The following is a 71,147-nucleotide window of genomic DNA, read 5'->3' as shown; positions in this document are numbered from 1 at the left end:
ACAACTCCTCGCCAATCTAAAGATGATAAATGGTGTGTTTTTCCCTTGATGCTAAGAGGGCCTTATATTGCTGGATCAAATATTCTTCCTGAGAATCTCGCTACCTATCAACCTTGGGTATTTTCTTGGCCCGAGAAGGAGAAAGAGGTATGTTTCTTCCAATTTCGCTCACTTTACATTTCTTTATTTGTCTTTATTCTTTTGTTCGCTGACACTTGCGATATTCTACAGATCCAAAAACTGAAAGATAGTTATAACAAAACTGGGAGGACTAGTACCTTGTTAGTCTTCGCTCATACACAGATGAGGTAAGAAATTTTCTCTTATGATTTTAAACAATATACTTTTGCTTCCATTTCTTATTTCTATCTGTGTGTGAAGATTATTGCTGAAATAGAAGAACCTGCCGATGTTGCGAAGACTGGTGATAAAGGCAAAGGTGCTCTTCGCAGGGGAAAAATCAACTGTCCCTCCTTCAAAGAAAAGAAAAGTCCGTTCTTCTTCTCCTTCAAATATTCCTTCTCATGAAAATTCTGAAAGTGACAAGGATGATGAGGATAATGATGACCTTGCCACAAGTGAAGATTCTCCACCTGAATCTTCTATGGCTAAACTCTCTGGCCTCTTTTCTGATTCTTTGCAAGGAATGGGAGATAGCCAATTCGCTAATACCTGCAAAGCTCTCGCTAAAATTTGCGATGTCCCTTTACTGGATGGTGATAGTTCTCTTCGCGGAGTTTCTAGATCAGTGACTCCCGACTTCTTGCATTCTCTTAAAAGTCTGGTATACTTTCATCCTTTTACTTCTTCATTGTTGTAACTCAGAATCTTTTTCTGTATTAATATTTTTTATATTTTCTCGCAGGCTGGAAAAGCTTCTTTCGCTGTTGCCTCAGATCTAGAGAGGAGACGCGAAAATCTTGAAAAGAAGAATCTTCAATTTCGCAGAAAGAATGAAGAATTGGAAGCTGAAGTCAAATGTCTTCGCGAGAAAAACAGACAACTAGAAATTGATTCTTCTTCATACAAGAACAAAATCTCTAGTCTTCAACAAGCTAATAATCAGCTCTATGGTATGTTACTTTTCTCCTTTCCCTTCATTCATTCATCCTGTTATTTTATCTTATTTAAATGATCCTTTTTGCAGACATTTATGGTATTTCTGATGAAGCTATCATTCTTCGTTCATTTCCTAATGCCTTGGATAATGATACCCTTCTTGAGCGTCTTAATAATTCTTTAGATAGTTTCTCAAATGATAGAATTTCATCTCTTTCTCTAGATGAACTTAGATCCAAATTTCGCCTCTTAGAAAATTGACCACAGATCTAGTTTAGGCTTGGCCAACCGATTTAAGCGTCTCCTCCTTAATTCTAAAGATAAAATCAATGAGTTGAGAACCAAAATTAGCGGTCTTATAGATGATAAGGATCGTATCTCTGATCAAGGTGCTAAGGCTTTGGCGAAATTCCAAGAGACTCTTCTTGAAGTTCAACTTGAACGAGATGAGGCTATCCGCAAGAACATCGAGCTCTGCGAAAGGGAAAACCAAATTCTTTCTCGTCTTCTTATAAGTAATGAGAAAGAATTTGTTTGGGCTGCGAAAATCTTAGATGATGCCAGAAAAGATTTTGGTGTAAATGTTAGTCTCCAAGTTGAGCATACAACCTTGATTAGAGATATGATTTCTGATAGAGAAGGTTATTAACTGCTCTTCTTTACTAATCTTTTGCTTCTTATGAATTTTCATCAAGTTAATAATTGATTGTCTTTTGCTCGCAGATTCTGAAAGTAGATATTGTGAAAAGATTTAGGAACTCGAAGCCGAAAAGGAGGAACTCGCAAAGAATCTTTCTTCTCGCAACGATAAGTATTCTAGATTAAAGAATCAAATCAAGATCACTGTTGCGAATTTTAAGAATGATGCTATGCATTTTCGCAATCAAACTATCCAAATGGTTTGTGACGACCATAGTATCCCTCATTCTGATTATCCTTGTCTCTTGGAAGAGATCCCACAGAATACTCCCAGTCTGATTATTTCTGATAGCGAAGTTGATGATGAAGAATCTGATGGTGATGAATATTCTGATGGTGATGAAGATTCTGACACAGACGAAGAAGGGAACAAGTCTGATGAAGATGATGAAGGATCAACTAAGAAGTAGTCTTTGTTTCTTTCTTCGATCCTCTGTAATACTTGTACATTTATTCCTTCTTTCTGTATATTTGTATTTCTTTCATTTTGACCTGCATTCATTAAAACAATTCTTCCTTGCAATACAGTTGATCAATATAATCATTAATTTTTGAATTTTTGTGTAAATCTATCATATGGAGACAAATAATATTTTCTAGTTTCAGTCATTCCCATACTTTCCTCTGTTATTTGTATCCAAATGAGAGATTTTATAAAAAAAAATTATTTTATGGCTCAATTTCGCAGTTAATTATGTATCATTTCGCAATCTTATGCGAAGTGAATTTTGATCTTTTCAAAATCTCATTCCTGTGTGGTCTTATTTTTCCTTCCTAATTAAAGGTCTTATTATGCCACCTCTTGTCATTGCGACAAAATCGCAGGACGTCCTTGCACTTTCATGCAAAAACCAATTGATCTTGCCTTAACTTTTTCTTTTGTATTGTGGCCTCTTCAGGAATGTTGCGACAATATGACAGGCCTAAATATTCTTGCGAAAATAAAGCCCCATGACATTGCCGTCGTGCGACGAAATCGCAGGACGTCTTCGCACTTTCATGCGAAAACCCATTGATCTCGTCTTATCTTTTTCTTTTGTATTATTGCCTCTTCAGGATTGTTGCACAAATATGACAAGCCTTAATACCCTTACGAATAAAAAGCCTCATGACATTTGCGTCTTAAGACACTTATCAGCTCCCTAATGGAGGGTGCCGCCCTTATCTCCCCCTTGGTTTCCCCTTCAAGGAGGCGTACTTCTACCATACAAGGTTAGATCCTCCCATCCAGTCTTAACAACAACCAGTTTTTTTCGCAGCCTCTTATCCCTTTTACCTATAGGGCTTATGGTTACTAGACTGCACCCTAAGTGGGGTTTTCTTCAGGCCGAGTGCAGTATAAGCCAAGACTTGTCAAGAATGGCAAAGTACGCTTCAAACGTCCCTGGCACTCTTGACTCAACCGTGTACCTCGGCGCCTTGATCAGATATGCACTCCTTGGGAGAGTTCTTATTACCTTAGTCGCCCAACCTAAGTCATATGCTTAAGCTGAGAATCCAAGGTGCCTCTCCCGGATGGGATTTATTGACCCCAAATCTCCATGACTCAGGTTCCGGTGGCGGTGTAGCCTTTCCCTGAGCCATGCAACAGGTACCCCCTTATATGATGTACTTTAGGTCTTACATTTTCCTCCTGCGAAATTGTATTCGCGAACTAGGGTGTACGCCATAAAGGTTCGCCCCTTTCTCTTTTGTCATTTTTCTCTGATTGTCTTCTGTAAAATTCATTATCTCTGCGAGAGTCTCGCACATCATCATATTGTATTTGCATTTCGCAATTTCAATTTTTTCATTCAATAAAATGTATTATTGAGAATTTTACTTATTGCGATAGTGTCGCAACAACTTAATCATTCATACATTTCTTGTTTTTATTACCTTTGCCATCCTCTGCTTCTTTATTATTTTCTGCTACTGCTTCCTTGGTAGTGGTATGTTCATCAATTTTATTCTGATCTAGCATTAGTTTCGCAACATTTCTTCTTCTTTTCTTTCGATTGCATCTACCATCAACCTCTCACTTCTTTGTGTCTCTTTGATTTTGTGTCGCCAATTTTCCTTCTTGTTTGCTCTTCCTTCACAAGAAACTATCTCAGTTTCGTAACATATCTTTCCTTCAACCCAATATCCCTTTATAATTCCTACACCGCTGGGGTGAGGGAATTTGATGCATTGGTGGAAAGTTGAAGCTACACCTAGAATCCCATGTAGCCAAGGTCGACCAATTAATGCATTGTAGGGTGATTCTACATCAACGACACATAATAAGATTTCAGAAGATATTCCCTTCAATGGAATTCGCATAGTAACCTCCCCTTTAGGCTTGTTAGCAGTACCATTAAAACCATATATCTTATATGTTGATGGTATAAGATCATCATCTCTTCCTCCCATAGTTTTGTAAGTATGATAAAATAAGATGTTCACAGAGCTTCCAGTGTCGACTAGAATTCTGTCAATTTCCCATGAATCTTCAGCTTCATCATCCTCATCTTCTTTCGGTTTTGGATTAATTTCTAATTTTACTACCAATGGATTATCATGCACTTCTTAACCTTCGGGAATTTCTTCTGCGGTAAAAGAAATGATCTGTTTCTGCCATTCCTCTAGTGGAGAGATTTTCGCAATATTCATAATTTCTCTTCCATCGTTATCTCTTGCGAACACTCTACTCAAAACATTGTCATGAAAATCTTCGATTGTCTTATATGAATGTACGATAGAGTGGCAGAATAGATTCTTTGCTTTTGCACCAACTTCTATGAAGAATGTTTCCTTCTTTTTCATCGTGTTTACTTTGTGATACTCTGGTGGTGGTGGCAATGGTTGAGATTGTGGGTGCCCTACCAAAAAGTGGTTTAGTTTTTCTTGATCTATCATTCTCAGAATAATTCTTTTTACATTTCTGCAATCATTTGTTGTATGTCCATGAAAATGATGATAAGAACAAAACTCATGGCTTCTGTGGTTTGGAGGTGGTTCCGTTCCCATGTTCCATGGTGTTGGTATATTCTCCATCAAAATTATAGCTTCCCATATTTTCTCCACACTTGCATTTAGAGGTGGCATCTTGATTTCTTCTCATACTACCTTGTGACCTCCTTGTCCTCTATTATAGTTTTGTCTTTGACCTCCATAAGTTTCTTGTGGTTGATCGAGTCTTTGAATCTTGTTATTTCCACCACGATTGTAGAAATTTCTTTCTCTTTCATACACCTCTTGATCTCGGCTTACCATAGCCACCAGTTTCTGTTGATTGTTACCCGTCACCTTCTCTTGTTGTACTTGCGAAGTATTCGCTACTGTGTTTATTAGCTTGGGTAATAAGCTTGCATTCGCTGTTTGTGAGCTGGTGTTCGCAACTGGGTATGATTCCATTTCATTTTGCCTTTCCTCTAGAGAAATGTATTCTTCTTGAAGTTCTCGCAATTCAGTCATTGTGATCGTATTCTTGACTCTGAAAATTTGGACATACAATAGGTTTGTTGCAAACATAGAATTGATAAATGATAGTATAAGATATCTCTCGTCTACACGGCCAGCCATTTCGCTATACATAGTTCTCCATATTTTAGTCAGGTGTTTCAAACTTTCGCCAATCCTCTGTTTTAATCCAAACACGTCTTCTATACCAGGTCGCGAAGAATTATTACTTATATATGCCCCTAGGAATGTAGTCTGCAAATGATTGAAGGATGTTATTGTATTCTTTGGTAGACCTTCGAACCATTTTAACGCCTCCCCTGTTAAGCTGGATGCGAAATACTTGCATAATACAACATCATGATTTTCCCATTGCAACATGCACCTCACGTAGGCTTTAATGTGTTGAATTGCACAAGTTGTTCCATCAAAAATGCTGGTTAATGCAGGTAAATTGCATTTCGGTGGTATTCCTCCTAATTTTACTTCCCTTGTAAATGGAGTTTTCGCAGCTTCTTCTATAGCTTCATCCAATTGTCTTCTGCCTACTTCTCCTCTATTATTTAGCATTCCTCTCATTTCTTCTAACTCTTTCAAGATTTGTTTATTTACACCTGAATTTTGATCCATTGGTCTTTTTAATTTCGCCTCTCTTCTTCTGCGTTCATGTCTTTCTTCTCTCGCGAAATTTTGCATTTCTTCTGCATTATCCTCATCTCGTCTTCTTCTGCGAGTTTCTTCTTCATCTCTAACTTGAATTCGCAAATGATTATGTCTCTCATTTTCCCCTTCATGATTTTGTTCATTTCTTATTAATTCCATTCGCTGTCTTTCAGCCATCTTCTTTATTCTATCGTACTCTTCATTGATATTACCGTTATTCCGGTTTTGCGTACGCCTTCTTTCTCAATTATTGTGATTGTTCCGGCGAATTGTCTGTTAAAGCTCTTGTTCTTCCATTTCCGCTCTCAATCTTTCACGTTCGCAAATTAAACATGCTTGTTAAGAATAATGTCTTTCAATTTCTTCTTCAATCGTCTGTTGATTTCTTTGAGTTTCTCTTTCATGTAAAATTCTTCTTCCTTCCTATCGATTTCCTTTGCCATCTTGGTCATTTCTTCCCCGACGTTGTCCGTTCTCTTGATTTCTACCATTTTGCCCATCATCAAAAGTTTCATTTTGTGGAACGTAACGATCATCAGTTCTTTCTCTATTTTCGCGATATTCTTCATTAGGATTTGATATTTCTTCTTGAATATTGTTTCCAGCATTAATTGTGGGTGAGTTTCGCCTCATTTCTCTTCTAGTCGATCTTGAATATGATTTTGTAATACTTCTCGATCTTCTACTCTGTAGTCTCATATTTTCCATCCTCAATTCGTGATTTTGCCTTGTTAGATTTGCACGTTCTTCTGCCTCAGCTCTTCTTTCTTCATGTATTCTTCGTCTCAACGTTTCTAACGCTCCAATTTCCTCATCTCCATGAATTATTCCTTCATATGCTTCTTGATTTCTCTCAACCTGTCTATGGTTTCTGGTTTGTTGCTATTCTTCTACTTCTTCTGCGGAATTTGGCTGCCAAGTGTGTATACTCACCCTATCATAATCTATATTCCTTCCTTGTACTAGTGTTTTTTGAACTGGTGGTTGAATTTGATTTTCTCCATTATTTCTCATTCTAGTAGATTCTCCTATCTCACTTCTTTCTCTTCCAGCAATTCTCTTGCTTCTTCTAACAGTATGGTTGTTCTGATGTATTTCTTCTCCTAGTCATTTCTTCAATGTTAACAAATTGCAAGAAATTATGTAAAATTCTTAATCAATCACTCCAAATTTTCACAAATCTCAATATTAATCTTCAATTTTTTCTAGAATAATCTTTGTTGTGGTCCATGTTTCTAGCGCCATTATGTAGTTGCAGGAAATCCTACACCACACCCCTCATATGATTTCATTAATACTCAACTCATTTTTAGATTTACAATCTTAATTTTATTGATGAATCTTTGAATATTCTTACAAGAAAAGATAAAGGAATCCAGAATGACCTCTTCTCTAGACTTTCTCTCTCCTATTTACTTGTTTCTTTCTCAAAAAAGATCTTCCCCTTTTCTTCCCAGTTAAGCGACTATTTATAGGTAAATACATAGTGGATGACAGCTAATCTGCCCTTTATTTTCGGATATGGCTTGCGACATTATCGCAATCTTACAAATGTTAATCTCGCAAACTCTCTAATTTTCGCATGATCATCACATCTTTCTCATGATTTTAGCTGACGTCGTTTATTATATCATTTCTGAAATTGTTCTGCGACGCTGTTTGTGTTGTGTTGTTGATAATTTCGCTGAAATATTATTGATGCAAGATTCTGATCCTACAATGGCGATGACAAATTAGGGTTCTAAAAGCAACTGCATTTCACAAAACATAAATATAAACTTCTTAAGCAAAAAGTGAATTACCAATCAATTCCTAAATGAACAACGAAATCACACAACTTAACCCTTGATTACAAATACTGATGATCTACAAGATTGCATGCCTATTTCAACCAACTATTTCACTGTAAACCTAAGGCCAAAATAAAGATCATCCTGTTTCATGAACCCTAGACAAATTAAGTAACCAAAACACAAAATTAAAGATAACCCATACATTATTTCACTGTAAATTGTATAAATAAACATGGATTTAAATCCACAATGTACATATTTAAAAACCCTAACTTTGAGTTTGAAATTGAAATTAAAGAATTAAACTCACATATTGAACACTATATAGATCCTTCCTTCCCAATCTCAGTTGGATGATTAGCTTTCATGGTGTAGCAGCAGCAGCCATGAAAAAAAAAAGAAGATGAAATCAGGAAGAAGAAGATGAACCGCTAAAAGAAAAAAAGTGGGTTATATAAGGAAACAGAGGTGTAACAGGGTGTAAGGAAGGTGAAGCGTTAGGGTCCCGACAACTGGGTCCAGACCCTATACAAAAAGGTCCACACTTAGTTCATCCTACTTGGCACCTACACGGCACCTAGGTGGTCGAGTTGAGAAAGATCCTGACCCTGGTAGTAAAAGGTCCCTACTTCCTTCATCCTACTTGGCACCTACATGGCGCCTAGGTAGTCAAGTTAGAAAGGTCCTTAGTCTAGAAAGACAGGGTCTAGACCATAAATGCGCAGGTTCCAGACCCTATCTTATTTAATTCAATTAAACAAAATTATTTTATTACTAACCCAAGAGTCCAGTAAAATGTCCTGGACCTTGACAATAGAATATTAACAAAAATTATCTTATTTTAATATTTTTATTTTTAATAGAAGATTAATGTGGGGTCCACAAAGGTCCCTTTCGGTGTCCGAACCCCCTTAAGTGGACCCTAAATACTTAAATACCATTAAAAAAAGTGATTTATAAATTTTTAATTCATATAATAAGATTTTTTTAAGTGAAAACTACTATACCCCCTACTATATGGGTTCAACATATAGAAGCCCCACTAAATGGATCCTTCACTATCAACTCCATACATTAAGAAAATGATATTACTAGGCCCAAAATATCAATTTTTCTTCAGATCTGGCCCATAATTTTATATTATGTATTTTGACATTAACAAAATTACTCTTTCCTATTTATACAAGAGGAATATCAGAAGATATTTTCATTTCTCAATTCTTTTTCTCTCTCTTCTCCATTCATTTCATTCTCTCTCGGCTCCGGCGAATTATTAATCGATTTTTCATCATTTTAAGCTCAGATTCCTTCAAATTCGTTCATCAACAGTGAAATATCGAGAAGAATTCATTACCGGAAATCATCAGATTTGTTTGACGATCGAGGGGATCTGTTTTGAATGAGTTCTTTGATTGTGGTAAAAAAGATCGAGAAAATCATTAGCAGTGAAAGATCGAGAAGACTTCATCTCCAGAAATGATGAACATGTACATTTGTTCTGTTACAATCATTTCAATTCGATCTTTTCTAGGGTTTTATTTCTCAGAGCTCCAACATTTTTTTTTGTTTCAATTGATTAATAGATTCGATTAACAGCTTAATCAACCGATCGATTTGATCTAAGTCATTTAATCTGTATTTCTCAGTTGATTCAAAGACATCTCATGTATTTGATAGAATTGTTCTTGTTTGCAATCGATGATTTGTTTTTCATATGCTCTTTTAGATCTGGAAAATTGATAATAAATTTGTTATTAGAAGAAGAAGATGTGTTTGAAGCGACGGCAAATCTGAATTTTACTCTCTCCATTTTTGAACTTTGATGTAGTTATTTAGAGCAGTTTTATCTCGATTTCGTTATTTTTGTCAAAACTGTAGAAGAGATGAAGAAATGGGTTTCTGCAGGGTTTGTTAGTGTGGTTGTGTGTAGAAGATACATAAATGGAGTTGTTGGTTCTGATGGTGCTTAGTTGGTCTTGTAGATGATTGCAGAAGGCTGGTGCTGGTTGTTGATAGCTTCATTTACAGGGATTGCGAATTTTAGATGAATGTTTAGGCTTGAGTGAATGAATGGCAGAGTTGAGCTGCAACTTCAATTGAGGTGAAGCTAAAATTATTGTTGTGTCTATCTAATGGTTGTGTTACTAGTGGTATGGAGGAAAGATAATGGATGTATATACTGAACATTTTGTGATGGAAAGTGCAGAATGCGCTCAACAAATTCCGGACATGGAGGAGGTTTCATGGATCAAAGGAGTAGAACTTTCTAAGACTCCTGTGGAACTCAAAAGCAATGATTGGGCTCTCAAAAAATTTGCCTTGGATTGGTGGTAGAATGATTTCTGTACATCATCTTCTTTCAGGTATAGCTTAGAATTTTTTTGGTGGATTTGCATAATCTATTATGAGTTACTCTTTTCTAGTTCTGCTCTGACATCTTGTTTGTTTGCAGCTGACTCGGCGTCTGGATCTGAGTCAACCTATGACTCGGGCCGAGTCAGCACTCAGACCGTTTGTTTTGCATTTTGAGTCAGATCTGACTCGACCTATGACTCAGACATAACCCCTGACTCGGACCCATTTGAGTCAGGTAACAAAATACCCCTGACTCACGTTTTTTGAGTCAGGTGAGTCAGATCTAACTCAAAACAAACATATTGAGTCAGATCCAGATGAGTCAGGTGATTTCACTCATATCCAGATGACTCAGATCCAGACGACTCAGATGAGTCAGGAGTAAACAAACATAATGTGAGTAAACTTTAATATGATTGGACAAATGATATTGCATTTACTAGTTACACATGCAAAAAAAGCATGTATATCTTCTAGTTACAGATGCATTATAATGTGTAATTTTTGGTTACACTTGCATTTTGGATGTATAACTGTTGATTACACATGCCTTGAGCAGTCTTTCAAGTTGCTAGGAGGAAGAGATCTCTGCATACATACTGTCCCGGTAATCTTTCGTTGAGTTTCTCTTTGAAATATACTGAAATCATTGTTGAATATGTGGTGTTTTAACTGTTGAGTATCTATGTACTTACTGAACATTTTTGTGCTTAGAATTAAACTAAATGTATGGCAATGTAACTGCATGATTGCCTACATAATGACGTGTATAACTGTTGAATCTGATTGGCATGGAAATAATGATGGCTGGGAGAAAGATTGTTCGATCACCGGACTCTTGAGCTTGTATCATAATTGTCTCTTCTTGATTCTTAGACCAGACTTCTATTCAATTTTTTTTTAATTAAGCTGAAATTTTGGTGTGTTTCTAGTCGTTAGTAATTTTGATTTGATGGTAAGTTAGAGAGGGTTATGTAGATAGAAAAATGGTAACTTTTAGATCTGGTGCAGGAGGCTCTAGGGATCCTTATGTTTATACGGCACTTTACTGAACGATTCTGTTTTACATATATTTACTTATGTAAGTCAACTGATTAATCTCCTTTAATTGATCGGAAAAGTGTTATTTGTTTTCACTTTTTGAGTAGTTTGTGTATTATGGGTGCATGTGTAACTCACAATTACACATGCCATATGCATATGTAACTCCAAGTTACACATGCATATGGCATGTGTAACTCCCAATTACACATGCATTTTGTATGTATACCAGCTGATTACACATTTTGTATGAGTTAGGAGGTATGATTAAGTAAGACTTGAGATGATAGAGAAAAATATGAAGATCAATTGATGTTTTGGATTGGTGTCTCAATCTGCAGGTGATGATATTATTAAGACAACAATACTAGTAATACTACCTCTCTGGTGGTGGTGGTGTTGCTGCTGTTGACAACTCTCTCTTGTATTGAAGCACAAATTACGGCTCCTATCGAAGGTAACTACTTCTACTTAACTGACACTAACTCATCTTCTTTACCATGATATACTTATGATCGTAAACAATCAAGTTATAGAGGACAGACCAAGCATCGTTTCACAAGGAAGTAAACTATTTCATGTCTCACTTTTACTAGAAGATTGTTTGGAATGTTTAATTTTGTGCTATGAAGTTATGAGTGGTGTTACAAATGCTTGCTAGTAGGAAGTAGCATATACTTTGAAAACATTGATATCTTGTTTTATGCATTCACCATAAATATTAAAGTGATACATGTATTTTTTGTATGCGTTCTTTTTTGTGTCTATTTTTTTGATGTGTAACTTTGCATTACACTTGGTATAAGGATGTGTAACTTCTGGATACACATGGCATATGCATGTGTAACTTCTGTTTACACATTCACACTGTATTTTTAATAATTTTGGGCCTAGATTTAATAATTTTGGGCCTAAATTTAAATTTTATTTAATTATGGGCTTGACAATATATAAAGGGTATATTAATTATATGTCCCTAGTTTTAATATCCTACAAATATATCCTTATACAACAATAAATATATCCCTACTTTTTAATAACCTTATCCATTTAAAATTAGATTACCTTAATACCCTCACCCATATAATATTTTCTTGTATTTCAAAATGGAAAAAATTTCTTCCTCTACTACTTCACCCGTACCACCACCACCACTAGGACCACCACACGTCCACCACCACCAAAATTCAACTACCATTCCACCACCATCGTTCAACGACCGCCACTTACCAACCACCACCACCACTAATATTCCACTACCACTCCACCACCATTGCATCACCACCACCAGTCCGCCACCAACACTGGTGCCACCACCACCGCCAACACCACCAGTCCGCCAACACCACCACTGATGAAATCACCGCCAATCCAACGCCGCTACCACCCACCGCCACCACCACTACTGGTTTAGGTATTTTGTATCAACAACAATAGTTGATCCAAAAAAAAAGGATCAACAGCATATGTTGATCCAATTTAGGGATCAACAACAGTAGTTGATCCAAAAAAAAAAGGATCAACAGTTTATGGTGATCCAATTTAGGGATCAACAACAGTAGTTGATCCAAAAAAAAAAGGATCAACAGTATAAGTTGATCCAATTTAAGGGATCAACAAAATTAGTTGATCCCCTAAATTCGATCAACAATGGAAGTTGATCCATGTAAATGGAGTCGACAACCAAAGTTTACAGAAAAAATTGACATACGAACGAGTGAACTTGGCGTGAATCGAACACGCATCATCTGACATGGAGTCAGTCATGCTACCATTGCACCACAAATTCAACATTTGGAGAATTTACATCTACAAAATGCAAACATTTAAACTACAAGCATAATGATACTAATACAAGGAAATAAGGTCAACAATAGTAATTGATCCCATATTATATGGGATCAACACCAGGAGTTGATCCATAAATGTGATCAACATCCATAGTTGATCCCATAAAAAAATTAAAATACTGACATGAAGTGTTGTTGGTAAGATATTTCTCTTACCTATTTTATCGCACAATTCGCCAGCACTGCTTTCCGATACCATACAAACATAATACAAAAGTAGAACTCACTGTAAAACTTCAAGGGTGAATAGTGCATGCCCAAGAAAAATCCCTCCAAACTTGTTGGCCTGTACATAGATAATGAAACCAGTCAGTAACGTTTACCCTAGTCACTAACAATAGAATGTTTCATAATAAGAAAACTGACCCATAATGGGCATCTCATAAACAACAACAATTGATCATCACATGTAGCTTCATAAACATCAACAACTTCAAGACCAATCTCTTCATCCGAAGCTACACACAAAACTTCAACATTTTACCCATTTTCCTTCAAAACAAATAAGAAGAATTGAGTTGTGAGGGAATGATGAGCGACAATCTAATTAAGATACTTCCAGAACATATCGGCTACACATTTCTTAGCATTCTTATGAAATCCACATACATACATCTTCAGTACATTGGGGCCTCCTAAAACAAGACAAAATATAAATTCTAAATGCATTTAACCGTATCATTTTACCATCCTTTCTAAAATAGAACCTTTGAATCGTAGGCTTACTAGTCGTAACACCTCCTCCTGGTCCTTAATTGGTTCTTCCATTTGTTTTGTCACTTGATCTTTAATTTATGACATATCAACAACACAACAATAAATGATAATGAACAAAATTTGTTCTGGAAACTAATTAAAGAAGTAGCAACATCAATATTACACGAACTGCTTGCCAAATATTCTTTTAGTGTGATATCAGAACCTAATTTTATGGTGAGTGGTCACCGAATACGAGAAGAAGATGGATAAAATTCGAAAAAAAATCTCAGACACAGAATGATAAACATATAAATTCAAATTACATCAATGGATTAGATCTTCAATAAATTAAAATTGAAAATCTCCGTTTCGAAATTACCCTAAAATGAACAACAAAAATCAAAATTACCCAAAACAGAACCTAAAAATGAAAAAGAAAATAATAGGAAGAACATGAACTCAAAAATATTACCTATTTACTTGGATGATCAATTTGTTTCTCGGCGGTGAAGGTGGCTGTGTGGGCGAAGTGGTGGTAATTGCAGAGGTGGTGGTGGTAATGTTGAGAGGAGGAAAGAGAATAGAGAGAGTTTTCTATATTAGATCTGAAAATAAAACGAAGATGTTGATGACTCTACTAATAAATATCCTCATTGGTGCTGCTGGTTGTGGTGGAGGTGATTGAGACGGTGGTGGTGATGAGAATGGTGAAGATGGTGGTGGTGCGATGGAGGCGATGAAGATTTATCTTCTGTGTTATCAGAAATAAAGAAGAAGAAAACGTATAAGGCTATATATGGAATTACTGGTATTTAGTTTTTAATAAAAAAATTCAATTATGACATTAGGGATATTTGTAAAGTCTGTTAGGGACATAATTATTATGTGATAAGGATATTTTTATAGACCATCAAAAGGAAGGATAATAATTCAATTACCACATATATAAAAGGGTATGGATGTCCTTTAATAACTTGGGGCCTAGATTTAAATTTCTTTTAATTAAGGGCCTCATATTATGGGTTATCCATGGGTTGGGCCTGAGCTTAATTTTCCCTTTTTTTAAAAAATGTTAGGGTCCGGTAAAGAGTCCAGACTCTTTCATCAGGACCCTGCGCTGAAAACCACACAGAGAAACACTTATTTTAAGTTTTGAAAGTTGGAAATAATATTAAACAACTAAGGGTCCTCTACTATCAGGGGCGTAAATGTCATATAGTGGCATTTTTGGTAGGTTTGAGGTTAGGGTGGCACTCTTGAAAACCCATTTCCAAGAGTGGCATTTTCACCAAGTCCGCCCACAATTATAATGCGGAAATCAAAGTGAAAGACGCATCAAGATTTTATTAACGAGGAAACCGCAAATGCAGAAAAACCCCGGGACCTAGTCCAGTTTTGAATACTCTCATAATTAAGCCTCTATACAAAATATAATACCAACTTCGTATAGTTGAGACCAAGCAGACTACCCCTAGCTACTTAGTTCCCTCAGTATCCTTGCGCCTTCGACTTCTAGAGTCACACACGTGAATAGCAAGTCCTTTGGATCGTATTCCAAACAGCAAAGGAAGAATCTGTTTGGTAACCACTCTAATCAATCTTGCTAAAGATATAAATGAGTCGACAAAGGCTCTTTCATTTAATCTAATAAACTCCTTTTTCTGGTTAGATCAATCTAACTTTAACTACCAAAATATCCAAGTATAAATTCACACTCAATTAATATAGATCTCAAATAGAAATATAGAGAATGCCGATATCACGCAACTAATCAATCAGATCTGTCAAAGATAAACTGATTCTAGTTGGATCCCAGCCGATCAAGGTTTGTGCACTAAATCCATAAGATACGAAAAATAATAAGAATTCTCCTTCCTCTTCAAATCTTCTTTTATCTTCAAAACCTGCACAACACCACTTAAATCTCTTGTAATCAATCACGCACAGAACAAAGTCTGTTTACAATAGATTATCACAAGATGTCTTTAGATCTAATAACAGTTCTAAAGATCACGTCGATATTTTGATCTAGTCTAAGTGAATCTTGTATCAGAAGAGAAGATTCTCAAGAATAAAAAAACTAGGTGCAATCAAAATTTCAACAACCGTTAGTCAATCAAATCAAATCGAAAACTAATAACACTGCAATTATCTAGTTTCCCACCAACGGTACTCGTAGAGCTTCTTGATCCCACATAAGTCTTTAAACGAGCGGTCGTAAGAGATTTCACCTAATTATGATACTTTCCTCTCCGAATAGACGACTCCACCAGAAACAATAAGAAATGAAGTTTGTCTGGCTCTTAGGATAGTTTGATAGAAATGCAAACTTAGGTATTTATAGACCAAGGATATTTGGACACCAAGGAATTTCCAAAACCGAAAATATTCTCAAGATATACAATGAATTGCAAAATTCGGTTTTCATAATTCCAATAAATGTTGGTCCAATATTTCCGAAATCTCTCAATAGAGAATCTCTAATTAGTAAATTCACATTACTAATTTTTATTCTCTAGAGCTATGCATTAATTGTTGGTAATTAAAGCATATAAAATCAAAAACCTTAATGAAAAGATTCTTGATTTATTTCCGCACAGGATCACCTTGAGTACCAAGGAATATCTTTGAACAATAAATGATAAGAGTTATTGCTCGTGTTCAAAGTATGTTGACATCTTTTCACTACAAATCCTTAGTTCATATTTACATGGAATTGCTTCTTGGAGTCGGTTATGCTACACTTCCAAACAAATTTAGAATTGGTTTGCCAGTATTCCAAGACTACTATGTGATTGGTTATACCAAATCACAGTGGTTAGTTGTGATCGGTCCTTCCAAGTTACATACATGGGTTCATATCGGTTATACCACTCACTATGATCGGTTATACTTAAATATGGTATCTGCTTGTGATCGGTCACAACAATCACCAGGATCGGTTACACCAATTACAAGGATCGGTCACACAACACTTATGATCGGTCACACCAATTACTAGGATCGGTCACACCAATTACAAGGATCGATCATACCATCTCATGGTGATTACTTAGGATCGGTTACACCAACTACCAGGACCGGTCATACCAAATCATAAGTCTAGGCATTGTGATCGGTTATACCAAGATACATAACCTAAGTTAAGATCCGTTCTACCAACTCACACATATTGGTCATCCAAAGATATGCAATGAATAACAAGACCAATAATCCTATTGATTTTCCTTTCGATTCACAAAATAAGTTCATGAATGTACTTCCTTTGAACAAATGTAAAACATTGTTTCCTGTGATGAAATCTTCACCATAACTCTTACACATAATCATAACATTGTATACAAGATTATGTCGATATCGTATCTGCGAAGTTCAAAAGATAAGTGTTATACTTCGTAGTCTAATTCCTTAATACTATGATCATACTATTATGATCATGTCATATCACTAGAGTATAATATATAATATACAGTATATACAGGTTCACAGTTATGTTTTCAATATAGCACGACTTGAAAGATACGTTAGGAATGAAACAAGTTCAAGTCAGTATTACTAACCTCAAGTGGAAGAATGATGTCGTCGTCGTAGTTCGTTACTTCTTGTCATTCTTCGGGCCTTCAGAGTAATACTTGTATGTCTCAGTATTCCTAGACTTTCTAGTCTAACCTAAACGAAGTTGACTCTAGTATTTAATCAAGCGACTCTAGATGAGTTTTGATACTAAAATCTGACAACCAAACTTGACATACCAACGCTTGGTGAGTTCAACCGAGCTATGCTCTAACACAATGCCTTAGAGCTAGAGGGAGATTCATCCATCAAGATTTTGATCCAGAAACATGTGCAGAGGAAGCATAATGCGTAGTTACGGAGGATGTTGTAGATTGAGCAATCAGTAAGGGTTACAGAAATGTAGTTTTTGAGTTAGATTATGATAATGTAGTCCATTCTTTACATAATGTGGATCCTTGTGTTCGTTGGAGCATTTAAGATATCATATTAAAGATAAAACATAAATTCTTTAAATAGGGATTGTAACATGGTTGCTCATGCTCTCGCAAAGAAGTTTAACGAGGAGAGTGCTTGTTTTGAGTATTATGATTGGTTTCCACCTGATGTAATTTGGTACGTTGAGCTTGATAACACCTCTGCTCAAGTTTAAAATAAATTATCTTTTGAATAAATAAAAAAAAAGAAAATACTATCTTGGATGTGAAGCTAAAGTTTAATAACAAAATAAAATATACTCCTTCCGTCCCTAATTAGATGACCTAGTTGGAGTTTGCACAATTTTTAAGATAAGGATGTTAGTAAAACTTAGAAATGATTTATTTCTTAAATTATATCACGGTTTTTCGTAAACTTTATATCGTTTAAAAACATTTAAAACACCTACGTAACGAATATAAACATAACTATCAAATTATACATATTTCTTATAGTAACAAAAATAGGTCATTTATTTATGGGACAAAACTTAAAACCAAATAGGTCATCTAATTAAGGACGGAGGGAGTAGGATTGTATAAAGACATACTCAAGATAGGAATTAGTAATAGTCTTAAATCTAGAAGAATAGCTTACTATAACTACTGTAATGACAGTCTAGTAAGTCATTATTAGTTCCTTCCCGCTAATATTGGGTACTCATTACAATTTGGGTCTGGGAAATATGAAACTTTGATCCTCCTTTTGTCAATCCAATTGAAATAAGTTGATCTATCTTCCATTAGTGCAACTTAACTCTCAGATTATCCAATCCTAACAGATGCAGCTACAGTCAGTTTCGGCGTCAATCCCTTGTTCATGGGGTACACCTCAAAAAGGTATCTCTCTCTCTCAGTTACTCTCTTTCTCCCGTCTTTCACTTGTGATTCTAACATTTATGTCTGTTTGTGGGAATCAGGTGTGTGTCTTGGTTTTCTGGAGTTAAACCCAATAAAATTCAAGGTTTGTTACTCTCCTTTGTTTTTTATTTTCTTTTAATGGGTTGAATTAATTATCTTGTGTGTTGTAGTTGTTTGATTCTGGCTCTGGAATTTGATATGATCAATATTCTTACATATATATCGAACTGTTGGTGGTAATTTTAGTTGATTACAAGGATAGTCAGGTACTGATGAACCCAACGTATTCGATGAATATCCACACTGAAGGGATTATTCCATAGCTTGGACTACTTTTACTACATAGTATATACATCCGCTAAATCTGATGCTGCCAGTGTTGTATTGCCTAACATGGTTGCTTTATTGTGGAAACAATGTTTACACCGAACTTTAATTTGTGAGTCAAGGAGATAATTTTGTTGTACTGGTCTTGCAGCCGGTGTCCGAGAATCCTTCTGATACCGATAACTTCAAATAAAAAGTTCTCCTTTCTTTCTCAGTAATTGGTGATATATGGTGTTACTGCTTCTTTGGTATTATGTCTTGAAACTTCTAACCTGGGTTTTAATTTGGTTGCAGTTTTGGCACCAAGAGCTTCGACTTAATCGACCCCCAAAAGCCGGGACCTTTTGTTGTGCTGGTGGGGCTGAGAGAGAGTATCCTATACTCAAGAGATCAGTACCATATCCTCAAAATATGGATCTCCCGCCCATATTGTCTAAGAAAAAGAAGAAACCATATCCAGTCCCCCTGAAGAAAATCCAACAGGCTGCAAGAGCTGACAAGAAACTTTTCGAGAGGGGAATAGAGAAGCCTCTTGAGCCGCCAAAGAATGGATTACTCGTTCCTGATTTGATTCCCGTTGCGTATAAGGTAGTTGAAGCCTGGAAGGTTTTGATACAAGGCCTTGCACAGCTCCTGCATGTTGTTCCTGCCCATGGCTGCAGGTACTTAGTTTAATCATGGTTTGCTTGTAACTACCTCGTCTTGATAGATGAAAAACTTGTTGGTTTGGTCCTAATAATATTGATGCTTGTGCTGTAGCATATGCTCAGAAGTCCATGTGGGTCAGACTGGTCACCGGATCCAGGACTGTCAAGGTCCAGGGAATGTTCACCGCAGAAGCCACCACACTTGGGTCAAGGCTTCCGTCAACGATGTCCTTCTCCCTATGGAAGCATACCACCAGTATGACCCCTTTGGCCGGCGCATTAAGCATGAGACCCGATTCAACTACGACAGAATTCCAGCTGTTGTAGAGCTGTGCATACAAGCAGGTGTAGAAATACCAGAATATCCTTCACGGAGAAGAACCAAACCCATTCGAATACTGGGGAAGAAGGTGATCGATTTAGGTGGATTTGTAGAGGATCCTAAGCCAAAATCCTCTGGAGATTCATCTTACCCACTCCTGCAGCTCGATACGTACATGGGCCACATTGGGCAGTTTTCTGCTCCAGCAGCGTCTGATGTACCAACGCTTGCCCAAGACACTCTTAATGCATATGAGACTGTGAGGTGGGGTGTGACGAAGTTGATGCAGAAGTACTCGGTGAAGGCATGTGGCTACTGCCCAGAGGTTCACGTGGGTCCTTGGGGTCACAATGCTAAGTTGTGCGGGGAATTCAAGCACCAATGGAGAGATGGCAAGCATGGATGGCAAGACGCAACAGTCGATGAAGTAGTCCCACCAAATTATGTATGGCATGTGCGGGACCCAACGGGACCTTCATTGCGAGGTGCACTGAAGAGGTTCTACGGTAAAGCACCTGCCGTCGTTGAAGTGTGTATACAGGCTGGCGCAAAAGTGCCAGATATATACAAGCCCATGATGAGGCTTGACATTGTGATACCAGATAGTGAGGAAGCAGGCCTAGTTGCTTAAAGACATCAAAATTCTAATGTATCATATGCTCTCCTTGAATCTCCTCAATACCACACAGAGGATGAAGGCATAATGTACTGTATATAAGCTAAGCTCATGGGTGACTAAGGTATGTGCCTAAACCCCATGAATACTGCACAATATATTGATGATGATCCAAGTAATAAAATGTGCTTAGTTGACAGTGAAAAATGGATTTCTCTGGTACTGCCCATTTGTTTCTTAGGAATAACCCCAATCCAATCTGGCGCGTCAGATGTTCCGTCTTCCTCTTAATCTATGATCCTCAAATCTATCCATTCAATTTGTGCCTCCGATCTTTCTATTCTCTTTTTAAATTAATAACAGTAGATAGATTCCTCAGCAAACAAAGTAAGTTTGAGGGGATACGATCAAAAATTTGCATCAAACCCCAGGAATATTTGTTGGCTTGTATCATGAATGAACCAATGAATGTGTTGGGTTATTTTTTTTAATGGTTGGTGGCACCATCAAGTTATGGTGGGGGACTAGGCCAATTTAATTGCTGTTTCTAGCTAAGAATTGACCAGCCAGCAGCAGTATATGCACTATATATACACAGAACACGGCAAAAGATAAACTGAAAAGAAAGCTGAGCACCATTTTCTATCCTATATGTACCTGACTAAAAATGACTGAAAAGGATATTTACTATAATATGTAGCTAACTGGAATTTCAGATGTCGGTTACTCATCGGTTGGTCAATTTCATCTGTAATATCCCAACAAAAAAAGTGTAAAGTATATTTTAGGGACACAAAATGGCTTAGAAATCAGCTATATATAGTTCCCGTTAGTTTATCTGGCTAAATTGGGACCTATAGGAATTAATTTGGGCCTATCAGTACGTGACAAAAAAGAGACATTTTGAAGTAAAATGAAAAACCCCTTAACCAATTATTTTTAATGGCAAAATTACCCCTGATTAATTAGTGTTAATTTGGATAATTAGTGATAAAATTTCGTGTTAGATGTGAAATCAATTTGTGTTAATGAATCATTTGAATACGAAAAAAATTTAAATTTAATTTTTTTTTTTGAAGAACACCAACTCAGAATCGGTTTATATTGTCATTGGTATCAACCGATTGTAACCTCAAAAACATACAGAGAGTTTTTAAAACTTGCTTCTAGCCAGAATCGGTTTATATGGATATGAAAATCAACCGATTATCCAGAATCGGTTTATATGGACATGAACATAAACCGATTGTGGGTAAAAAAAAGAAAATTTATCTGTAGCTTATGTGTTATTAAACATTAAATAAAATTAAAATTCATTTTTATACCCGAGTTAAGAATGAGTATGCCTTCATACTCGATTTCAGATCATTTAAGAAGTTGTACCCATTTTCAATTCGAATATAAGGTTATACTCGTTTTTAATTCGAGTATAAAGTTATACTCGTTTTCAATTCGAGTACAGAACTATTTTCATTTTGATTTGTAATCGAAATGAAATCGAGTATGATTTCATACTCATTTTATCATCGAGTATTAACTGGGAAAAAAAGGGTTAACCAGAATCGGTTTACACGATACATGTATAAAAACCGATTCCTGACATTGCACAACACGAATCGATTTATAAAAGTGCTCATGTAATCCGATTCTAACAAAAAAAGATACAGAAAAATTGAGAACAACAATCGGTTTACTCGACACTCATATAAAATCCGATTCTAACACTATACATCAACAATCAGTTTTTATAAGTGCTAATGTAATCCGATTCTGGTTCAAATTTCTCGAACCAGAAAACATATCAAGGACAATCGGTCTTTGTGGGTATGAACACAAACATTTTCTATTTGTAATCGGATCACATATACATTAACGTTAACCGATTCTGATAAACCAGGAAAATTTTGATTTCAAAATTTTCAATTTTTGAGCAATTTTACGTTACTAAAACCTAGTTTATAGGATTGGGTTGAGAAGAAAAGAAGAAGAATTAGTTGAAGTGGAGATGGAAATGAATTTGACTTTGATTTTAGTTTTTAATTTTATAATTTTAGTTTTATGATTTTGATTTTGAATTTTTTTTTTAAATTTTATGATTTTAGTTTTATGATTTTGATTTTAGTTTTTAATTTTATGATTAGGATTTGATGGGGACAAATTAGTAGTATTAATATTTGATAGAGGATAAAATGGTAGTTTCATCAAACTTAGACACCCCTTATCATTTTTAGAGGGGTGGATGAAAAAATCCATAGGCCCCAATTAAATGGCATAGCCCCAATTTAGCCAGGAATTAACGAATGTGCGAACCCTACAAGAATTGACAAATCCCACGCATAACGTGTGCCATGAGACATACTTCTTATCCAATAATAAATTAGTTTCAAGGGACATTTGAAGAAACCCAACCCCAAAATTCAGTCATTCATCCATTATTACCAATAAGAAAAGAACAAAACGAAGAAGATCGTGAAGGCCAACAACCAAAATGATGACTTTCTTTCATTATTGATCAAAACAAAACGAATAGAAGAATCCTCTTATTTTATATCTTTGGCTTTAAAATCTGTAAAAGTAGCACAGAAACTAGCTAATTAATTATGGGAGGAGAAGGACTATCAGACCAAGATGATGATCATGAGGTTCCACTTCTTGAACACCAACATGCATCACCACAATCGCCATCGTCTTCTTCAGAACACTTTAAGAGAACTGGTTAGTTAATTCAATGATCATTGCCGTGTTGAAAAATTTCTAGTTTCTAAGTTTTCATTGAGTTACATTGGGGTTTTAATCCATGTTTTTGGTTTTGTTCTTGTTGGATGATAAAAGGGAGTTACTGGACAGCAATAGCGCATATAATAACAGCGGTAATAGGATCAGGAGTACTTTCATTGGCATGGAGCACTGCTCAGCTTGGTTGGATAGCAGGACCCTTAGCGCTGTTCAGTCTAGCAGGGATCACACTTGTATCTGTTTCCCTCTTATCAGATTGTTACAGGTCACCTGACCCTGAATTCGGCATCATCAGGAATCGTTCCTACACCATGGCCGTCAAGTATTATCTAGGTAAGCAAACATTAAACTCATTAACCGAAATCATGCCTACCTACTCTTCTTTTTTTGAAATCCATATCTACCAAATGACTTCATTTAACTTTTTAGCTAATGACTTCACTTCCCACACTCTTCCCCTTTTTCTCTTTTCCTTTGTTCGTGACTTTCTTTTTCTCTTTGCGTCTTCGAGTTGAATCGAATCAAAATGAGTTAAAATCCAGCATAATCAAAATCTGAACTCTTGAAATTAACTTGAACACCAAGCGTTACGTATGTGCCTGTCATTTGTCATAGTTAAGAGGGGTCACCCTCTGAACTCTGAAGAGTCCCTGTAGAAAGCTAAATGAACAATGAGGCCGGCGATCAATCTGCCTACCTTATGATATTTCCAATCATTAAACGAAAATGAGACCACCAGTCGCCATTGTGCTAACTAACGGCCATTTGGTCGGGTACAACTCTAGCGGTATGAAAAAACAGCCAGATAGAACTTGTGCTTGAAAAACATTGACATGTGGAGGTTGACAAAACTTACCGTTTGGTTTGCTCCAAAGATTCTAAACGCAGTTCCCTGGAGAATGAACTCCGGGAGGTAGGGTAAGTTTTCTTTCTTTTTTCTTAAACTTAAGGGGATTCAACTCTAATAAAATTTCTTTCCAATCTGTGATAATATGTGGAGTACATTGTTCCCAACGTCAACGTGCATTCTCATTTCTCAGTACTTACTACTTGTCAACAAGTAACACAACTAACAACCAGCTGTGGAAATAAGTTGATGTTGACTTAAGCCCAACTACAGCCCATTGATGTGCCTAATGAATTGCCTGCCTCTGACTAGATATCTCCATATTCTTTTCTTGGGGAGTTTGCGTTGATCTTCTACTTTTCTCGGTTGAGGAAGGAGGAACCCTGATTTTGGGCATACCTAAATCTTTTCAGGCATATCTAATAAAGACAAAAAAACATGTGAAATAACAAAATCAGAAATCCCCTTAACCAATTTTTTTTAATGGCAAATTTGTCCTTTTAGTATTAGTGTTAATACTAATGATTAGTTAAAATAATTCTGATTAGTGATTAGTTTTAAGATTATTTAGTTATAAATTCGTGTAGATGAAAATTTTTGAGTAAGAAAAAAAAAGTTCGATTTTTTTGGAGAAGGGGAAGGGGAAAATGAGAAAAAAACTTGTATTTGATTCAATGGATGAGGAGGGTACACTTCTATCCTATGTTTAATCTCACTTTTGTAGCTTAAAATCATAAAAGTTGTGTGTTTTTTCACTAAAGTTCGGCGAGTCTGGAATATGTTCGGCTTAATATATCAGCCGAACCCACCTGGATATTGACAACTAATGAACAGTTCGGCAAGCTGAAAGTATTATTATTATGAGCCGAACCTACTTTGTAGCCCCTAGTTCGGCTTGTTTAAAAATGTCATAATGAGCCGAACCTAATCCTGTGTGCTCTGGAAGAAAAATTATCTGAGGTTCGGCTTATATTGAGAAAATCGTAAGCGCTGAACCTTTTGGTAGTACATGGTTCGGCTATTTACATAAGTATTATATAAGCCGAACCTGATCACTAATATTCCTGATAATTGTTGGGGTAAGAATTTTGTATTGGTTCGGCACATAATGTGAATATCGTAATAGCCGAACCTCGTAAATGTGCTAGGTTCAGCACATATTATGATTATCGAATACGCCGAACCCCTATGCATCTCTATCTGTGACTACGTTCGGCTTGAAATTTCATGAAATTTAGAAGCTTTTGTGAAGAACAGTTCGGCTAAAAACGCAACTCAATTTTGAGCTGAACCCAACACCGCAACCGTCATTTAATCGATGAAAAACAGCAAATAGGAGATTGGGTTTGTAAAACTTACTTTCTTATCCTCATTTCCGGAGTTGGAGATGCAGTTGGTTCAATTTCTGGTTCAATTGGTGGTTGATTTTCAGTTTCTACACCTTCATCTCCAATTGGTTCTTCTTCTTCAATTGATGGATTAGAAGACGATTTGGTTCGCCTAGTCCCTGCTTTTCTTTGTACGAGTCATTATGTGGTTGAGTTTAATCGACGATCAATTTTTTACGAATCGACAATTAATCACGGTGATGGATTTTTTTTTTCGCGGGAGGGGAAGAGTTCGGCTAGAGGAAGAAGAAGAAGAGATGTTAAGGAAAACTGATTTTAGATTTTTGTATTATGGATATATAGGTAATTGGACTACTCATAGGGTACCCCTTATAAGGTCATCCAAGATAGGACTATTGTTTTGTATGCCTAAAAAAATTTCAGTATGCCCAAAATCAAAGTTCGGAAGGTGGGGATGTCATTGAATTTATGATTTATTTGTTTTCTTATTTTCATGCTACTACACAAAGACACAAATGCAGCAGGGCCCAGTGCTAATTTAATCTTCATTATTTGACTGGCCGTTGCTAAAGATGCCGCAAGAGATCACTTTATTAAGCAAAGGATGGTGTGTTGTTGGCATAAATTTAAGCTTTTTGGTTTTTGAGATCACAATATGACATCCATAGGAGTTATTTATTTTTGTTATCCCTGGTTAACTAGTATTTAAGTGCCGGTTCGGTAGTATTGATTAGTGGTTGGCAAATGAATGATTAACAGGAAAGAAGAGTGTATTATGGTGTGGGGTAATCCAGCAGACGTACTTGTATGGCACTGGCATTGCCTATGTCATTACGGCCGCCACCAGCATGAGGTACTTATCTCCACTTTACCAGTAGCGACTGCTATCATTATAAGTGTAAATTACGGCGCACATTGGCATTAAAAAAATACTCCATCTGTCTCTAAAGAGATCATCTAGTTCAAATTTACACAATTCTTAAAATAAATTGAGGGGAGTATTTTTTATGTTTTTTTTACAATAATATCCTTACGGATAATAACCAATAACTAGTAAAAATTAAAAATGATTTATATCTCAAATTATAGCATGGATAATCGTAAACTGTATACCATTGAAAAGCATTTTAAAATAGCTACGTAACGAGTATGAACACGACTATCAAATAATACATATTTCTTATACTAACAATAATCAATTAAAAGAATAGTTGTAGAATTATCCCCTTGTTTAATAATATATGTCATCTATTAGTGGGAAATTTTTTGACAATGATTAGGTCATCTATTTAGGGACGAAAGGATTATAATTTAGGGTGCAGTGTTGCACTTTTTCATTGGTTTCTAGTTTTTCGTTTAAAAGATTGATACCGGAAACATAATAAGATAATACTCCCTTAGTGTTCTGGAAAAGAGATACTTAGTGTTCTGGCCGTTTGGCCCGTTTCGTCCTTCATGTCAAGCTTGGCCAGACAGGTTTCATATTCAACTACCCAAAAAATTTGGGCCTGTTCAGCTACCCAAAAATATTTATTTTTAAGCCTAAAGCGTGCCCCAATCCCATTCTATTAAGCAGACCAAACAGGCCAAATAGGCTTCAGGTTTCTCGTACTTTTAAAGTTCCGTAATAACTGATTTAGTTCTTGTTTATAATTTGAAAACTGAATGAACTATAGTTTAAAACAACCTTAAGTAATTAATCTTCTAAATGTAAAACAGAAATAAATTTTCTAATCCAAAATATAACCAAAACACATAGCAATCTGCTCCAACGTAGAACTAAAACCTTTAATAAAATTTAAACGGGTACCAGGCCGTGCTGTATGGGAAGCCTCCGGGCCAAGCTATTAAATCTTAGGAAAAGTCTGAATCCTCCCATTTAAGCTAACCAAACCAGGCAAGGCGGCATGTAACAGGTTTTGGGCTCATACGGATAAGGCAGACTCGGACAGATACAGTTAGGACTTAGGACGTGTATTTTTTACAACCCTTAGTGTAACACCCGAAGTTATGGTCCAGGATCAAACCCACACGGAGATCCGGACTCGAAGTGTTACGTGTCGGAAAGAGACTTATGCATATGTATTATTTTTTTAATTTAATATTATACCAAACATAATTGAAACTTTATATAACATGATCTTAAGCATATTAATCCACTAATTATCCTTAACAATTTTTCCAACCAAACATATTATTTCAAATTACATTCAAGCAATACAATAAAGCAAGAAACTCAATAATAAGCTAACTTCTTAGTTCCACTTCCAACTTCAATAAATTTGTAAGGAATGTCAATTGGGGTGAGATGACATCTCAATATAATGCACACCCATTCTCTAAAGATGTGGAAAACAAATCAATTATTAATTATCAAGGAAAACATATAACAGGAAGTGCAGTACAACTTCAATGAATCAATGATATATCTAACAATCATAATACATAATGTTGCCAACAAATCAGTGATATTGAGATTCAGCTTATGAGTTCAAAACACCAATAATATCTCCAACAAGTCATTCATTTTAATTTTAATACATATAAGATTTCCCATAAATTATGTAATTCACCTTTTAAACATGAGTTCACGGTACGAAAACTTTGGTTCGTACACCCACCTATCGTTTATCCTGCACGGTCAACCGCCATCGATGGTCAGGAACATAAGTTCCTACATGGGGATCATTACTCATTTAGATCTCGGGGATCATTACCCGTTTTACTCTCGGGGATAATAACACGCCGTTAGCATGGAACCATGTTCCATCTACGGTAAAACATGAATTCATATCCAATTTGTAGATCATTTTTACAAACAATACAATCAAATCATGGCTTGGAAACATATACCAAACAACAAGTATTTGTTTTAAGCATTTAAGGAAACACATTAACTTCATAATGTTATGTTATAGGTTTCATGGTGATAACTTGATCTGATTGTCTTCAAATTTTACAAGAGCATGCTTGAGTCAATCAACAATAACATATCCAAACTTCACAGTAAAATAACGACTAAATCAAAATATAATAATTTTATATTATCATCCCAAAAACTGGGCAGATAACATCATGTTACCAAAATATTCACAGTAAATTCATATTAATCTGAAATGGAGCAAATCCAAAGCACAATGAAAGATAAAACATTTATATAAAACTTTAGTTAAAACCTGAAATCATTTTAACATGATTAAGATTGCATAAGAACATCAAAACCACAACAAAACTAAACTGTCAAGAATTTCAAAAACTATTATCTAAAGTAAAGAAAACATTCAACGGTTAATTTGCGTTGGAAAATTCTCAAACTTTAACAAGAGATATCTAATAATTTATCTATCAATAGGAGAAGCCTGACCATCAATAGGAGATATATTCAAATAAATTACAGAAACTTAACAATACAAAGACATACAAAATAAACACCAAAAGAGAAAGGGTTTCGCATTCTACCTCGATTCCATTGGTCCTCTACTGATTTCTTAGTCTTCTCCTCTAAAAGAAACCCTAGCTTCATCTACTTTTTCTCCTTAGCTTTTAGTTTTCTCCTGTTTAAAATTCCTTTCTTAAACTTTTAGTTATAAAAACCTTAATAATACTAATGTTAATATTTTTAATTTTTTATAATTGTCTTTTTAATTTCTATTCATTTTATTTACTTATTAGAAAAAATTAGGTGACTCTATTTCCATCTAACTTGTAGATTTTCTAATCCAAACAACCCAGCTAGACTAAGGCAAACGAGACAACCTATATAACAAGATAAGGCGGGTATAACCCGACCCGGAACGGTAAATAAAAATACCGGGTATTACATTTAGTACTGTCATTTTCCAGAATCGCAGATAGTTAACAGTTTAATGGCTTTAGAAGAGATAATAAAAAATTAGTCAAATGAGATAGACCAACGAGAAGGTAAAATTTAGAGAATGCACAAATTTACACTCTCAGATACTACTACGATTTGTACGTACCAATTAATCAAAATCTTAATTGTAGTATATAGTAACTTAGCACGCAATATCCTAATGGGATAGGATCCAATGACATGGTTAAAATGACATTTGTTGACAATTCAACACCACTTTTTTCATCAAACTCAAACCATAATGAACTTGAATCTAATTTTTTTTGGCTTGTTCCTATCATAAACACCTACCTTCCTACCAAAAATGAGCGCATTCTGAGATACGAAACCTCACCATCTATAAATTTTAATTTCAACCGTTAATCTTCAATGATTAAAACTAGAAGTGGTTGATGGTGACCTTATACGTCTTGGAAAGCACTCATTTTTGGTAGGAAGGTAGATCTTTATAAAAGGAATATTCCATAAAAAAAATGGATTCAAACTCATTGTCGTTTGAACTGATAAGGAAAAATGGCGTCGAAATATCAACCAAATATCATTCCGACCATGTCACTGGATCTTTCCCATTATATGCATAATACACATACAAATCATCCAATTAAATGAAATAGACTAGCTGTTTCAGTAGCATGACACGAGTTGGTATGCAACACTCTAGTATCATTATAATATAGTAAAGATTGTTCTAGAAAGCTGGTTCTATGGCTATTTGTATTTTCTTGAAGATCTCAATATGGATTGTATTGTTTAGAATATGGATAATGTGTGTCCTAACATATAGCAAAGTCTAAATTTCCCTTCAAATTAAGATTTTACCGTAATATATTTTCCTCTTAAAAATTTATTCCTAAACAAAACTTTGATGCTAGTTGTATTCTTTTTTATTTATTTATTTTTTCGAGACCCACTTGCGGTTAAGTTTGATAACAATTTTCAAGACGTTATCTTATCTTCAGTACTTATGACTAGCAAATAATAAACTGCTAGCCATAATTTGGATGAAAATTTTAAGCCTAAAAATTTTCGTCACAGACTGGCCGTAACTACTAATTTCATTATTATTTTTAGAACTTGCTGCAACATTCCTGACCGCAAACAGTGTTTCCTAACCGTAAACGTAAAAAAGTCCAGAATGAAATAAAAATTTATACTTGATCTATGTATAAGTATACAATCAATGCATACTCAATCTTAAAATGATTATAAGCTTATAACCAGTTTAATATTGAAGTGAATAGAAAAGTTTTCTTCTGTTTTAAGTTTCACTCTGAAGATGATATTCTTCGTGTGAGAACAACTAGTATATGTCATCTCAAACATGGTTTCATTTATTTACTTAAATGGGTACCATACTTCAACCCGAGTAATCAAAGCCAATCTTTGGCTCAACTCTGAGTTCAATTATTTGGTTTAAGTTATGAATATTGGAGAGTCCAAACTCTCTATGAAATTTCAAGTGCTCTCGGCTCTCCTTTGAAGATTGACACAGCTACTGTCTCTCAACAATTTGGCTATCATGCACGAGTACAGATTGGAATTGATCTATCTCAACCTTTACATGAGACTGTAATTGTCGAATGTGAGGTTTTGCCTTCGTATCGTCTGTAATATACGAAAACTTACCCGCCTTTTGCAACCGCTATAGGGTGATAGGTCATGGAGTTGGTGAATGTAAAAGAAGGTTCCTTACTACCTCTTCTTAAAAGAGGTCTGAAAATCCCAAACAAAAAGAAATCATTACACAATATGTGCCACAAGGAAAGACTATAGGTAGATATCGTTGATGCAACTAAGTCAATTTCTGATTTGGTGGAAAGACATGAAGTTTCTAGAGAAGTAATTGTTGGTGACACATCCAACAAAGATGAGACAATCACTTCGGTGACATCTAATGTGCAACAAATAATTAACATTGAATTCCAGGTAACCTCTTATGTTATTGATAAGATTTCACTCGTTCCTAATAGTTTAGTAAACATTGTGATCTCTCCTTCTTCTCCTAGAAGTGATACTACAGTTAGATGGGGTTCCCCCAATCACAGCAGTGCTCAACTTTTATTTGTTGAACAAATAGAGCTTCAAGAAACTAATCAAGCCATAGAAGAATTAACAACAAAGGTTGCTAGCGAGAGAACTTCTATTACCAATCCAGGTAGTAATGTTGTTAATACCATGATTCCTGGATCTTTGAAAGGAACTCGCTGGCCATATTTATCTGAGGAGGAAGCTGAGATTCATTCATAAAAGGCAAGAAACAGAGAATGGATCTCCTCTCATAAGGCCAATAGATTTAGTATGTTATCCATGTATACAGATGATAATGAATATGATGACTATCCCACATTTTTATCATCGTTGGTATTTGTAAACATGGTGACAGAAGATACTCATTCTCCTCCATTAGATGGTTTTCACCCCGTTTTGCGTAAGAAAAAACCAAAACAAGGAATTTACTTAAAAGATCCTGATAAGAATATTAGGATGAAATGCTTTACGTGAGCTTGTAAGTGTACCTTTTGATTTTTTCAGGAGGTTCCGGTTTTATGTCCCCCTCCAGTTTCTGATTTTTTTTCTTTCTAATAAACCCGTTGCTTAAAAAAAACATCGAGTACAAACTTTTCACGTTTAAGTGCAAGTCTTAAGTTTTACCCACGCCTAAGTCGTAGTTGCTATTCCTAGTTGTATCTATATTTTTAGTAATTTTATGGCTAGCAATTGATGAACTCTTAGCCGTAAAGGTGATTGTGGCTAGAAAATTCGAAATACGACCTAGCTGTAAGATATTTTGAAACTGAAAAACTGGGAAGGAGCATACACCCATCATTAAGTATAAAAGTTAAATCAAACTGATTAATCTAATATAACCACCAATATGGGATTATTACCTAGTTTTTTGTCCATCCAAATTTCAAAGCAAGTATCAAGCTAAAACATTCCGAAAACGAAATAACCAGGGTTAGAAAGCCCTCATATAACGAAAGGAGGAATATGCATCCCGGGTTAGTGGCGGTGCACATAGTCGCACTCCAAATTAACCGAGTCCAGATTAACAACTATTATCAACTTTTAAGAATTTTGAATAGAAATTAGGTTAGTTGTAATTGAAGGGTTGCGTCCACTAATGAAACCCTTTCAAATTGAGTTGGAAACTTATCCAAGAGATGTGACTCTCTATGAATGGATTCTTTCCAAGAGATGTGACTCTTCGCAAAGAGACACTATGTCCTTTCCTAAGAGACATCAATCAAGTATATAAACCCCACTCATGTTTCATTCTAAATACAAGAAAAGCACACACCAAAATCTGATTTCACTTGCATTCATTGTTGTCATATTATTGAGAGATAAACACTATATTTGGTTTGTTGTTTCCTTGAGTTTGGAGTGCTTCTACTCGAGGAAGAAAGATCGTTTTATCCTGAAAGACGTTTCGCAAGTAAGACCCATCAACAACAAAGTGGGACGAATTTCGTGTTAAGGACAGAGTATCTAATACTCGACTCGATCTATATATAGATTCTTAGTCTTCTTATTTCTTTGGTTTCATATCTCGGATCAACGTCAAGTGCATAGAATAGAAGGAGAAGATATTTCCAACATCAGCAAAAAGATACACTTTATTTATTTTACTCCTCAATGACCCTATTTTATCCTGGCGAGATTGGGGTATACTCAAACTAATTGGGGTATACCCAACAAGACAAAATCTGGTCATTATGAAGTAAAACCAAGCCATCCCTTAACCTTGTATTTTCTAAATGGCCAATATGCCCTTGGTTAATTAACATTAAAATTCTGGTTAGGTTAATTAATTGAGTTTAGATTAAAAATTTGAAATTATGAATTCAGTAGATTAAACCTTTCATCTGTCTTATGAGTTCGATTTCGATCAAAAATTTGGTTTTGAAAATGCACAAGGCCGGCAAGGTAAGGGTTTGAATAAGGTGTCGACCGGTCTTCGGCCGGCAAGGTCCACGTTGTATAAGCTGCCGACCAGTTTTCGGCCGACAGTGCCAATTTGAATAAGCTGCCGACCAGTATTCGGCCGGCATGGTCCTCGGATGAAGAACACGCCGACTATCTTGGGAAACAATCTTACGGTCGGCATGTAAATATTTCCTACCATGCCGGCTATCGTAAAGTCGGCATGCACATAATTTATAACACTGCCGACTGACCTTTTAGCCGGCATGATAAGAATTTATAACCTTGCCGACATGTACTTATACCAAACAGAAAACAGAATATGGGTAGATATAATTCACTTTATTCATGCAATTTTGGTTACTACATTGATTGAAACATAAAAACGAATGCACTTAGCATGTGCATCAAGCCTTTGAACCCCTAGGCGACCCTAGTGGACGAGTTATAGTCTCGTGAGGGCTTACATAGAGGTATACCCACAAAACCTACACTAAAACTTCTAAAACCATCAATCTTCCTCCGACGAAGACGATACCGCATCCAAGTAGTCTGGGTTATCCTCCGGGATTCTTTCGGCCAAGAAGTGATAACTTGCATCGAACGCGAATGCTTCCCCCTTTACCTCCAAGTAGCGCGCTTTCACGACTTCGTGCTACAAAAACAAACTTACATTTGTTAGTGGTGTTTCATTGGAAGATAAAACAACATGGATCACGTAAAACAAACCACAAAAATACTCACAAATTGTGCAATGGACAAGGTGAAGGGGCGAGTGTTAAAAATACGAAATTGGAGAGCTAAAAATGCAAGTATCGCATTCTCAATGACTAGGTGCCTCTCATGCACTTTTTGAACACTTCTTGCATTTGGATTCCCAAAGTCTTGGATAAATTTGTTGTGTACCCTAGCCCAAAAGGTTGTGGAATCCACCCTTTCGGAGGATTGACGTCTAAGTTGTTTTTCCGCATACCATGCTTTTGTGATTGTCAAATCTTCATTTGAATCAAATGAAGTCATTGTTGTTTAGCTATTGGGTGAGTTAGATGGATTGTATGATGATATGAGCTTTGGATAGTATATGGAACTATTTGTAGGTTGTTTTGTAGAGAGAAGTAGTGTATTTATAGGATGGTGGCCAAATTTGGCCGTTATAGTGCCCAAGTACAAGTAATTGTACTTGCAAAAAATTTGAATTTGAATCCGCCGACGAGGTTTTTTTTCTCCAACATGCCGGTCTAATAAACATCCGGATAGGTATGAATTTTGTTACCATGCCGACCTGATAAGATTTTAGGCATCAGGAGAAAGGTTTTTCTGCCACACATAGCCGGCAGGCTCGATAACATACTACCATGCCGGCTAATAAACAGCCGGAAATGTAAGAATTTTGTTACCATGCCGACCTTATATGATTTTAGGCATCAGGAGAAGGTTTTTTTTGCCACAAATAACCGGCATGGTCGGTAACATATTACCTTGTCGGCGAGTAAACAGCCGGCTAGGTTGGAATCGTATTACCTTGCCGACCCTGGTAACTATACAATTTTCGTTGTCAGGGCCGGCAGTCTGACAATTCACAACCTTGCCGGCCCTGGGACAGTCAGCAATGTAACTTTAAAGAAGCATGTCTGCATATGTATTTAAACTTTACATAGCTAAACAAACCATTCATTCAACAACTAGAAATCCAACACTTTTTGTCCAAAATACGAAAACATATCCCATAAACCTTAAAAAAACATTTGTCCACACCATTAACTTAAACATTTGTCCACCACAACATAAAGAAATAAACCAGGAAAGCATTCATTCACCACGACCACGAACACGGCTCCGTTTTGGAACACTACCTTCACCACCACGACCACTGTTGCTACCTTCATCACCACGACCACTGCTGCTACCTTCACCACCATGAGCACCACGAGTCCTCTTTTTATCAGCCTTCATTTTGGCTTGTGCTTCCCTCCTAGCTTTTTCTCCCGCCTTTACTTGAGCCTCAAGTTGCTTGAACAATATATGGGCATCCCCATTGTCAACATTGCAAGCATAGTCAATGTGCTTGGTTTGCTCTTCAATCGACAAATGCTCTCCTCTGTCTTTCGCGCAACACAACACCCTCACAAAGGTCTTCAATTGATCCTTTTATTTTCAATTAAATAACAAACAATTAATCGAATGATTCGGTAATGCAATCAATCTTAAAATAGTAAGAGCAACTCTAAATACTTACAAAGAACTTAAGCATTGTTGTTGGGTCTTTCGATTCCATCTTCTTCTTACGAGCCAGTTCTTCAGCAGTCATTTCCCTAATCACAGTAGGACGAGCCCAACCCAAGTACCACGCCATGTATTTCTCAGTGTCTTCATGACCGGTGGTCACCTCGTCTAAAAGACTCACATCGATTTTACGGCCACGTCTGTTGTCCCAATGTTTTTTAATTGGCGCTGGATCGTAAGAGACGTTAATAGTTTTTAGGGACGTGGTGCATTCAACCATTTTCACAGTAAAGAACGACTTTTCTTCATCAAAATGAGGTTCTTCCTGGACATAACCCAATTGTCGCATTACCCGATGTGGATCGTACATTGAATATCCATCAAACGTAGTCATTAAGGGTCCATAGTATAATACAACAACTTCATCTCTCATTTGGATTAAACCTTGATTTCTAGCATCTCGATACGGATCAAATATCACCTCCTCCGCAGTCAATTTTTCGATGGCGTTTCGGAGTTTGATAAGTTGTTGCGGCATTTCCTTATCCTGAGTCCCTTAAAACTGTACCTTTGCGCTCTTGGCTTATTAACCACAAAACTCTCATCCACTTTGACGTAGGAGTTGGTTTTGAACAAAGAATGGAAGTGCTCGTATATCCAAACCTATGCAAAAAAAAAAAAAGTTTAGTAAGAATCTTATCTTACGAGAATTTTGCAAATATAAATGATTTAGACAATAAAATTACCTGGAAGAGACATGTGTTTCCGTTAACTTGCTTATGAGTGCCCTAGAACATTTTGTCAACTCATTGTTCAAGAAGGCGACCCCCGCAGTACCCCAAGAATACTCACGCATCTTATCTAAGGGATCCAATAGTTGCAAGTAACTGGCCTCGACCAAGCTTCCAGAACTGTCGGGGAAGATACATTTGCCCAGGAAGTATAGCAAATAAGATGACGCGGTAGCATTGATTCGCACCGGGTTTACCCTTCCTTCGTTATTAAAGATTTTCTTTGTCTCCCACAATTTTTCCCTCAACTTCTTCAGATTAAAATTCTTGCTTAGACGACCATCCTTCATCTCAAGAACAGACTCCGTCTCAACCTGATTCCAACCGAACAATTTCTGGCTCAATTTTTAAATATACTTGAAAAGAAACTTATTATCGAATCCCTCAGTGACTGCTTTTCCATCAACCTGGAGGCCTAGAATTTGTTGAGCATCATCGGGAGTTATCTTCATCTCACCGAATGGGAATAACATTGTATCAGTCTCTCCGTAGAACCTCTCACAGAATGCGGAAACGGTAACTTTATCATGATCAATATTCGAACTCTCCACCGTAGGCCACAACCCGGAGTTCTTGACAATCACTTTCACCTCCTCACATTCCTTGTCGAGATCCCAAGTATTAATCACCGAACACGAAGCTTGGCGCCTCATGAGACGGACGGCATGCATGTGATCCTAAATACCAAAAAAAAACAAAATGAAAAGAAATTCAAACATTTGACGCAAATTTAAGATAGTTACACACTTGAATAAAGAACAAAGACGGATTGAGATTACTTACGATAGTATTATGGATCGTACATTCCCAAGAGTCTTTGTATCCAAAAAGAACTTCTCCACCATCTCTTGGGGTCCCCCTTGGAGGCTCACCTGGTTTCAGTGTAACCATCAAGTGACGGGGAGGCATGTGAGAATCAGCTGGTTTAGTGATCACCCTCTTCCTCGTTCCGGTTTCGGTTGAAGCTGAAGCTTCGGTGGCTTGAACAATAGCTAGAGTTTTGTTCTCCATCTTCTTCTTCTTCTTCTTCTTCTTCAACAATTTCATCCTCCATATCCTTATCTTTATCTCCATTACCATCATCATCATCATTACCTCCTCCAACATTAGGCATTTCTTCATTACCATCATCATCATCATTGTTACCTCCTCCATCAGCCGGAGTGCTTTCATCAACATCATCACCTCTTCTACCAGATGGAATTGATTGGTCTTCATCTGGAGTCTCGTCTGAATCACTGGGTTCTGAAGATGGTTCAGAATCATTCGGTACACGGATCTTGAGCGTTCCCGGCACAACGTATGCCCCTCTATGTGTTGAAGTCAAGAGTTTTTCACCAACACGATGAGGTCTTGAAGGAGGACTAAGAGATTTCAGAGCTTTCTTCCTTGCCTTTTCCAACCTAAACAAGAACAATTAAGAAAAAAAATTACAGGTCGGCAGGGTCGACAGGTTTAACCAATCCGGCGTAACAATGGCCGGAAGGGTCGATTAAAACATATGTGTCGGCTAAAGTATAGCCGGCAGGGTATCATAAAAATAGCCTGCCGGTTGATGACAAATATGAACACAGTAGAACATGAATTTTTCATATTACAGGTCGGCAAGGTCCATTACCCATACATTGTCGGCCAACTAACAGCCGTCATGGTCTTATATAAATACCTTTCCGGTTTTATAAATTCTAGGCATCAGGAACCAAATACTCAAAACAAGGGGCCGACAGGGTAAAAATTGATAACATGCCGGCTTCATTAAAAACTGCCGCCGGCAAGGTCTACATTTGAATAACCTGCCGGCCCTGCTAGTAGCAGTTACAGATACTAAACAGCCGGCAAGTTCTTCAACCTAAGATCTTGCCGACCAAACCTTAACTATGAAAAGCCGGCCACCGGCGTCGCAACTGCCAATTCACATTTTCGATTTTTCTGCCCTAATTTAACATGCAAACATCAAATCGAAGTATTACAGTGAGTTTAAGTAGGCCCTTACTTTCTTAATCGCACCATTTCTTCGTTTTGAGCGGGTTCAATTTCTCCTTCTTCAACCGTTTTTTTCTTCACTTTCTTAGCAACCAAACTTGCAATTCCAGGGTTATACTCATTGGGTTTCGATTAGCATCTTTCATACGAGTAGCTTTACGTCTTGGCGGATCCATTTTTAGAGATTAATCGTAGTTTTCGAATCGACGATTTCGATGAGTTAATCGTCGAGTTTTTTTGATGGTGGTGGTGGTGGGGGTCGGTATGGTGGGGAGGAGAAGAAGAAGAGAAGAAGAAGATGAAATGAAGAGAATAAAAAATGATTTAGGTAATTAAGATTATTAATGGGTAAGGATAGTTTTGTAACTTACCCATTAGGACTCCCCCTAAAACCCTCAAAAAGAGTCCCTTTAAAATTGGGTATATCCCAATTAGTTTGAGTATACCCAATCTTGCCAGGTATTTTATCGTTTACATGGAGCCCTTCGAGGAAAACAAGCCGCCCCTAAACAGCTTGCTTGTTCTATCTACCGACTAATATGTATCCATCTATACCTACTTTCTGAATTTCTAATAGTCAAATACTACCTCCGTTCCTAATTAGATGACCTAGTTAAAATTTACCAGTAAATTTAGAAATGATTTATCTCCCAAACTATACAACGGATTTTTGTAAACTTTGTATCATCGGAAAGCATTTTAAAACACCTATCTAATGAATATAAATATGGCTATCAAATTTTACATATTTCTTATAATAATACTAATTTATCACTCCACTTATTTATGGTATAGGTCAACTAACTAATTAGGGACGGAGGAATTAGGATATACAAATTGTACATATATCACCTTTTGTCTCCTTTCCAGTAATGCCACCCACTTGCTCGTGTCTTCATTCGTGACCTTCTGTGTATTTGTCATTTTTTATTTGTTTTAAGATGCTTGCTAGTTCATATATCTTGTCGATGTTAAGTATGATTGGAGTAGGTTTTGCATCTTATTTCTTTATTATCCTCCTGAATTGTGGTGAAACTTATGCTACTTAAGTGTGACTCGAGGTCTGTATTTGTTAGTATATTCCTGAATTTGGATAAAACTTTGACAGTTTGAGGCTCATGGTCGAGCAGGGTCTGTAATACATTTGGCAAGAAAGCGATAGAAGTAATTATTTAGATTTACTTCTCATAACCACATTGATTTTCTTTCATAAGAAAAAAGTTACCGTCCCTATTATTCCCCTGTGGAGTTTCAGAATAGTAGTTAAGCTGCGTGTGTACAGTATCTTGGGAGCTGCTAACGCATGCAAATCATTCCCACCCGTACGTTCGCACTATTTAAGGCAGGTCCGTATACATTTGATTCCTGACATTTAAAGAGTTCCCTCCTTACAAGTAAATTTCTTGAAACAACAGTATACGCAACAAATTCTAGCTAATTTTCATTACTGAACGTCATCAGTTCCTAAACTAATAGTCAAAGTTAGTCTATATTCATTCCACTTGTAACCCGGCCACACATGGAAATAACGAGTATGAGTGGCCCTCTCCGGACAATAAAAGCCATCATTTCAGTTGAGTATGGGTCAGTTAGCCCGGTGTATGTAAAAAACTGCACGCTTCTCTGCTCTTCGTTCTCTCTTTCTTTCTATACCAAAATCACGAATCTTCTTCCACCTACTTGGTTCTTGTTTTACTCGAAATATCAGTCCATAATTGGAGATTGGAGCAAATTCGTCAACTGTCTACCCTCATTCCCATGTGATATTGTTGTGCACCTCCATTCTTAAATAAATGAAATACAGAGAGACAGGGATAATTAGATATATGCAGATAAAGAATCCGTGTCTGTATAGGACAGGCCTTAAAACAGTAGACTTCCAAGCAGGAAAGACAAAGGTCAATTAGGGGAATCTCAACTTTTTGCAATAATATGCATTTGGTTGAAACAAAATGACAAATATTTCCTTGTTTTGAGCTTGTTGTTAGGAGAGACCACACATCCACCGCTTGACTACTTTAGAATTTAGAGAGTGTGTGATAACAAGCCACGCTTCCTCTCTAACCATATCCCCAGTACTGATGCAGGAAAAAACCCACGCCCAAAACCTTTACTTGAAATCTAAAACAAGTCATAATTTCAGGAACTATTGCATCATCGGGATTTGACAAAACTAGACCAAGACACAGAACTGCAGCCATCATCTCATAGAAGAAATAACTTGTGAAATTAGCTTGATTGCTACACTTTTTGACCTTTGCATACATTTTGGCAACCACTTGCACAGACATAACATTCAGTACATGTTTCTCAATAATTTGAGTATCATGGTCTGTGTCTGAAAACATAGATCGAACACATTTCAAGACCAAAGTCCACAAGATAACATAAAAATATATGTTATTCAACTCTCTTGTCTCTATCTGTATCCCCTGCTCTTTATTATCTCCGGAGTGAAGTTGAGACCTTTTTGAAACTGGGTAGTGCAACGAGTGAGCTAGCACACAACATTGTTCAGAAAAGATAATGGCAGTTGATAACTCTCTGGAAATAGCAAAGAAGGATGATGATGCCTACGACGACGATGGACGTCTGAAAAGAACCGGTAACTTGGTCGCGCCATTAGTTCAAGTGAAACTAGCGTGTTTTAGTTTATATGATATCGTTTGATTAAAATGCTTTTGGGCCTGATTTTTTTGGTCTTTGGGCAACAAAATCTCTCTAATTATCAGGAACCATATGGACGTGTAACGCTCATATAATAACTGGTGTTATTGGATCCGGAGTTCTTTCTCTTGCCTGGAGTACTGCGCAATTGGGATGGATTGCAGGGCCTATTTCCTTACTGTGTTTCGCCATGGTCACATATGTTTCTGCTGCTCTTCTCTCAGATTGTTATAGGTCTCCTGATCCAGTCACTGGAACACGAAACCATACTTACATGGATGCAGTTAAAGTCAATCTAGGTACTCCATTAATTTGCTAAACAAACAATCCATACACACTTCTTAACGTTCGGGATATGAGATCACTTGGAGTTGTTTCTGTTTCTCTTTTAGTGTAGTGTGTCAGCTTTTTATAGCTTGTGATTTTCTGGTTCATTGGTATAAGTTCAGGTCGAAAGCAGACCTGGTTGTGTGGTTTTCTTCAATATCTGAGCATGTATGGAACTGGTATTGCTTACGTAATCACTACATCGATCAGTATGAGGTAAACTTGAGAATATTTGCGAGTGTGTTTTCTATGAGCAATAGTTAAATCTCAGTGTGAAATGGTAGTAAACTCAGACAAGGTTAAGTAGTTTCTTAAATTGATATGTTGATGTCCTCTGTCTAAAATTTCTGTGTTTTAAGTTTAAATAAATTTAGTTCGCAATGTTTGTGCTATTTATGGATGTTATTCATTTTTGTATGTTGATGAATGCAGAGCAATTTATAGATCGAATTGTTATCACTACAAAGGCCATGAGGCTCCATGCGATCATGGAGATGCATTTTATATGCTTCTCTTTGGAGCTAGTCAGATTGTGTTTTCGCAGATACCCAATTTCCATGACATGGAATGGCTCTCCATAGTCGCAGCAATCATGTCATTCTCGTATTCCTCAATTGGATTTGCTCTTGGCTTTGCCAAAGTAATTGGTACGTACTAGTATTATTTCTTCTTCTTGTTTGCATCATATGTCTTTGCCTAAGTTTCAACATGGGGCCTTCAAATTTTTCAGAAAATGGAACTATTCAAGGAAGCTATGGGGGAATTCCCCAAGCTACAGCAGCTAAGAAAGTATGGAAGGTCTGTCAAGCACTTGGAGACATTGCTTTTGCCTATCCATACTCCACAATTCTCCTTGAAATACAGGTGATTTTTTTATTTTTTATTTCATATAGTAGAAGCATTTCTACCTTTTATTAATCAAAGAAGGTAAATATGGACAAAAACCTTGTAAATACTGAAGGATACTCTGAGGTCACCGCCGGCAGAAAACAAAACTATGAAGAAAGCATCTAGGTCAGCGGTCTTCATCACCACCTTCTTCTATCTCTGTTGTGGATGCTTTGGATACGCAGCTTTTGGGAACCAAACTCCAGGGAACCTTTTGACTGGGTTTGGGTTCTATGAGCCGTTCTGGCTTATCGACTTTGCTAATGTTTGCATCATTGTTCATTTAGTGGGAGGATACCAGGTATTACTGTAAAATGTGCTTGGTTCTCACAACAGTGAGTTCTTATGACTTCAAATTGTTGCAAATGGGTCAATTGATGTGAGTATTATTTGTTCTACAGGTGTACAGTCAGCCCGTCTTTGCATTCATGGAAGGATGGCTAGCAGAGAAGTATCCCAACAGTGGCTTTATCAACAAATCCTACAATCTCAAAATCCCTTTGCTTCCAAGTCTCAATCTGAGTCCTCTAAGGCTATGCACTCGAACTTTTTATGTTGCTACAACAACAGGAATTGCAATGACTTTTCCATACTTCAACCAAGTTTTGGGAGTATTGGGTTCTTTGACCTTTTGGCCCTTGACTATATATTTCCCGGTGCAGATGTACTTTGTGCAACTGAAGATCGAGGCATGGACACGAAAATGGGTTATTCTTCAAACATTCAGCATTGTTTGTTTGATCATCAGTACAATTGCGTTAATTGGATCACTTGAAGGTATCGTAAGTGCCAAACTAGAGTAGGTTCCTTGATTATCTTCATTTCCAGTGAAAGAGGATGAAATATCGTATGGTGTTTCCTATAATCAACTAGGAAAGATAGAATTAATGTAATTGCGAAGTTCTTGTATGTGCAAGGGCAGTTTGTCATGAATTTTATTTCCACTTTCCAATTTTTTTTCTTTCTTTTTCACTATCAACACAGCAATTGTAATTTTAAACAATCCTATGTAATATCTCTGAATCCATGAAAATCAATAGTAACTGATGCAATCAACCTTTATTTTATTTATTGGTAGGAAGAACACTAGTGTTTTGCAGTTCTTGACAACAAAACAGTCACATGTAAATTGAAACAATTGAATTTTGTGTATGTTTTTTTAGAAAAAGAATATGAGCGCAAAAGTAAAGTTTACTGCTTTTATACATAAAAGAAAGTTGATGGATCAGATGTGTTTTTTGTGTCTCTGCAAAGGATTGATCGAGCTTCAACTACTGAACGAGGGGGCTCAATGTCTTTATCTTCCAATGCATTTCCTTGTAATCTTTGCATTTGGGAAGCAAAGGTATCGTCTAGAATCTATAAAGCATACCTTTAAACTTTAGACAGATCCAAGAACAAATTTTAGAACAAAATTACTGATATTGGAAGTACTTACCCCAAGAGCATAATATGAGCCGTTGTACCAGATTCTATTTTCCTTCCTGCTTTCCAGAAACTTCAACACATTCTAAAGCAAAACAAAAACAAAAATAAGCAGCTTAAGTTGTGGCTGGTTTCTCAGAAGAAGGAAATATGTAAGGCTTCAAGGAACATATAACGAATATGAATTTAGACTTGGTTCTTACCTGACCCATTCTATCCCAGCATCCACGGCATATGGCGACAAAAATTCTGCTTGAAAACACCTCATGCAAGTTTGATATAGAGTCCATCACTTGTGAACATAGGTTTTGCATCCTCTCCCGAACTTCAGCTTCTCCATCTGACTCCTTAGTTTCCTCCAAGATTCTTTTCAGATGTGTACTTCGACTACCCTGCATCTGAGCCAATCAACTGGATTAAGACATGATTACTCGACTTTTATTAAGAAATTGCCTTTAATTTTAAGAAGTTATGGAAAAGCTTGTCAGGGAGATAACATTGAAAGAGTAGCATTATGGTATTCCCAAATATGAGTTTAGGCATGTATCTCCCAAAATTTTTGAAAGTTCGGAGATGCAAAACAATAAGAGCAGATTAAAACCCTGGTGATACTAACATTTGTGATGAGTTTCTCTACAGTCGCTTGCATGTAAGTTTTGTACTTTGTCCTCAGCAGGACAGTAATGCCATTCATCTGCTCGCCGAAAACTGCCTTTCTTTCTTCTATCACAGGTAGATAGGATCCCCAAGGTTTTAAAATATCCTCAACTCGACAATGCAGTACATCAAGAATTCTTTTGATGGTATTCAAGAATGCTCCTAGCTGTAATATATTGAGTAACGCCACAAGAGATTGAATTAGACGTTAAAACATGCTTTTCGTATCAAAACAAAGAAAAATAAAGAAATAAGGATACTGTTTTGCAAGCAAGCCCATAAAGACTCACTTGATTAGGAACATAATATAGCGTTGTGGATTGTCTTCTTGTCAGTTTCTGCATATGCAGGCCGAGCTTCTTTGGGATGGTATCTTTCAAAGGAGTAAGGATATCAACGTATTGCTTTTCTAATGCTTTTATGACTGCTCGCTCTACATTCGCAATAGCCTGCAAAGGGAGCAACATTATAGCATTAGCACTGTAAAGGATATCAATTAGTGATGTTGGAATAAATATATGTTCAAAATCCTTACGTTTTCCAGAATCAAAGAGTATTGAGGCCATCGGGTGACCACGATTTCATACTCATTTAGAGCATCTTTTATTTTCTCGTACATGTCCTCGGCAAAAGGAGAAGTTGAGTGGTTCGTAGTTACTCCAGACCATGGCACCTGCAAAGAAAATATTTTTTGGATAAGACAGTTGTCGTCGAGTATATATATATATATATATATATATATATATATATATATATATATAGAGAGAGAGAGAGAGAGAGAGAGACCACCTTCTCCATTTTACACAGATCAAGCAAGTAAAGTTGCTTATCTTCTATCCAGACCATTATGTAGTCGTGAAACAAGTTCCTTGAATCAATACCACCATTCACTTGTCTGAAACAAATGACAGAATACTTAAATCATTAGCAAAATTCAGCTTAACAAATTTGGTAGCCCTTCCAGTTCTGGAAGCTGAGAATAGTTTCTTATGTATTATTCTTATTTGAGTTTAAACTTCAATCTTAATCTTAAATTTGAAGTAACCTGATATTCCATGAGTCAAGATCCCTTTCAAAATCAGCAGTTGCTATAAGAAGATCCGTTACATGTGGCAAGGGGCTAGATGGAGGCCAAGCAGCAAGAAAACCTCTGAGTCTTTTACACAGCTCGGTGCTGTAAACTGAAGCTGCTATGTTTGAAAGGTTTATTGAACTGCAAGAAGCACATATATGTTAGTATAGAGTAGAGTAGCATAATAAGCTGAAGCTCATTATCCATAGCTCTTTTATTCACTATCAAATATTGACTCATCAGTTTTGACATCCCTCGATTCCCTCCCAAGCTAAATGGTAGTTGGATCGCACTAAATTGTAGGAAGGTTTAGAGGAAAGATTTTTGGTGATTTTGATGCAGTAAATAAAATAAGCAAAATTTGGTGAACCTCAATGAAACTTCAAGGGTAGACTATGAGAATGAGACGAGAAGTGTACAGCTTGAACCTGAGTTTATAGGATAGAATTTGTTCATGATAATAAGCAGGCCTTACCTCGGAAGTATGTGCTGATTGTGAATTTTGATGTCTGCCTGAATCTCCTTGCTTATATTTATGCACAAATTCTTCATCTTTAGATAAGCAGTTGACATAGCCATGGGATCCATAAGCAAACCATCAACATTGCTGGACATAAACTCATCTGTCTCTACCATGTGCCTCCTACACCTTTTTGTTGCTGCTGTCTGCAAACACGTATAAATAAATGTTGGACAACAATTTCATCCCACTCGTTCTTTCTATATATGTTACACCAATAGTTAAGGTGACCTGCCTGCAAATAATTTCTCAATATTGTTTGTGCTTCTTGAGAAAGTATATCATGAATGAGAGTGTATAGTTGCACCGCGGGAGCTAAAGATGGTGCTGCAGACTCAGGTATTGGACCAAACAAGTCCGTTATACCTGTTGGAGCAAGCTCGTCTAGTGATTTATAATTTTCAAAAACATTTGCCAACAGCTTCTGAACTTGAGTTTCACAGTCCAATAATATACTTTTCTGCAAAAAGAACAAGGTGAAAATTAACAAAACTGCTATTCCATGCATGCTTCCGATATTATCTTCCAGTTATCTGGTTAAAGTTTGCATATGGGTCAAACGTTATTGTGAGTGAACAAAAAGATTAGATCATATGTCACTGTATATCTTACCTCTTGTCTGGTTAGACTTCTCTCACTCCTAGCCTTCATAACAGGCACAAGTAATTCGTACACAAGCTCCAGGCAATCCTTTGTTGGCGTAGCAACATCCATTATGTATGAAAGATATCTGAACACAAAGAAGATGAGATAATTTAGGGGGTTGTTCAAAAGATTGGCAATGAAAAAATTCTATTTAGTGGTTGACTTGTCACACAATAAAGCAAAATTGGTTATTCAAGCAAAAATCAAGAACAGAAATAAACAAAGAGAAATCACCTCAGCTTCGTGTATGAATCTGAAACTCCATAGTAGTCAGAAAATTCAGTCAACAACCACTGCCATGCTCCATCTAACCTCAGTTTCCTATGATGGAAATGTTGTGCGCGCATAGCCGATTCCAACAATAAATCATACGCAAGGGTTTCCACCACAGGACCACTCTGTAATATGACATGAGGAATAACTTTTATAGTCTTAGCATAGAAGGAAATAGATAAAAAAAAATTTGTTTAATAACTTTGTAGATTGATCTAACCTTCATAGGGTTCATCTCATCGCAAATAATTGTACTGCCTATGGAGAGTTGAACCTTCCCAACGCATTCATGACCATCATGGTAAATTGGCCACCATCGAACTCTATCACTCTGATTATTTTATAACAGAATCATCAAATCATCAAAATAATCTTGTTAGACTAAATATTTGAAAGTCAAGGAGGAATTCATACAGGAATATCATTTAATGATGACAACGGAATTGTTGCTCGCCCCTGGGTGACTTTATTCAAGTCTTGTACCTCCAGCAAAAGTGCATCCCCTTGGTTCTCTGGAAAACTGGAAAATGAGTGTACCTCAGGTTAGACACCTCTCATAAACTTGACGTATTTAAAGAAGACACAGTTCTAATCTTTTAGTTGCGGCAAATGGTCCAATACAACCATGCAAAACACTACTCTTCGATACTCCTCATCAATCTCTTAGTTGTGACGCCGGATTTATTGTTCGAGATCAGATTAGTCCTGCTTCCTTGGTGTTAGGAAACGAAATAAGGAGGGTACAAACTTACAAGACGTGATGGACGCCAGTTCCTGCCATCAAGCAAACTGGGGAATTCGGTTCAGCGTCCGTTTCATCAATTGCACTTTTCAGTTGAAATAAACATGAAAATGATTCTGCAAAAAAGACCACAGTGTTGACTGATTAAAAGCTGAATTTTAAGACAATCCCTATGAAAGCCCTGCAGCCAAATATTATTTGGTTCAAGAAATGAGGTATCCTGCATGAGAAAAGTAATTGCTTCATCATAACCAGTCGAGCTTCTTTGTTGAGATACCCCAAAATTCAAGACCAAATATTATCTGAAGGTTCAGCAAGTCTCCCAGGGTGAACTATTATTGTTTCCCCTAAAGGTTTGCTATGTATTCAATATTCATTTATGGATTGAATAACAAACAAAATTGCAACCCAAAGATAAGATTCAGGTTCCAGAATTTCGAAGACCAAACCTTCTGATGGTACTGAGAATGGAGCCAGCTTCAGTGAATTAATGCGAGTTTTCACCATGGAAGAGACCTGTCTAACATACTCTGCTCCAGCTTGCATATAGACTGCACTACGATGTGAGTATGTGATCTTCAGTTTTTTCCTTGGGACAATACGCACTTTCTTCACTGCAGTATATTTGACAAACCGACCAGCTGTTATTAGTAAACCTTATATGTAATAACCTCATACTTCGATAATATTATTGCTCAAAGTATTTTAGTCGTTTAAGATATTTGCATGTACCTTCCACACTAATTTTACCAACTACCCTCTTTGGTTTTGAGGCGCATTTTTCTTCCACGGTGTCAGCTGCTTTTCCTTCTCTGCGGTATATGTCTCGGGGTTGTAATAAAAATTTGTATAACCTATCAAGTCAAAGAAACATGTGGAAAATCACAATTAGGACCAATTCTTAAAAGGATCTACATAATATGTCAAGCCTCGTACGTAAAGAAAAACGCTACAGAGAGAGAGAGAGAGAGAGAGAGAGAGAGTTAGCATACCCAAAGGCGCTTCTAAGAAGAAGACATTCATCGCGTAGAAACTCGGGTGCCTCCGTGCAGCCTCTTGCCCAAGCATTAAGACATAATCGAACACATGCATCATAAGCTACCATGGTTTGCCAAGCATTTTGACTACTGCAAGAATGTTTATCAAAACATACTTTACCCTCCTTGACATACAAAATTTAAACAGCAAATACTACAATTCGTAAAATAAGAAAATAGCCAAGCCATTTAAGTAATTTCAAGGATCAAAAAACTCCATTAAGCACACCTGGTACTGTAACAAGATGTTTGATCCAGTGAGCTGGTTTTGCAATGGCTAAGTTGCGGTTCCACTTCTGCGGAGGTGATGCTGCATTCACCACACAAAGTTGTATAAATTAGAGAAGCAAGAAACAAATTACTTATTCCCATGGCAGTAAGAGTAATAATTTCCGTACTGTTCATTCAATGTCATTGACTCTGGCTTCGACTCTGTGAAGACTTGTTCATTTCCAGTGCATTTGTCATTTGAAAAATGCATCTCAGAGCCATTTCGTTCTACTTCCATCACGACATCGGAATCGGAGTCCACCCAATGATCATCCCCCGCTTCAAACTTATTATGCTCTTCTCCTATTTCAAAAATAGGTGGTGCGCTTGGAGTTCCTGAATCTGCTACTGCACTTCTCGGTGTTGCTTCATTTCGAGGACGACCCTGCAATTGACAGCAAACAACAACTATACATCAGAAATCTAATCATTCCCTAGAGTAAACTTGCTTTGTAAAACTCAGGTACTATACATTTGGAGTGTAGAAGTTGACTTGTTCTTGAGGTTGATCCCTACATTCTGATGCTGATTTTCTCTGGCTACTTCCCTTGATATTAAATTCACCATCTCTAAACCTCGTTACATTTCCCGGAACATTTATCCGAAGATTCTCTTTCGACCCTCTATTCATCGAAGATACATATCCTCCATCTGGTACATAAGTCGTAGACTCAAGTCCAAGATTCTTAAATGACTTTACACCAAACAATTCCCGCTCATAGCGTCGTAATGCACTTGACCTATCAGATAAATCAGTATCACTAGAACCAAATCCTTCCTCTTCATATACATCAGAGTAATTATCATCCATATCATATGAAACTGAAGCCGCCGAGCTCTCTTCATCATCATCTAAAGATAGACCTGCTGTGCTACGAGTGCTTAGTAATCCAGAGTAGAATTTCAGCGGTGGTAAATTATGAGGAGACGAAATAGTCTTGATATTGCAAAGCGAAGGAGATCTCGGAATAGGATCAAGACTCAATTTCTCTGCTAATGGAGATCGAATTTTCTGCTCCGTATCTGTGCCCTAAAAAATCAAATGTAAACCCTCAGTAACAAAAATTGTAAAATTAAAAGATCCAGAAAGCAGTAGATTTGAAGATAATCAAAAGAACAAGTTCTAAATAGGTGAATTCAAAGATATAAAAGTGAAGATTAGGTTAATACCTGTTTGATCCATTTAATAGCAGTTTCATCCAAACCATCTGTAAACATCTTTACAGGAATTTCTTCGTTTCAATAATTTTGGAGAAGAAAGCTTATTTTTGGGGGTTTATGATTTTAATCTGAATTTTGTTGTTGCGGGTTTTCTTGAGTAAGAGGGAGAGGGGAGAGAGGGGGCAATTAGAGAGGAGCGTTTATGAGTGTTGTTATCAAATACTAACGGCTAGTTTTGAACATTCGACATTTTCTACTTTTATTTTATTTTATTTGAATTTCAATGTCGACTGTCTGTCACTTGAGCGATGGAATGGAGAGAATAATTCTCCGCTGGTCATTTTAAGGCAGACAAACATGTGCACTACACCTATATCTTAGGGCACTTTATTTGCCAGGTCTTATTTTTTTCTAACTTTGACAATTGTTCTGCCCTCGGCCCGATGAAGAGGAGTCTTCTTGATCATGGCCGATATCTCCACGAGAGATTCGGTTTCGCGGTTAATGTTTTGAGAGGTGGAGGAAAATCTATTTGGGGATCATTCACTACGCTATTTGTTGGAGACTCTTGAAGGAAAAGAATGGGAAAGTTTTTGGAGATAGAAAGAAGGAGGTGACTGAGATTATTGATCTTGTTAAACAACTTGTAGTTGTATGGTCTTGTGATTCTAATACTTTTAAGTTTGTTTCCCCTAGCCTCATTTGGAGCAATTGGGAGACTCTTATGACTGTGTAACTCCCTTTGCTTTTTGTAAAGGTTTTTTTTCTTTTTAATATAACACTTTTCTTCGGAAAAAAAAAAAAGAAGAGAGATTCGGTTTTGGTCCAAAACCTAGATGGGTTTTTCAATTGTGAAAACTACAGCCATACCCATTTTTTAAATTTTTTTACACTGTCAAACCCACCGTCCCAAAAGTTCACGAGTGCACCCATTTCTTCGTGAAAAAATATTAGCAAATCCATTTTTTTAAAAATTGTGTTTTCTTCGTAAAAAGTTGTTCTTCTTTCTTCTTCTCTTTCCATGTTCCTCATCTGCTGGTGATTTTGTGAGATGAGTTTAAGAATTGGGCAAATAGAATTTGTTGATGAAGTTGTATAAACAATGAAGGAGATGATGTTATTATGAATCATGAAGGAGAAAATTAGGAATCGAAGTAATAATCAGGGAGAAACAATTTTTGATGATAAATTTGTAGCGATTTGGAGGTTATTAGAGGATAAATTGAAGGGTCCTTGATGAATTTTTGAATCTGAGAGTAGAGATTAGAGATCGGGTTTCTGTTACTGTTGTAGGTGACTGGTGCGTTAGGGTTTGAGATTGTTTCTGAAACAGAAGAAGAAATTGATGATCGTTATCTGGAATTAGAAGTTGAAGATGGTGATGATGCTGTCGAGATAAGGAGGAGAACAAAAGAAGATGTTTTGAAACTGAGATAGAAATTAGGTCGAATATGGACAGAGATGGGATGAGAAGACTAGGATAGGAGGGTTGATTTGTTGGCTGAGGTCTGGTGATGAAATTGGAGGAAGCCGGGATGAACTGGTGGTAGTATTGAGTATGTACAAGTCGAGAAGGAAGAGCTTATGGTGTGTGTGATTTTGGATGTAATATTACAGACAAGTTGTGTTTGTTGTTCATGGTGGTAACTGAAATAGAAATGATTGCAGTTGAGGGAGCAATGAGTTGATGGATCTGATGGGTGAATGGTTTGGGTACTGGTGGTAGATGATGTTGATACTTGGAGTAATTGGAGAGATGGGTTCAACTATGATGAAGATTTAGGTTGTGTATGAAGCTGAAATGGGTTGGAACAGGATGAGTTGAGGCTACTTAAGAGGGGATTTAGATGTATGTTAGGGCAGGTGGAATTGTGGTGGTACTAAGATGATGATGGTGGTTATGGTCAAGAAGATGGTTGTATGAAGCTGAGAAGTGAAAATGGGTGTGCAGGTGAATAAGAATGGTAATGGACTGAAAGGTTATTGACATGGTTTTGAAGTTGCACGACACAATGGCTTGATACTGAAATGAATGGGTTGTCTATGGTTTTGAAGCTGCAGGACACAATGGATTGATAGTGAAATGAATGGGTTGTGGTGTTTGAGCTAATGGTGTTGTTGTAGATGTTGCAATGAGTAGTCTGTGTTGTGCATACTATTAAAAACAAAATCTCACGAACCGGGGGTCATGACATTGTTGTGCATGACTTTATGGACCCTCTTGAGAAGTCCAACCGCCTCTGGAGCCAAATAACCAAAAGTATCAAAAGCAAAGGGGATAAAATCATGCCTATTGTCAACACACGCTTTCTCATGCCTCGATATCTTACCTGAGGCAGCCCTTAGCGCTGCTTGCCCAGACGTAAAGGTGCCATGTCTAATGCCTACCAACGGAGACACCCCATTAAGGTCAACACGTGCGTGTTTCCCATTAGCCCACCCACAAAATAAGAACATTTGCTGGTCTTAGTATCGACCTCCCTTCAAGTGAGTCTGTCAGGAAGTTCACAACTGCTTCCTTCTTTGCTGAAATGCCAGCCCTCCACAATACATCATACAAGATATCCCTCACATGATCATGTCTATATTTAAAACCAGGGTCTACCTTACAATGAACTGCATGTTCACCATACGAGTCCAAGCATCCTGTGATGCAAGCAGGACAACGAGAGTCCGAGGGATAAATAGGGATCATTAACCTGTATTTGAGGATAGAACGGTACTCCAAAGGTGGCATCTTCTGTCCAAGCCCCTCAATCGGAATAGCGAGAAGAAAATCTTGGGCATGCGCTGCTTGCAGACAACCAAAAACCGCTTTATGTCTCTCCGATAGCTTGTAAACTCTATCCATATCCTTAACCGCTTTACCAAAAAGAGCACTCGCTAGGGTACTTTGTGTTTTAAGGGGGGGGGCGTTGTCTTTATTGGTGAAGCTGTCAAAATCAAAATCAGGAAGAGTTACTTGTAATGTCTTCAGAGCCTTATTAAATTTTTCATCCATACCTTCCACACCACTGCTCCTCAGTATATGATCCTGTAACCCCCAAGATTGCACACGCGAAGCTAGAAAAGCATATTATGATGCCTCCTTAGCAGTGTAAAGGCCAGGACCTCCATATATAATAGGTAGTGTAGATAGCCTCCACTGTAGCTCTCCAAAGAACGAACCCCCACAAACCACAATGCCCTCTATCACTTATATCAAGCCTCTATCAAAAATATCTACCTATTCCATAATACAGTATGGGTGGCAAATACGAATCCCAAAAAGCAGCTTGGAGATACCCATACATGTTCGTAAAAGCAGCAATTCACTTTGAGGGTCGTGGAGCTTGGAAAAAACCTGCATCAAATCCACTGCTTTTTCATCTCTTCTAATGGCAAGGCTCTTCACAAAACCATCATCAAGTCTGACCGCACCTCCCAATAGTTTGACTCCCTTATCTGGTCTTGAGATTTCGACAGGAAACATCCCATCACTTATCCTTCGTCCATCACAAGAAGGCCAAAAAAAAATTGTTTCTTAATATTCAATATAAGTCCCAGCGCAGGCCCTTCCGTTTCGACAACAGCGAGTGCCTTTGCCACTTCTTTGGTGTCACCAATAACAGTGCCATCATCAAGATACCAGGCCTGTAGGGATAATATGCATTGCTCATTTATCTTAGCTATAAGCTGATGAAGTACCAGAGCAAATAACAAAGGCCCCAGAAGGGCACCTTGTTGCACCCCTGTAGATGAATAGATATAGGAGTCCCCCACATACAGCCATGCAGGTTGACCATACAAGTATTCTACCCAAGCCGATATATATGGACAAAGCTTACGTACCTCATGAAGCATAGTTATTCGGTCAACTAGGTTAAAATAATTGGTGAAGTCTACAGTTAACATAGAGAGGCTAGCATATGCATGATGTTCACTGACAAACCTATTCACAACGTGTAGGATTGCCTCAGCACCACCTGAAACACCTACTCCAAAATGGGAATCTTGTAGGTACGTTGCCATGTCTTTGCCTACCCCTTTCATTACCACTTTGGACACCAGTCTACGCCAAATTGTCCCAACAGCAATGGGACAGATACTTTTATCATGTTTAAGGAGGGGTGTTAATGGAGCCGATGCAATGAACTCCGCTAGGTTAAGAGGGCATCTCCCACCAAGCCAAAGATTAACAACCCTAGTTATGGTCGTGACCATATCGGCGGCAGCAGTGGAGCCTTCCCCACAGAATGCATCCAACAAATGTTGTGCCCAAAGGCCATCCCTTTCACACGAAGTTCCCTTAGGGAACGATTTGATACAACTTAGAATGGTACCTTCTTCGGCCACTAAAGGCGTTTCATGCAGCGTACAGGTTGGTTTCTGTAGAGGCGGCATAGTCGGATGTTTATCTTCAAGCGCTTTCCTTGTGTTCTCATTGTATGGTGCCACCCCAGACGAACTGATGGCTTTAACAGCCGCTGTGAAGTTCCCATCTGCAACCTTGCGCAAACAAGTTGAGACATTCGTGTCGAGCCTGTTGTGTTCCTCTGTGTCATCATCTATTCGAACACCCCCTGTTGCCGGCACCTTTAAAACCTCTCGGACAAGCTTTAGAGTCCCACCAGGTTCACCCCAAATTGCAAGTGCTTTGAGTATTTGTGTCTGTTGTATCGCCTTGCGATTACCAGACTTGCATTCGGATCTACCTTTAGGTCGAAAGACTCGCAAAGTGCAGCGAGGAAGCAGCAACAGCCTGGCCTAGTGTCTAACAACTCTAGGTTTTGTCGCGCCTTTCTGTAGTGTTGCTTCCAGGGCGTGGGAAAAAGCTAACCTGCACCCTCTTGGAATGCTCTTCACAGTGCATATCGGAGCTCGGAAGACTGCATCCACAGTCGCTCCATTCAATTCGAAATCACTGTCCAGCTGAACAGAATCCTCTTGCAGACCAGGCCTAGACACTCCAATAATTGTTTCAGCTACCTCTCCAGAAATCGCACATGCCTCAGGCTTAATATCAGTGTCCCCTTCATGCTTGCACGCCCTTCTCCAAGCCTGAATGCTCATGCATTCGAAACACAACCATTGCCTTAAAGTTCTCAGAGTTTCCTCTAAACTAACGAAAACATCAACATCAGTTCTTATGGCCTGTTGGAGTGCGGTCTTCATTTCCATATTGCAGAGGTGTAGTCTCTTCAGATGGGGGATCAAACATGCAAAGCCTTTACTCCCAATCCCCCCATCTGGGCACCCATGAAAATCCCTAAACGGACATAGGATAATACCCTTACCTGCGACAGTCGTTGAAGCACAAAACCAAACAGGAGAAGCGCTTACAGATAAGGCACCCGATTACAAGCAGTTTTCGTGGTGTATGACGATCCAAAAACACAAAAACAAACATACATGAACCTTATGAAGAATAAGTATGAACAAGGAACTACCTAAGAAACCATCGAATTCACCCGGAGTGTAACGACGTGGAAATCAGAAAAAAAATGAAAACCCCCCACACCACTCTAACCCATCGAGACGATGGGGGTGGAAATGGGAGTAAAGGGTGTAGTGTTTTACAGGCGGTGGTTTGTTGGTGGTGGTTTAGGTTTCAGGCGGTGGTTTTTAATCAAACACAAGACCTAAAGTTTTTTATAAAAAACTTTTTTTTTCTTTCCTTCTTTCTACTCTCATAGCAAGAGGAAATGTATAATAGAAAGCGAATATGAAGTATTTCTCACAAACCTAAGTCTTACTTTTTTGTATTTGATTGATGGATTATGATTAAATGGAAAAAATCAGGATTTTAGGATAGCTACAGAATGAAATTCGGCTGACAATTGAAACAAATTATCAGCCGAACTTTTCATTGATTTTTATTTTGAAGGTGTTGATGAACAGTTAGGCTGATAATTAAACACAAAAATGTTAGCCGAACTTCACTTTATGAAGAACGATGTCAAGTTCATTTGTCCTTTTTTTGCTCGAATCTGCAGAACCTAAGTTTGGCAATTACAGAGTTAAGTTCGGCTGATAACTTGTCAGCCGAACCTGGATATATTTTCACAAAAAGTAAGTTCGGCTGACAAGTTATTAGCCAAACCTATGTATGTTTTACAAAAACTTAAGATTTTAAAAAATTTAACTAAATTTTTTTTAATTAAGAGTTTAATTAAAAAATTTAAGTGGAGAACCATCAAATGTTCCGATGGTTCTCATGCTCCCTCTCACTACGAAGGTAGGGATCTGAACCAAAATCCACTCCAATTTAAGGAGTTCGGAAATAATTTAGGGTATCTTAGTAATTGTACGAGAGGATATTAGTAATTCTACAAATTTAAGTGTATTTTAGTAACTAAACTCTCTATAGGACACCCTATAAGAGCATCATAGGATAGGATTCTTAAAATATAGGCCTCAAAGTTACTTTGCAGGTCCCAGATTATGATTTAGGAAAGGCTAATGTTAACTTGTATATCAGGGCATACATTAAGCATTGATATTTTGTATCAAATTTTTGTTTTGGATTTCTGCACTTAGACTTTTAAGAAATTGTTTTAACAAATGTTGCATTTTTACATAAATACCCTTGGAAATGTAGGGATATTTTTATTTTTGGTTTGAGTGGACGGAAAATGCAAGTCTCTGCTTCTGTTTTACCGTCCGTTCATGACTAAATTCTCGTTCTTCCATGACTGCTTCTCCTCATCTGTAAAACTTCGGTCACCGTTTAATCATAATCATCACGGCATCAATCCTCATCACCGTTCTCAAACTCAACCAAGCTCAAACCCATAATCATCACTGCCAGTCAATCGCCACATCACCTTGCTTGGGCTCTTCTCGACTACCAATACTCCATCTTAGAATTCAAAATAAAATTACCGATTGCAATATCAATTGTTAGTTTATTATTTTTCTTCACATTTAATCACCCATAGCAGTTGAGAAAAATTAAATCTACGAATTTAGGGTTTTGAAGGTGAAAGACTGATGACCATTAATGGCGGAATGGTTGAGAATTGGAAACAGAGAAAATCTCAATCCATAATAAACACAACTTAAACCCATTACAATTATAATCTTTCAAGCTCTTATTTTCAATTTTCTTAGCTTTTTCATAATTATAAAACCTGATGATACCGATAAAGAAAAAAAAATCTTCCTCTGAAAATTGTCGCAAAAAGAAAGAAAGAAAGAAAGGGAGGGTGATAACGACATCAATGGATAGGTATTGTTTATTAAGGTGAACAGATATTTCGTTTAGAAGTTAACAGTGTAATTAAATCGGAGAAGAAGAAGAAAGCAAAGAAAAGTGAGATAGCGAAGAAAGAACTTCGTGATTGCCGATTGTTATTTAATAAAATTTAGAGGCATTAACGGAAAATAAATCTCAATTGCAGACCAGGTTAATTCAATGTTGATTGAATAATTGATTTATTCTATGCAAATTAAAGTCTATTATACTCCTGTTAACATGTATACGGGTATGCAGGTTAACACGACCACCTCTTCTTTTAAATTTTTTTTTAGCAAAGAGTCAAAGACCAATAGACTAGAACAAAGAATTTGATGACGTTGTTACTGTCTAGGCTCCGGTATTTTTCTCATTACCGTCTCAGTGTCGTCAAGTTTCTATTGTTTCGCCCTCGTTTCCTCAATACAAATACTTCATTGTGTTGTTCACACGATCAGCTCATCTTAAATAAATTGAATTCTAAAAATCGGGAACAACCTCAGGATTTAAATTGTCATGTTGATGATTTCTGTTCCAAATTTGTTTCTTCAGATATTTATGGCAATAATTCAATGATATCAGGTTTGGGTCGTGATGGAAAAGTTCAAGAGGCCAGGAATGTGTTTGATAAAATGCCATACAAAGACAATGTCTCTTATGCTTCCATGATTACTGTTTACTTGAAAAATGATGATCTAAGAAATGCTGAAAAGATCTTCCAAATAGTACCTGAAGCCGAAGCTAGTGTCGTAGTTAATTCTGCCATGATTGATGCTTATGCCAAAGCATGTCGGATGGAAGAGGCCTGTCGTGTTTTTGATGAGATGCCAGAGAGAAATGTTTACTCGTGGACGAGTTTGATATCAGGGTATATAAGAATTGGACAAATTGATGAAGCGCGAAGGCTTTTCGATCAAATGCCTGACAAAAGCGCTGTTACTTGGACCACAATGATTTTGGGTTATGCTCGGAGTGGTTTGATTATGGAATCGAGGGAATTATTTGATCAAATGCCTGAGAAAAATGTTGTTGCTTGGACTTCTATTGTAAAATCTTATGTGGAAAACAAGCAGATCGATGAAGCCCGGAAATTGTTTGATAAGATGCCATTTAGGAATTTATATTCTTGGAATATAATGATATCTGGTTATTTGGACAACAAGAGAGTTGGAGAAGCTATTGAGCTTTTTAGAGTAATGATGCCTCAAAGTAATGCAGTTACTTGGACTAGTATGGTTACAGGTTTGGCAAAAAATGGACTGATCAAAGCTGCAAGAGAGTATTTTGATCAGATGCCTAAAAAAGATGTAGCTGCATGGAATGCAATGATCACGGCATATACTGACGATGGTCTCATGATTGAGGCAAATGAGCTTTTCAATTTAATGCCAGAGAAGAATGCAGTATCTTGGAATGCTGTAATTACTGGTTACGCCAGAAATGACCCAGGCTATGAGGCGTTGAAGCACCTAGCTCTGATGCTTCGTACCTGTTATAGGCCAAATGATATTACTATAACCAGCGCCCTGACTGCTTGTGAGAGCATGCAAGAACTCATGCAAGTCCATGCCCTTGTAATACTGCTTGGGTTTGACTCTGTAACATCAATATCAAATGCATTTGTAACTATGTATTCTAGAAGTGGAGATCTTGAAGCCGCTGAAGATGTTTTCAAGGCCTTGCAGGATAAGGATATTGTGTCATGGACAGCTATGATATTGGCATATTCAAATCATGGATATGGGAAATATGCATTGCAGGTATTTGCCTGTATGTTGAGGTCTGGGACCAAGCCAAACCACATTACATTCGTGGGCGTGTTGTCCGCTTGTAGCCATGCAGGTTTTATTGAGAAAGGCCGAAGGATCTTTGACTCAATGAGAAACGGTTATGGCCTGGAACCAAAAGCGGAGCACTATTCATGCCTTGTCGACCTTCTGGGTCGAGCAGGTCACATCATTGAGGCTGTGAAAGTGGTGAACGGAATGCCACCAGAAAAGAAGGATGGAGCTCTTATAGGGACACTGCTTGGTGCATGCAATTTGCATGGGAATGTTGATGTTGCAAATCAGTTAGAGGAGAAACTTTTAGAGATGGATCCAACTGGCTCAGGAGGGTACGTGCTTTTGGCTAATCTATATGCAGGACAAGGTAAATGGGATGATTTGGCACGAGTAAGGAAGAAGATGAAGGATAAGCAGGTGAGGAAAGTAGCTGGTTTTAGTCAAATTACAGTTAAGGACAAAACTTATGCGTTCTTTGTTGGAGGTAATTCACACCCACAGGTGAAGGAAATATATGCAATGTTAAGAGAGACGCTTCTACCACCGATGAAGGATATCGCTTACTTGCATAACAACCCCTTTATTCTTGTATAGTAGTTCTGGATGCAAATATGTTAGTTGATTCAAATACATTTAGAGGGATTTTCAATTTCACTGTCTAAGACCTGGAAGTTAGAACATATGCACCACCTGTGGCATTCCCTGCGGAAGTGGTGGGAGACGAAATGGTAAAGATAAATCTCATTGATCTCCAAAGAACATTTCCAAGTATATATAAGAAGGAAGGCTGCATAACTTCTAAGACCTGTAATACTCTAAATTTCAAGGAACTGGGATTTGGCAACTTTACGAGGAAAGATATGGGGTGCGGCATTAGCAATTGGTTGTGGCAAAGGAGCTATTAAATTTTGAAACCTATTTGTTTGAGAACTAGTCCATAATAGATGCGTCGTTGGCAAGGCCATTTCTCTATCTTTTGATTCTTATCTATACTAAGATGTATAGGATTCTCAGTGGCATTTTATTTGGGGCATGATCTCAGGTGATCGGAAGTTTGGAACCAACAAAATTCATGATACTTCTGTTTAGAAACATAACTTGGCAGAAGGAAATGGGTTGACTACCTCTCCTGTTATAAAGAGGCTTCAGAAGAACTCCTTAAAGGAATACAAGGTGGGGAAGATCAGAAGTGCTTGTGGAGACTAGGTACCATCGCCATATCTTAATTAGCCTTCCTCCAACATTGCAGACGAAAAATAGGTACCATCATATATCTCAGTTTTTGTTCAATTGGTCTTTGATAGGAGGGAGGGAGTTGTTTCTTACATTCGTCATTACTTCACTGCAGCTAAAAGAGCCTCATTGGATTCCCAAAACGGAATTTTGTCGGTCAAATTATTAGGAGGTTCTTACTGTATGGAGAGGCTGCTAGCTTTTCTTTTGAGTTTTCTTAGGCAGCCTGGACGGCTTTTCTCACCGCTAAAGGCGTATCTCGGCGATTACTTTAACTGTAAGAATTCGTTGTTTATCGTTTTACTCTAGTAATCATCCTTTAGTAATTGTTTCACTTAGCAGATAAATTCCATCTCTTATAAATATTTTGATTGACCTAAAATTAGTACTGAAAATGATGAAACTTTATCAAATACTAGTATATACAGTCTTGATGGACTACCTAATTTTGGACTTCTCATGAAAATGAGTAATCATTATCAGCAGTTAAGATAGAGCTTGTTCCGATTGTATTATTTAGGAGGATGCTAAATCTCAATCACACCAAACTACCACACACGTAATCTATTAGGACCTTGGAAATACATGTTAATATTGTCTCAACTTTGTACGTTAGCATTTGTTTGACTATGTCAAAATCACCCATCAATATCACATTTTGGTTATTTAGGCAAAGTGGAGGGATAAAAGGACTGACTGAATACACCCTTTCTTGAGTGTCTTACTCAACTCAAGTCTCGGTCACAACTCACAAGGAAGGTAATCGATTCCGCTGTTCTACCATGTATGGTTTCTTAAATATGTTCTCCTATTTACTTTGAACGATTTTTTGGGACCATGATTTTTTTTGGGACCATGATTTTATTTTGGGTAAAGACACTAGAAGTAAATCTAGGTCACCCCTTATCTAGATATTTATATTAATACCTAAATTACCCTCTTGATTAATTTTGGGTGATGATTAGCTAGTGTTAATAATAGTTAGTGTAATAATTAGTGAGATGATTAAGTTAAAGATAATTAGTGAGATTAAAAAATCAGATGAGTTTTTTTTTTAAAGAAGTAGAATAATTGAGAGAGTAAAGTTAGAGAAGATGAAGAAGGAAAACATCAAAAACGATGAATTATACCAACCACAACCGGAGGAAGGGTATTTGGGTACCCAGGTATGCTTCAAACTTAGATAATGTTGGTTGAATTGCTCCAAACTTTCAATAAAATGAAATTTTTTATGTAAATTTGGGCCAGTTCGGTTAACCATATGTCAACAACATGTAACCGAACACATCTGAAAGTGTAGTTCGGTTACTATATGTCAAGAACATGTAACCGAACACACCTGAAAGTGTAGTTCGGTTACGTTTTCCAAACACGCAGGTTACCGAACTCGCTCGTTAATGGAGGTTTTGGTCGTACAGTGCAATGTTCGGTTACCTAGGATAAAATGGTAGGTAACCGAACTTTGAACTTGACAATTTATTTGAGTACATCTTGTTCGGTTAATTCGCAAACTTCAACGCAACCAAGTTCCCAACCGAACTTCAGGTTAAAAGTAACCTAGTGTTAGAAGTTCGGTTGGTTCGCAAACTTCAACATATTTTGCGAATCAACCGAACTGGGCTTATAAGTAGAGTTCGGTTACAAAGAAAACTTAATAATTTTGCGAACGAACCGAACTTATGGACTTGTATTGTTCTAATACAAGGTGTTCGGTTAAAAGTTTTTTTTGCGAATCAACCGAACTTTGAGTTCGGTTAAGAAAAAAATAATTTGTGATAACCGAACTTTTTACTGAAAAAAAAAACTCCATTAAACCTTTCTGGAACTTCCATTTTCAACTCATTTTGATGATTAGTTCTCATTTATTCAACCAAAAATGAATGACAAGTAATGGGTTTGTGAGAATATTTTTGTTAATGTTTTAAATTAAGCTATATATATAGTGGTGGTGGTGGTAATTGGAGGTGGTGGTGGTAATCGGTGGTTGTTGGTGGTGATAATTGGAGGTGGTGTTGGTGGTAATCGGCGGTGGTGGTAATTAGTGGTTGGTGGTGATAATCGGCGATGGTGGGTGGTGGTGGTGGTGGTAATCGGCGGTGGTGGAAGGTGGTGGTTATATATATATAAAGAGAGAGGTGGTTATTGTATTGGTTTTAAATTAAATTAGATTAAGGATAGGTTAGTCATTTCAATATTCTAGAACACCCCTTATAACTAAAGGGAAGGTGGCCTAATAGTCCCAAAAAAAACCATGCTCCTCAAAAAAAATCATTCTTTACTTTCCTCTCTTTTGGGTTAATAAGAAAATGCCCAAGGAATCCAGCCCAAGTTATATTCAACAAAAATGTGCAGTTTGTGTTAGGTGGATTTGGTTGATAGTTTAAACTATGTTCTAGCTAGATTAGTGACAAAATGGAATGCATATCATCATCCTAAGACTACCTGCCCCCGGTGGAGGAGGATGATTATGCACAATCTTGTTTGTCTTTATGAGTAACTGACTCATGTCGGCTGTCTTCCTTCGGCTTTTGAGGAAATGTTTCTTATTCCTTTTTTTCGTTTTTCTTACGAATACTAATCTATGTTATTGAGCTATGAAGCAAAAGAAGAAAATTATTTTAAGTTCTTTCAACTAAATAGATATAGTGAAATGAGCCATGATTCATGATGCTATGCTTCTAGTAAAATAATGAAAGGATGCTTTATTTTGTAACATCTGAATATTGAGAATTGGTCAACTAACACAAACAAAACTTCAACCAAACCCAACCCAGCATGCGTCGACAAAATTATAAAACAAAAAACGGATTCATTTCTAATTAATAAATCCTTTTTATCTGTCTTTTTGGTTGTTCCATCCAGGACTAGTTGATTAGTTGTTGGTTACGGGAGGGATGTGGATCAAAAACAGGATATAGAAGCAGAATCAAAGGAACTCACCCCCGATTTCTCTCAAATAATCCTCCCTATCATCAGCTATTCCGCATATATATATAGATGATCCAGTCCCTTTAAATGTGATACTGAAGGATTCACATGTCCTCAGAGCTTGATAGATGGTGCGGACTAACTTCTTTTGAGTATTTTATTTATATATTTTCTTGGCGCCAACTCATTTTGTTTAGTTACTTCGGGACAAGCAATGCTAAAATGATGGCAGGCCAAGTTTATGATGATGATGATGATAGTTACACTAGTTCAATCAATCGAATAAAAAAGTTACAACTCAAAATTAACGGTCCAATTTTTACTTTCAATTTCTCTTTTGCTTTTTATCATTCTTTTCTTTTCTAAATGGTTATCTTGGTTCTTTTGTTTGCTAAGCGTGGCGGTCCCCCAGTAGCCAAGGGTAGTAGAAGTTGTGTAGCTGAAGATTTGTTGGTATAAATGAGCGGCAAATACTCTGGGTTTGACCAAGAAGACTCTTTTAAGAATGTTTAAAGAAAAAGAGATCAAAAGAAGATAACACATAGATCCGTTGAGTTAATTTAAATGTAGTAGTAATTAGGATGGGTTGTTTTTCCTCAACCAGCAAGGAAACCGGAAGCTTGCACTAAAAAGAAGTGCAAATTCTGATTTGGATGGACACCAGTAGACGGTACTGCTAACATCCCCAGAAAATTGATTAGGATCAAATTCTGGACCAAGGCAACTAGCTCTTAGGCGACACATTTGGTGCTTAGAGTCCCTCCCATGGCTAATGCCGCATGGTATCTTGGGACTTGGTGGTGGAAGTACTTGTTAGGGTCAGCTGTAGCTATTTATTAGATGGTAACTTAGTATTACTACTTTAGTAACAGTAGACTCGTAGTAGTATTATTAGACTACCAATTATGTAGTACTTTCCTCTAATGTTATGTTAATAATCTAGGAATGGATATTCAATGTCTGCGTACGGATATTAGCATTAGGAAGTTAATTAGAAGCTAAAATGTCATTGTTTTTGGTGAACAAACTAGCTGAGCCTGACTTATAGTACTACTCCGACTGCTATTACTATACTTGACAAAAAAGCAAACAACACTATCACAATAAATTGTACTAGAAACACAAGTAGGACAACCTGCCTTATTTCTCAAAATAGTTAGGTAATCGTGCTTTGGCCGCTCAGCTAGTGGTGGTGATTTTGTCGAGGAGGCATTACTTACCAGTTACCACTACGTTTTTGGTTAAAGGGAATTAATTTTATTTACTTTAGCACCAAAAGCAAACAAGAGCTGGAGTGGAGACCATTCACTCACATTTCATAAACAACACACTTGGCCAAGAAAATGAGAATAATACACATGCATGAAATGCGACCAATATACCCCTTGGAGTCGGAGCACGTCACTTTCTTTGTGACTTGAAAACTCACTGGACTTCAACTGTTGGTGAAATGATGCGTGAAAGAGAAAAGCAAATTAAGACAATACATATAAACGTGCTGCAGTCAAAAGAAGAAGAAAGAATGCGTACGTGATCAAATAGTTGAACCGGATATTCATTTCTTAACTTGAGGATGTAAACCAGATGCAAGGGTATACTAATACTCTTCTCCTCTCACACTACACTTCTCTTTTGGTTCCTTTCTTTTTCTTGGAAGTTTGAAGTTTGACGGTTTGAACACTCCATCCAACTTAAAGACTTTTACTCTTATTGGGTGGGCTCGAACCCCAACCTAATCCCCCCAGTTTTTAACTTTACTAAAATAAAACAAAAACAAAATAGGAGTGAAGTATGGATACTACAATAACATGCCGAGTATTGTGTCATTATAGAGAGGATCCATAAATAAAATGAATAGAGGAATCAAACCAAACAATCATTCGGGGTGATTTTAATTTGAAAACATAACCATGTAGTGCGTATCTATTGAACATTGTATTGTGTTTTGTATGGAATGGAGAAGCAAACCCTAGTTAGCAATTCGGGATTCGGCAAACGTACGGAACGGCAAACGTACGAGTATTATACGGTTTTGTAAAATCCAGATTCGGTCCAAAATTCGGTCAACGGGACGTGATTCGTCATTAATTCGGAACGGCATACGTACGTGTATAATTCGATTTATAAATGTGAGTTCGGCTCTGAAAATTCGGTATCTATATATAACAAATAATTTGTATTTATAAGATCATAGACCAATTTTTATGCATATGTGTGAGTTATTTAAGGAAAAATAAACTCAATATGATGATATTAATAATATATACAACATTAGTTATTCAAAAGGACGTCGTATGGTGGTTTAGATGTTTTGTTAGTGAGTTTGAGATCTCTCTCACCTTCACCTTCAAATCTCTTCAGTCGTTTTTGTTTCATAAAAATTACAACACGTCTAATATTCGGTCGTGTATGTTCGGGAGGCAGTAAAGCCCAAAAAGTGGAGTCTTTGAAAAGTAAAAGCTAAAGAATTTATGGCGAATTAAGCGGACGTATCATTCGGGATACGTAAAATTCGTGAACGATTCGCGAATAATTCGGGAATGCCACATAATACGCGACTTGGGTTTGGAGTTGCAAATGTACGCGAATAAGACGATAAAATTTGTTTGTTTGTTTACTAACTAGGAAGCAAACAAACGAACAAACATCTGAATCCTTTTGTTGTTCGAAAAATTATAAAAGGAAGAAAAGAAAATAAAAGTAAAAGAAGAAGAAGATAAAGAAAAGGTTGGAAGTGAAATGTATTAAAGTATTGGAGAGAGGGAGAGAGAGGGCAGTTAAAGCTGAGTGAGAGATTAGAGAGGATGGTGATGGTATAAAATAGATAATAATGATGAGTAATAAATAGTGGGGAGAAAAGAAACCCAGGGCAAGGAAGAATAAAGCAAACAGAGAGAGGGAGTGAAAGAAAATAGAGAGAGAAGAAGAAGGGGAAAAAAAATACTGCAGAGTTGTTTTGTCCTTGTGTCCGTCTTCTCTTCTCACTTCTCACTTCTGTCTTTCTATCTCTTCTTCTTCTGCTGCTGCTCATCCACTTTCTTTACCAAACAAAGTCACAATACCACAAGGAGTAATCACATTTAGATTCATTTTCAAGAGAGACATCATAGAGAGAGAGACCAAGGAGATTGAGAGATTGAAATTAACAACACCATGGGAGTGGCTTTGACAATCAGAAAAGTTGTGAGGAAAATCAGACTCCCTTGTGGTGCTACTGGTGCTGACCTTGATGATGATCATCCAACAGCTCTTCACAAGAACGTATGCTTCTTTATCTTTCTCTTCTCATTAACCCCTAATTTTACTTTTTGCTTCGACTGATTTTTAGCTCGTTTCTTAATATCATCAATCTGAATTATGCCTAAATTTGTTCTTGTTGGAATCTTCTATGTTGGTTTTGTGTCTTATTTTCTGTATCATCCTCATTGCATTCCACTAAACTAAAGGGAACAATTCAAGGTTTTTAGTGAGTGGTTCACCCTCAGTAACTTTCCCATTTTAGACAAGAAAAATTGAAAAAATCATCCATCAAAATTTGCCTTTAAAATCTTGTTTCCAGAAATTTTCAGTTCACTCCTTGCTCTGCCCCGTCTTAGTGCAGTTAGAGTCTCTATGCTTCTCTGTTCAATTTCATTATGGATCTCTAACTTGGTTGTGTTCAAATTGACCTCCTCTGAGAAACTGTGTCGTGGTTATTGCAGATCTCCAACTCTAAACAAAAAAGTGTTTACGCAAAAGAGGAGAATCTTTCATCATCTCTAACAGAAGAGGAAACACAATCAAGCAGCGCCATCAAGGTTTCTCACTTTAACTTTCTTTTGCATTATTAAAAACCAAAAAACTAACTTGAAAAGTTAAAGAGCCAAAGACCAAACCACTATCTTGTCATTTGCCATTTGGTATCCATCAACACCACCAACCAGCTTAAGCTTTTTGAATTCTAGATGGATGCAGTGAAGTGAAATACCCCAAATTTGATTGTTCTGGTCTTTATGTCTGCGACTGTCTGGTGTCTTTGATGGGGATTCATGAGGGGCGTGGGCCCATGCTATAGATTTTGTCTTCTCAGTCCCGAGAGCTGTAGTCCACACTTCTTTCCACTCCTCGGTTCAGCTACCATCTTTTGAGTCAGGGGGAGCATTTTATTATTAAACATGATGACAAAAAAAAACAACCATGGTTCCAGTCCAGGCTGGATTTTCACGCTCACTATTCAAATCTCTATGGCCACCTATCTCAAGATCTGACTATCTTATAATATCCTTGCTCGGGAGAATATACTTTCCATTTCATACTCTCGCCACCTAGAATGTTGATCCCTTGTCCTAGATAGATTGCTTCCTTCCCCTAACCCCCTATTCCGGGGATCTCAGCAGAGTTTTTTGTTTTTCTTTCGTCTTAATATTATCTAAAGTAATTGGAAAGCTGAACATTATTGTATGTCTTATTGTCTCTAAGGAATTTAACAGGGCTCCTTAAAACTAAAAGTTTCTCCCCCCTCTGTTTGTCTGATGTTTTCAGAGCTTATGTGCAATATGCCTGGAGCCATTGAGCTGCAACAACAACTGCAGCAGTAGCAGTACGGGCAGCAGTCCTGGCCAAGCTATTTTTACAGCACAGTGTTCTCATGCATTCCACTTCACCTGCATATCCTCAAATGTCCGGCATGGCAGTGTTACCTGTCCGATATGTAGGGCTCACTGGTCTCAGCTCCCTCGCACTCTGTATACCCATTCTTCCTCTTCTTCTTCTTCATGCAGTCAACAACTGCTTCCTAATACCTGCAATAATAATCAGATTCAGGCAGATGATCCCATCCTACGAATCCTCGATGAGTCCATTGCTACTTTCCGGGTTCACAGGCGTTCCTCCCTCCGCTCTGCTCGCTATGATGATGATGACCCAGTCGAGCCACTGGATCACACAATGCCTTCACCCAATCACCCTCGTCTCCATCTTACTCTTGTCCCTTGTACTGGTCATCCTCACTCTAACTTCTCCCCTCTTCCACACCCATCTTTACAAGGTACCACCACCCCATCATACCATCAGTACGCTTGTGAGCTTTCGACCCCACCACATCATCACTTCTGCAGCTCGTTCCCAGTATCACCAGAAAACACCATGTCACCCTCTACCAGAAATAATAACCCTTACCATCATCTCAGCTTCGATAACAGCCACACAACCAACAGAGCTTACTTATCTGTGAAACTAGCACATCAACAACCTACAGACATCGTCTTAGTCGCCAGCCCTAATGGACCCCACCTTAGGCTTCTTAAGCAGTCCATGGCACTAGTCGTTTTCTCTCTGCGGTCAGTCGACCGCTTGGCTATTGTTACATACTCTTCTGCTGCTACACGCGCCTTTCCGCTGAGGCGTATGACTTCTCATGGTAAACGGACAGCCTTGCAAGTCATTGACCGTCTTTTCTATATGGGAGAGGCAGACCCAGGTGCAGGACTCAAGAAAGCAATAAAGATACTCGAAGATCGTATACATAAGAACCCAGAATCATGCATCCTCCATCTTTCTGATTCTCCTACAAGATCTTACATAGGTCACGACATAGATGTCACTACCATCCCAACACCAATCCATCGGTTTCACGTCGGCTTTGGGTTTGGCACATCATATGGATTTGTGATGCATGAATTCGAAGAATTCCTGACAAGATTGCTAGGAGGGGTGATCAGAGAAACCCAGCTGATGATTGGGGAGGATGGAGGGATTGCAATGCTGGGAGAACTAAGGGGAGGAGAAGAAAGGAGAATTCCATTAGAGTTGGGCGACAACGGATTTGTTCGTGTTGGTTATAGCTACATTGAAGGTGGGGTTGAAGAATATATAAGAACAGGAGAAATTGTGGTGAGCACGTGCGAAAAGAGGGAAGTCAGTGATGGTGGAGAAGCAGGGGGTAGAAGAGACATGAGCATTATCTCTGCAGCAAGGACAAGCAGTGCAGAAAGTTGGAATTACCATGATCCTTACATGACCAGAAGATGGGCTAAGCATTTACATGGACAAAGATTGTGACTCCTATAAAAAAGAAAAGAAAAAGATACATAATACAGATACAAGATTACTCAAGCCTCGAAGACTAGGATGTATCCTTGGCTGGACTAGCCAGGTTATGCTTTACTCATAGAATACCACCAAAGTTTTCTGGAATCTTTCCACAGAAATTTCAGTTGTTCCTTCTATATGTAACATAAGTCGTCAGAGTCGTGTATCCTTGCTAGTTTAACAGTTAGATATACTGTTGATTATAAGGATCTCATGAATTGCATAGGTAGTTCAATATTCATTCATCAAACAGTTTTGATTACTAGGTGTCATTTTAATCCCTTTTCCCCACTACCTATTGGCCAATGTGATCGCTACTGCTAATAACAGTTGCCTATGAGTCATACCTTCACAAGCTAATAACAGATGCCTATTGAGTCATACCTTCACAAGGCATGTTGGTAAAACAGAGATGGTATGACCAAAAATATAAATTGCTAGAAAACCAGAAATGAAGATTTACTATTTCTATTTAATTAATAAAAGGCTATTTCTAGTTACAACATATGAGCATCAATTTCTCAAGTAAAGCCTAATCATGGGGACAACTGACAATGAAACTTGCCTCTTGACAGCTGGTTATTAGGTGCTTTCGAACCCAAATATTCTGAAAACACCTGGAAGCAAGGAATATATAGCAGCAGTTACAGTTGAGTTCTTACAAAACTATGTTGACAATATGTACTGAAACTCGGATTGATGAGGCAAAAAAAAAAAGTTATCTACCTTCATCAGCCTGGTACTTGTTCTTGTCGTCTCCTGCATACGCCAACAAGTTATATTTGGGATTCCATTCCACGCTGTTCATTGCCGCCCGACAAGGAATTTGATGGACCGTTCGACCACTTTCTACGTTAGACTGAATGAAATAGCAGGAAAGGTGTTAATATGCTGATATCTCCTACTGCTCAAGCCAGTGTGCAAGGGGAGGCAAAACTTGGCTCATAAACTCCATAAGAGACCACCTCCAGCCCATCACAGTGGCTTAACATTTCACATAAAATATACAAGAAGTGAGGAAAATATTCGATGACACGTACAATATCAATAAATAGATCTTCACTGGCTGAAGCAATAAACTCTCCCGTGTGATTGAAGCTTATGGTTCTGACAGGCCATCTGAGGAGAAATAGAAAGGGTTAACTGCGATGGTATGTATTTAAAAAGTAGTAAAGTGGAGAGCGTTAGATTATCAGCTTCTTAGTCATATAAGATAAAACTGAACCTTAACTACGATAACGAAATATACCTTATGTTGAATACTACATAATTACTCCTGGAATTATCATATTTTACAGCATACATGTAACCAGCTTCATATATAGTACAAACATACCATGTCCTACAGCATAAACTACACCATACATGTAGCAATGAGTTCATACTTCAACTTAAGTAATCAGCACCATACTTAGTGAAGAGGTAGTAAGATAAGAATACTATTATCTTCTACCTCTATCTCCTCATGCTTGAATGATGGATAAATCAGATTTTTCTTTCAATTCCACAAGGCTGGAAGATAGTCCTTGTGTCAAGCTTGCCATGTGTCTCTCTAGCCTTTCCACATGAAATAGAGAGACACCACATTAGGTCATACGGGACACCTCAAACTACTCTCCTTAATCTAGCATTAACCATAAGCTGAGTCTTTAGTGCATGATCAAACGTAATCACACCTTATTCCGGATACTACTAATCCAGCTTAACTTGAACTGTTAAAGGATTAGCTTAAACTAATTGATTTGTTGCTAAACCACAAAACAAAAAAACAATTAAAAAAAAAAGCAGAAAACTTATATCTGTGCTGAAGGTATAAGGTCTCTGAGGACCAAATAAATCATAGTAAATCCAATGGAAACTTACTCAAGCTTTGTAAAGGTCCGTACACAGAGCATCTCTGAAAGATCCCAGAGGCTGACTAGAGAATCAGCGCTTCCAACAGAAAAATATCTGGCATTAATGAAAGAAGTTGAGAAGAAAAATGAGTTACTATACTTGAGAATTGTATCTAATATTAAGGCGGGGAGGAGGCAAACAGGTTTCAATATATGAAAACAATCTAGCAGCACATTATATGAGGAGAAGACGGAGAACGCAAGGGCAATGATAGTAGAAAGTTGAAATACCTTCCGTTGGGAGCAATTGCGATGCAATAGCAA

General features: G+C 37.3%; 6 protein-coding genes across 9 annotated transcripts in view; 4 read left to right on the top strand and 2 right to left on the bottom strand.

Annotated features, from left to right (window-relative positions):
* The first annotated feature begins 18,183 nt into the window (after nt 1-18,183).
* LOC113301415 (APO protein 1, chloroplastic-like) lies at nt 18,184-20,514 on the top strand. Its single transcript, XM_026550201.1, has 4 exons — nt 18,184-18,411; nt 18,492-18,535; nt 19,054-19,421; nt 19,519-20,514. Exons 1-4 carry the CDS (start codon nt 18,354-18,356, stop codon nt 20,357-20,359), a joined length of 1,311 nt encoding a protein of 436 aa, XP_026405986.1. The 5' UTR covers nt 18,184-18,353; the 3' UTR covers nt 20,360-20,514.
* Nucleotides 20,515-22,743: 2,229 nt separating this feature from the next.
* On the top strand, nt 22,744-43,035 carry LOC113301399 (probable amino acid permease 7). Of its 2 annotated transcripts, none has more exons than XM_026550185.1 (7): nt 22,744-23,059; nt 23,177-23,413; nt 26,036-26,129; nt 41,501-41,715; nt 41,799-41,932; nt 42,030-42,257; nt 42,358-43,035. In XM_026550185.1, the coding sequence occupies exons 1-7, from the start codon at nt 22,945-22,947 to the stop codon at nt 42,757-42,759; spliced, it is 1,425 nt and encodes a 474-aa protein (XP_026405970.1). In that variant the 5' UTR covers nt 22,744-22,944; the 3' UTR covers nt 42,760-43,035. The 2 variants fall into 2 exon arrangements, with proteins under 2 accessions (XP_026405970.1, XP_026405974.1); XM_026550189.1 differs by lacking the exons at nt 22,744-23,059; nt 23,177-23,413; nt 26,036-26,129 and adding exons at nt 40,405-40,679; nt 40,807-41,040; nt 41,191-41,284.
* On the bottom strand, nt 43,005-50,016 carry LOC113301384. 3 transcript variants are annotated; one of them, XM_026550170.1, is made up of 22 exons: nt 49,768-50,016; nt 49,070-49,627; nt 48,726-48,982; nt 48,557-48,637; nt 48,283-48,417; nt 48,023-48,144; nt 47,740-47,904; nt 47,301-47,406; nt 46,963-47,068; nt 46,769-46,879; nt 46,510-46,673; nt 46,243-46,360; nt 45,866-46,090; nt 45,586-45,776; nt 45,084-45,251; nt 44,828-44,933; nt 44,574-44,711; nt 44,329-44,487; nt 43,998-44,204; nt 43,585-43,773; nt 43,395-43,466; nt 43,005-43,315 (listed from the first exon to the last, which is right to left on the bottom strand). In XM_026550170.1, exons 1-22 carry the CDS (start codon nt 49,813-49,815, stop codon nt 43,157-43,159), a joined length of 3,585 nt encoding a protein of 1,194 aa, XP_026405955.1. In that variant the 5' UTR covers nt 49,816-50,016; the 3' UTR covers nt 43,005-43,156. The 3 variants fall into 3 exon arrangements, with proteins under 3 accessions (XP_026405955.1, XP_026405946.1, XP_026405964.1); XM_026550161.1 differs by having other exon boundaries at nt 43,585-43,779; nt 49,768-50,014; XM_026550179.1 differs by having other exon boundaries at nt 43,157-43,315; nt 43,585-43,779; nt 49,091-49,627.
* A 7,415-nt stretch (nt 50,017-57,431) lies between these two features.
* Nucleotides 57,432-60,326, top strand: LOC113332836 (pentatricopeptide repeat-containing protein At4g02750-like). The gene is made up of 2 exons (XM_026579341.1): nt 57,432-60,018; nt 60,107-60,326. Exon 1 carries the CDS (start codon nt 57,547-57,549, stop codon nt 59,350-59,352), a length of 1,806 nt encoding a protein of 601 aa, XP_026435126.1. The 5' UTR covers nt 57,432-57,546; the 3' UTR covers nt 59,353-60,018; nt 60,107-60,326.
* Nucleotides 60,327-65,755: 5,429 nt separating this feature from the next.
* LOC113301367 (E3 ubiquitin-protein ligase WAV3-like) lies at nt 65,756-69,262 on the top strand. The gene is made up of 3 exons (XM_026550140.1): nt 65,756-66,180; nt 66,621-66,716; nt 67,441-69,262. The coding sequence occupies exons 1-3, from the start codon at nt 66,073-66,075 to the stop codon at nt 68,956-68,958; spliced, it is 1,722 nt and encodes a 573-aa protein (XP_026405925.1). The 5' UTR covers nt 65,756-66,072; the 3' UTR covers nt 68,959-69,262.
* A 170-nt stretch (nt 69,263-69,432) lies between these two features.
* Nucleotides 69,433-71,147, bottom strand: part of LOC113301375 (THO complex subunit 3-like) — a 3,188-nt gene continuing 1,473 nt past the window's right edge. The window contains exons 7-11 of the mRNA XM_026550150.1: nt 71,115-71,147; nt 70,852-70,938; nt 70,029-70,107; nt 69,715-69,847; nt 69,433-69,605 (exon numbers count right to left, since the gene is read on the bottom strand). The exon at nt 71,115-71,147 is cut by the window's right edge and continues 67 nt beyond it. Coding sequence (XP_026405935.1) covers nt 69,571-69,605; nt 69,715-69,847; nt 70,029-70,107; nt 70,852-70,938; nt 71,115-71,147 — 367 coding nt within the window. The 3' untranslated portion in view covers nt 69,433-69,570. The remainder of the gene's footprint in view (nt 69,606-69,714; nt 69,848-70,028; nt 70,108-70,851; nt 70,939-71,114) is intronic.

Source organism: Papaver somniferum, chromosome 1 (genome assembly GCF_003573695.1).
Source record: "Papaver somniferum cultivar HN1 chromosome 1, ASM357369v1, whole genome shotgun sequence".
Classification (NCBI taxonomy): domain Eukaryota; kingdom Viridiplantae; phylum Streptophyta; class Magnoliopsida; order Ranunculales; family Papaveraceae; genus Papaver; species Papaver somniferum.
Note: the sequence above shows the minus strand (reverse complement) of the source record. Positions and strands in the feature narration are given on the sequence as shown.

What these genes read in the sequence shown, in the direction of transcription:
- LOC113301415 (XM_026550201.1), top strand. Translation starts at nt 18,354, where the DNA reads ATGCAGCTACAGTCAGTTTCGGCGTCAATCCCTTGTTCATGGGGTACA. An exon ending in ATGGGGTACACCTCAAAAAG is followed by an intron (nt 18,412 to 18,491) that starts GTATCTCTCTCT and finishes TGTGGGAATCAG; the next exon opens with GTGTGTGTCTTGGTTTTCTG. An exon ending in GTTCCTGCCCATGGCTGCAG is followed by an intron (nt 19,422 to 19,518) that starts GTACTTAGTTTA and finishes CTTGTGCTGTAG; the next exon opens with CATATGCTCAGAAGTCCATG.
- LOC113301399 (XM_026550185.1), top strand. Translation starts at nt 22,945, where the DNA reads ATGGGAGGAGAAGGACTATCAGACCAAGATGATGATCATGAGGTTCCA. An exon ending in AGAACACTTTAAGAGAACTG is followed by an intron (nt 23,060 to 23,176) that starts GTTAGTTAATTC and finishes GGATGATAAAAG; the next exon opens with GGAGTTACTGGACAGCAATA. An exon ending in TGGCTTTGCCAAAGTAATTG is followed by an intron (nt 41,716 to 41,798) that starts GTACGTACTAGT and finishes CAAATTTTTCAG; the next exon opens with AAAATGGAACTATTCAAGGA.
- LOC113301384 (XM_026550161.1), bottom strand. Translation starts at nt 49,815, where the DNA reads ATGTTTACAGATGGTTTGGATGAAACTGCTATTAAATGGATCAAACAG. An exon ending in GATTCATACACGAAGCTGAG is followed by an intron (nt 46,361 to 46,509) that starts GTGATTTCTCTT and finishes CTTTGTGTTCAG; the next exon opens with ATATCTTTCATACATAATGG. An exon ending in GCTCATATTATGCTCTTGGG is followed by an intron (nt 43,316 to 43,394) that starts GTAAGTACTTCC and finishes TATGCTTTATAG; the next exon opens with ATTCTAGACGATACCTTTGC.
- LOC113332836 (XM_026579341.1), top strand. Translation starts at nt 57,547, where the DNA reads ATGATATCAGGTTTGGGTCGTGATGGAAAAGTTCAAGAGGCCAGGAAT.
- LOC113301367 (XM_026550140.1), top strand. Translation starts at nt 66,073, where the DNA reads ATGGGAGTGGCTTTGACAATCAGAAAAGTTGTGAGGAAAATCAGACTC. An exon ending in CAACAGCTCTTCACAAGAAC is followed by an intron (nt 66,181 to 66,620) that starts GTATGCTTCTTT and finishes TGGTTATTGCAG; the next exon opens with ATCTCCAACTCTAAACAAAA. An exon ending in AATCAAGCAGCGCCATCAAG is followed by an intron (nt 66,717 to 67,440) that starts GTTTCTCACTTT and finishes TGATGTTTTCAG; the next exon opens with AGCTTATGTGCAATATGCCT.